Source organism: Telopea speciosissima, chromosome 6, assembly GCF_018873765.1.
Source record: "Telopea speciosissima isolate NSW1024214 ecotype Mountain lineage chromosome 6, Tspe_v1, whole genome shotgun sequence".
Lineage (NCBI taxonomy): Eukaryota > Viridiplantae > Streptophyta > Magnoliopsida > Proteales > Proteaceae > Telopea > Telopea speciosissima.
Genome location: NC_057921.1, coordinates 20,321,486 through 20,393,574, shown reverse-complemented (window position 1 = coordinate 20,393,574; position 72,089 = coordinate 20,321,486). Strand labels below are relative to the sequence as shown.

The 72,089-nt window shown below is 43.3% G+C and overlaps 1 pseudogene; it reads left to right on the top strand.

The window, feature by feature from the left end:
- The first annotated feature begins 46,568 nt into the window (after positions 1-46,568).
- LOC122665505 lies at positions 46,569-66,190 on the top strand (annotated as a pseudogene).
- Positions 66,191-72,089: the final 5,899 nt, after the last annotated feature.

Sequence of the window (72,089 nt, the reverse complement as noted above, 5' to 3'; positions counted from 1 at the left end):
TCATAAGATATTATGAATTCAATCATTTGCACAATAGTATCTAGTTCAACAATAAGAACTTAGTACATTTCATATATGGCTGAAGGTAAATCAAAAAATAATAAGCATCATCATCAAGTTTCTTTACAAGAACTCGATCCTATATAGTCTCTATCATAAGGACCATACCATGTTTCCATTTGGAATACTGTATTCGTCATATCAGCCATAGATTTATGTTGTATCATCAAATTTGGAATGGTACACCATACTATGAAAGACATGTCATCAAATTTGGAATGACATAAAGACTAGCACAATATCATTGAAACATATCAGACATTTTTCATATTCCTTTGTGGAATAACAAAGTAAGGAGACTTCACATGAAAATTTACTACACCATCAAGTTTGGAATGGTTTCACAAACCCCTATACTTAGTAACCTAACTAAGTTATCTGAAACATGTAAACTGTCCCGAATGCTTACCAAGGCTAGATGAGATTCGAATAATTCAAAATAATATTGGGTTAGGTTAAGACCTGACTAAATGGTCTTTAACCCCATCTCCCCTGTAGTTTTGAATGTTCGATCTTTGTTCAATCCCTTTGTAAGGGCATCTACCGTATTATCCTTCGATCTCACATCAATCAAAGTGATAATCCCTTGTTCTGTTCTATAATTCAGCATGGCCTGTTTCAGCCTGATGTGTCTCCTCTTACCATTAAAGAGTGAGTTATTCACAATCGTCTTTGTTGCTTGATTATCACAGAATATAGATATAGAGTTTAACTTAAAACTCCTCAATGAAATATCCATGATCAGATCCTTTATCCACTCTGCTTCATCTCCCGCAGAAGCTAGAGCATAAAGTTCTGATTCCATAGATGACAGAGCAATACTAGTCGGTCTTTTGAATTTCCATGCTACAGCTGCTCCTCCTAGTGTAAATACATAACCACTGGTGGATCTGCTGTCTCCCAAATTTAAGCACCAAGATGCATCAGAATATCCTTCCAAAGTTGGAGGATGTCCAGTATAACATAAAGCATAACCTTGAGTACCCTTAAGGTATCTCATCAGCCTCGATAGGGCATCCCAATGCTCTTTTCCAGGATTACTAGTGAAACGACTCAGCATGCCTACCGTAAAGGCTATGTCTGGCCTAGTGCAACTCATTGCATACATGAGACTACCAATCAGTTTAGAATAATCTAACTGATTCACGGTGTCACCTGTGTTAGGTTTCAACCGTTTATTATAGTCATAGGGTGTCTCAATCGGTTTACAATCACTGTATCCCCAACTAAAAAGTAGCTTCTCAATGTAATGAGTCTGACTAAGGGTGATCCCTTGCTCACTGAAGCTTACTCTCATCCCAAGAATGGTGTCTACCACACCAAGATCTTTCATGTCGAATTCTTTGGACAAGGTTTCTTTAATGTCACTCACTACAGAGAGATCAGAACCTAGAATCAACATGTCGTCTACATACAAGCAAATAATCGCGACCTTGTTTGACTCAGACAAAAAATAAAGGCACTTATCTGAGTTACTGGTTTGAAAACCAAGGCTCTTTACTGTCTTGTCAAACTTCTCATGCCACAATTTAGGTGCTTGTTTAAGACCATAGAGAGATTTGTTTAATTTACAAACTCTTTTTCCAGAACCTTCCATGACAAACCCTTCAGGTTGGTTCATGTAGATTTCTTCTGTTAGGTCTCCATTAAGAAAAGCCGTTTTACATCCATTTGATGCACAACATAGTGCTCAATAGATGCTATGGCAAGAAGAATCCTTATTGTTGCCAAATGGTAGACCGGGGAGTAGATGTCAAAATAATCTATCCCTCTCACCTATTTATAGCCCTTAGCTACTAATCGTGCTTTATACTTGGCTAGACCCATCCGGATTAAGTTTCTTCTTCAGTACCCACTTACACCCTATTGTCTTGGCCCCTCTAAGCAGATCAACAAGGTGTCAGGTCTCATTCTGCATTAAAGAGCTCATTTCCTCATCAATGGCTTCTTTCCATAACAGTGAGTCCCTAGATCTCATCGCTTCCTTATAGGTGGATGGATCAGCCTCTAAATGGTAGGTCACAAAATCCTCACCAAAATTCTTGGGTACTCGATCTCTAGTAGATACTCTTCTAGATTCTGATTCAAGGAGCATTGTGGGAGTAGTGTCAAAAACAATTGGTTCGATTCCAAAGGTGATTCTGAACCACTTGACCAAACCAGGCAAGGTCAGTCCTTTATCTCTAAGGAATTTATCCTCAAAGAATATAGCATCCCTAGATTCTATCACCACATTGGTTGATAGATCCAAAAACCGGTCTGCAGCACTGTCTTCTGCACAACCTAGATATACACAAGTGTTTGTTCTAGTTCCCACCTTAGGTCTCCTAGGATCTTGTATCCTAACATAAGCTATACAGCCCCAAACCTTAAGAGTGTCATATCTACAGGAATGATTATGCCATAGTTCATAAGGTGTAGAAGTCAGTTTTGAATGTGGTAGTCTATTTAGAATGTGATTTGCAGTCAACACAGCTTCTCCCCAATAGCAAGAGGGCATGCCAGCTGTCAATAACATGGAGTTTAACATCTCTGTTAACGTCCTGTTCTTTCTTTCAGCTATGCCATTTGATTGAGGTGAGTAAGGAGCAGTAGTTTCAAGGATTATGCCTGCAGATGCACAGAATTTCTTGAACTCTGTCAATTTGTATTCTCCTCCCCTATCACTTCTAAATCTTTTAATTTTCAAGTTCAATTGATTTTCTACCCTATTCTTGAAAATTTTAAATTTTTCAAAAGTTTCATCTTTAGATTTTAACAGGTATAAATGATAATATCTAGAAAAATCGTCTATAAATGTTATCAAATACTTCCGACCTCCTCTAGTTGTGTAGCTTTTAAAGTCACAAATGTCAGAATGTATAAGTTCAAGAAGTTGAGTGCTCCTAGAAATCGGTCTGAACGATTTTCTAGTTATTTTGGTTTGAGCACACACTTCACATCTGTTAAATCTAATTGAAGTGTCTAATGGTAAATTATGAGTTTTAGCTAGTTTGAGCATTTTACTATAGTTCACATGTCCTAACCTACAATGTAGTATTTTGGGATCAAGTGAATTATGGTTAACCTGGTTTATTGTCTCATTAGCTAAACTCAACCTAAGCATACCATTCAAATTATAAGCACATCCAAAATAAAATGAGTTAACAGACAATGTTACTCTACCACTACTAAAAGTAATAGACATGCCAGCATCAAGCAAAATTCTAATGGAAATTAAATTCTTTTCAAAACCAGGAAAGATTTTAACATTTTTCAAAGTTAATATTTTACCTGATGATAGAACCAGGTTCGCTGTCCCTTGTTGAGCCACTTCCACGACGTCTCCATTTGCAACAGTGATGCGTCTCTGCTACTTGAACAACATCAGTGAGCAGGTCCTTGCTATTGCAAACATGACAAGTCGCTCCAGAGTCTAACCACCAATCTGAAGATGTACTGACCAACCCCTTCCCTTTCTTAGGACCCCTACACTCAGATGCATAGTGACCCCACTTTCCACAGTTGCGGCACTTGCCCCTCTTCTTAAAATTAGTCTTTTTGGCCTCTAACTGTTGGGGTTCTTTCTTAGGTGGCTTGGACTGCCTAGGATATTTCTTGGGTTGTGAAACCAAATTGGCAGATGCCTGTTGTTGTTTCACCATCTCCAAGTTATTCCTGGCTCTGTTCTGATCTTCGATTCTAATGAACCGTTTGAGATCATCCAGCCCCACTTGTGTTTTCTTTCTACGCATCTCAGTTTTAAAGGAATGCCAGGTAGAGGGTAACTTAAAAATAATTGCACCCACTAAGAATGCATCAACACAGGGATGTTTTCTTGGTTCAATTTTGTTCTCAAGTTCTCAAAGTCTGTTACTTGTGAAAGTATCTCCTTATCTTCTTAAAACTTGAAGTCCATAAACTTGTCAACCAAGTGAGTTTTTGATAGGTCCTCCTCCTTTTTGAATTGGGCTTCTAGGTTTTCCCAAATCTCTTTTGCAGACTCATATTTACTATAGGTCTCTGCCAGCCTATCTGACAGGCAGTTCAATAGGTAGTCTTTGCAAAAATCCTCATCACTTATCCATTGGGCTTCAGTTAGGTCCGTACAATCAGAAAAATTATTTACTACAGTGTAGAAAATATTGAGGTACTTCAGTCCAAACTGAGTCTTCCTTTTCCAAGAACTGAACTCAGAGCCACTAAAGCTTTCCAATTTGATCATCTCAATTGGAACAGCGTGTTTCTCCATATTTATGTGATTTGTTTATATGTCCAAGGAAAAAAAAATTCAAATAAAAATAAATGGTCCAAGGAACAATCACACCTGATATGGAGAACCCTGGATTTAGACGGCAGATGAAAAAGATAGAGGCGGTACAGCGGCGTCGACACTCGTAGTGCTTGTTGGCGCAGGTCGCTGTCTGTTGGCGCAGGTCACTAGCACTGGCTGCTGGTACGGTCACTTGCGGCTTCTCCCTTTTTTTTTTTTAATTGGGTAATCAGCCAATTAAAACTTTGAAGAGAAGTCTCTGCCAACGTACTCTGCCAAAAGCTGCTTTTGATTTGTATTTTTTTTTTTTTTTTATTTAAATCAGAGAAAGCATTAATGTCCTTTTAAATCAAAAGGTTTATGAGAAAGGACAAAACCCTTATCAAATAAAAAAAAAAAGGTAATCAATGCTTTTGAGAAGCTGCCAACGTTTACTGTCTTTTTTCAAACAAAGCAATCAATTACTTCCTCTTTGTACAACGGATTTTGCAGGTGGCAGATGCCGATCGCCAAAATCGAGAGTGAAGCCGAATGCTAAAACCAATGAGGTAATCAATGCCTTGATCCACAGCCTTGGATAGGTAATCAATTCCTTAATCCACAGTGTAGAAACACGATTCTGTTTTCTAAAAAACGAAACCGAAGCCGATCATACAAATCGATCAAAAAACCAGAAGTGATATGTACAAACGTTGATCCCTCAAAAGAAAAACGATCAATCACACCGAAATCGATCGGAGAAAATCACCGAAGCCGAACGTTAATCCGAAATCCAAAACAGATCTTGATCGCAGGGAAACGAAAAACCTAATCCTTTAAGATTGTTAGGGTTAGGGTTTAAGCACAAGGTTGCTTAAAGCATTACACCCTGAGTATCTAGTTTGGAATACCCAGACTGCTGCCTCCAGCTAGTATATATAGGGAAACTAGGGTTTAGGTCAGATGGGTTAATTACTAGATTGCCCCTCACAGCCTGGGCATTAACACAAGTAGGATTATATTAGAACATATGAAGGGATATTACATAAATACCCTTACAATGAAGGCCTCTCGTTCCACCAAGCCGTGAGATATGATGAAGCCGCCTACTTCTAGCTACTGCCGGACTTTTGGTCACTTCATAGGTGATTATATATCAGGAACATCACGTCTTTGTGTTAATCGTGGGCCCCAGAGAAGATGGAATGCAAAGAACGTGGTTAGAGATGAAGTTGTTTCTGGCCAGAAACTTCCTAACCTAATCTTAAACCATGGAGGCAACCATATAGGTCTTCAACGTAGTAATGAATCTTCTCTTGGAACTTGTGGAAGAACTCAAGGTGATGGAATCTTGGCTCGGCCGATGCCGCAAGAGATGCGTGGTCCAGGTCCGATTAACGTTCTTGCTGAGGAGCACCACTCCCCTATGCCAGAGGAACCAGACCTCACTGTGACAAGCGCTTTTCGTAAGACTTTCCATTTGGGTGATTCTCCCTCTGCAGTAGGCTCTGTAGGTCTGAACTTCACCCACTCTAAGCTCACGTCTCCTCTGCAATCTTGCTCCACGCAGTCTGTCGCCCTGTGTCGGGCCACGAATATAAATCAATTTGAAGTGTTGGCCTCGGTTTCTGAAAAGGATGAAGAGAGTATCCCCAACGGTCCCTCAATTTCAAACTTGAGGTACCCCTCCTCTTCTAGTGGGGCTAGGCTCTTTGACCATTCTTGAGGTCATATTGAAGGAGGTCAAAACCTGGTTGTAGATTTAATGGTGGGCTCCACAGCTGAGACTGAACCATTGGCTGAAGAAGGTGAGATAATAGACGACCATGTAAGGGACGATTTTCATAATCCTAACAGTGAGGTGAGGGATCATGCTAAAAGGGATTGTTCCTCGTATTCCATCGATCCCTCTAGTGAGAGTGGCGGTAATATTCAAATTATCTTGGAAGTCGAATCGTTAGATGCCGTGTTGGGAGGTCCTTTGCAAGCTTCGCCGGCTCATTTACATTCTCTGTCCAACTTGGCGCTGGCTGTGCCAATTAATAATTTGAATGGGGACGTGGTGACCAGTCCACCTAGAGTGGATGATAGTTCTTTGACTTTTAAGAACCAAAATGGGAGCTGGGTAATTCCTCCTATTCCCCCTTATAATCCTATTGGGAAGAAGGCTAACCTTATATATAGGTGATTGGTTGGTTGGGTCTCATTATATCCCTTGTTCCTCTTTGGATGGTCTTCCTTTAGCTTGATTAGGCTGTAGGTTAGTCCGTTGTTTTGTTGTGGAGTTTTCTCTTTGTATCTTTCTTTGTTTTTTTTCCCTTTTTCTTGTAAGGGGGAATTTCTTTGTGCTTCTTTAATATATTTTTTTTCATCCAAAAAAAGATTAAATTCTTTTCAAAATCAGAAACTATTTTAACATCTTTCAAATTAAAGTCTTACCTGAAGACAAGACTAGATTTGCAGTTCCTTTCTAAGTCACCTCCACTGATGCTCTATTGGTAACTGTAATCGTCTCTGCTACTTTGACTTTCTCAATCAGCAAGTTCCTGTTGTTGCACACATGACAGGTTGTTCCAGTATCCAACCACCGATCTGGAGAAGATCTAGTCTCACCCTTTCCAACCATGGCAACAAAATTGGTAGGCTCAGTCTTATCCACCATCATGTGGACTTCCTTCTTTGGTGTGTCAGAATCCCCCTTTTTAAGGTGTCTACACTCAGATGAATAATGATCCCACTTACCACAGTTGTGGTACTCTGCCCTTCTTTTTACAAATAGTCTTTTTATCCTCCAACTACTTTGGTTCACTTTTAGGTGTCTTGTATTTTTTAGAAAATTTCTTAGGATGTGTAATAATATTAGCAGCTGACTGTTGTTGTTTAACCATCTCTAAGTTATTTTTAGCCCTATTCTCATTTTTTATTCGAATGAATCGCTTGAGACCATCTAGCCCCACTTGCACTTTCTTTCTATACATCTCAGTTTTAAAAGAATGTCAAGTCAAAGGTAATTTAAAAGTAATAACACCAATTAGGAATGCATCACAAATATGTATTTTTTTCTAGGTTTAATTTAGACCATAAATTCTCAAGATAAGTTACTTGAGGCAGGATTGCCTTGTCTTCCTGAAATTTGAAGTCCATAAACTTATCCACTAGGTGAGTTTTGGATAGTTCCTCTTCCTTCTTAAATTGAGCCTCAAAATTATCACTGATCTCTTTTGCAGTTTTGAATTTACTATAGGTCTCTGCAAGTCTATCTGACAAGCAATTCAACAAATAATCTTTGCAAAAGTCTTTATCACTAACCTATTGAGATTCCTCAATATCAATATAGTCGTTGAAAGTACTCTTTACGGTATAAAAAACATTCAAATATTTTAAACCAATTTGATCATCTCAAACATTCCATTTCAATGCACTGAACTTAGATCCACTAAAAGTTCCCAATTTTATCATCTCAAATGGAACAAAAAAATATAAAGCTAAACAATCACACCTGGTGAGAAGAGAGGGGGAGGATACAACAGATCAAACATATCAGATGGGAACTCGAAAGGTGTTTGGCACTGGCGTTGGTCATTAATCACTGGTGGTGACCGAATCCGAAAAGATTCGTGCAAACCTTTTTTTTTTTAATCAATCAACCAAAAAAATTGGTCGCTTGCACACTTTGCCTCTTTCCCTTTTTCTTTTTTAAATTTATCAAATCAGAGCCTTACAAAAGCTATTCAAACCACTTTTGTCTTCTTCTTTAATCAATGCTTGACAAAAGCTAACAAAAACGCTTTTTTTTTTTTCTCAAACAAAAAATTTCATAGACTTGCTTTTGACCCTCTTTTCCCTTTTTTTTTCATTGTAAAACTAACAAATCAACAGCTTTGGAAAAAGCTTTCTAACCAAATAGAAATTCTACAAACTTGCCTATTCACCTTTTGTAATCAATCAAACCAAAAAAGTTTTTAAAGATAGCCACCAACGTCGATCAACATAAAAGGGCAGAAGCGCACGATCAAACGAAAGCCGTGAACGAAGACACACCGAAGCGGATCGTTCAAAAACCAAAACCATGATGCATGATCGAAAGAAAAATTTTGTAGAACCGTGATGCACAATCAACAAGCCAGAAACATGGTTCCAAATCCAAATAGGTTTCACATGATCGAGACGAACACCAAAGCCGATCTTTCTGAATAAAAATATTGCTTCAAAATTGTTAGGGTTTAGGGTTTTAAGCACAAGGTTGCTTAAAGCAATACACCCTGCATATCAAGTTTGGAATAATGCAGGTTGCTGCCTCCAGCTAGTATTTATAAGAAAGACTAGGGTTTTAGGTTAGATTGGTTCTACTTGTGGGACCCACCACAGCCTGATTCCTTATTCAAATAGACTTATATTAAAACATATATTAGGATTGTAGAATATACCCAACAGCTTTCATGAGAACTATCACGCACAACCTCAAGTTTTAGGATCGATTTCCGATCTGATAAGGAATCATCATTAGGTTGTGGAGCTGATGATGAGTCTGAGACCATAAGTCTGAAAAGCATTTCATTTAAAAGGATATATTCCATAGTGGCTCCTGACTGGATCTATGGGGTGTTTGGCATTATTGGTGCAATGGTTGCTGGTGGCCAGATGCCACTGTTTACTCTTGGGGTTATAGATGCTCTTGTTTCCTATTACATGGATTGGGATACCACATGCCAACAAATCAGGAAGGTTGCTTTTTTTTCTACAGGGGTGCTGTTCTGACCGTCATCTTTCACACCATCGAGCACCTTAGCTTTGGAATAATCGGAGAGCGACTCACTCTGCGGGTGCGAGAGAAGATGTTTGCAGGTACATCCACCATATCATATTCCAGTCTTACATAAACAAAAGATCATAAAGATATAAATCCATTCTATTTTCAGAATTTCACAAACAGGTAGAATGGATGAAAGCTTTCATGAGAAAGCAACTTCTATTATGTTGTCTTTATATACGTACACAGGAATGATGCTCAAATGATTGAGCAGGCCATTACATGACAGAGAATAATAGAATATACATGACAAGAAATATTAGAATACAGGTGTATAGGTGGTCCCATGACTCAAGAGGTAACCTCCTTAACATCCCCCTGCAAATGCAATGCGCCCTTATGGACATTGAGTTTGGAACGACAGGTTGTAAATTGAGCCGTAGAGAGGCCTTTTATCGAAATATCAACTAATTGATCTTGTGAAGGAATGAACTGGACAAGGAGTTCCTACTTGGAAACTCGATCTCGTACAAAATGAAAGCCTATTTCAATGTTCTTGGTCCGAGCATGGAACACTGGGTTGGTGGTGAGGTAAGTTGCACCAATATTATCACACCATAAAACCAATTAAGTTCATAAAGTAATGATTGTAGCCATGTAAGCTTGGTGGTAGCCAAGGCAAGGGCCCGATATTTACTCTCTGTACTTGATTGGACCACAGTGTGTTGCTTATGAGACTGCCAAGAAACCAAGTTTCGCCCAAGATAAACCAAGTAACCACTCGTGGACTTTCGATCATCGGGACAGTTGGCCCAGTCGGCATCAGAAGAAGGCAGAGAGGGCGCATAAAGATGCATTATAAATCTACACCATGTAAAATGGTTCCCTTAAGATACCGTAATATACGCTTCACACCTTGCCATTTAATCTATCGATTTGGCCAGAAATTAACATGCCTTGTTGGCGGCATAGGTGATGTCAGGGCGAGTAAGAGTGGCATACTGTAATGCCCCAAAAATACTACAATAAACCGTTGGGTCATCTAATGGAGTATCTGAATTCTTTGATAGGCGTTCAGTGGAAGAGAGTGGAGTGGGCAGGGGCTTAACACCAGCCATATGTGCACGAACAAGGAGGTCATAGATGTATTTCTGTCGAGATAGTAAGACACCCTCCTTTTGGGGAATTAGCTCCACCCCTAAGAAAAACCGAGCATGGCCCAAATCTTTTATTGCAAACTCCTTGGCTAAACAACAAGAGGGTAGAAATAGCACCATTGGAGTTCCCTGTGATCAATATGTCATCAACATATACTAAGATGAAAATGGTGACATGCGAAGTCGGGCGAATGAAAAGGGAACTGTCGGTCTTGGAACCAAGAAAACCCAAAGTGATAAGAAAACTGATCAAGTGTTGGAACCAGGCCCTTGGGCTTGTTTCAGCCCATATAAGGAATATTGTAACTTGCAAACATGGTTGGGAAACCGTGGGTCTTGGAAACCCAGTGGCTGGTGCATATAGATCTCCTCGATTAAATGGCCATGTAAAAATGCATTGCTAACATCTAATTGCCGAACGTTCCAACCGGATGAAATAGCAATAGCCAAAATGGTCCGAACTGTTGTGGCCTTAATAATTGGGCTAAAGGTTTCCGAACAATCCAGTCCATGGGCTTGAGTAAAACCCCTGGCCACTAAACGAGCTTTATGCCTATCGACAGCACCATCAGATTTCCTTTTTAATTTAAATATCCATTTATAGCTGATAATATGCCGATCGCATGGAGGAATAGTAAGAACCTGAGTGCCATTATTGATCAAAGCATTAAATTCAGTGACCATTGCAGCTCTACAAAGAGGATTCTTGGAGGCTTGAGAATAACAAGTGGGCCCAACAGTACTGGGAAGGGGTGTGAGAAGAGCAATTGGTAGAGGATGTTTGATGGAAAAATAACCTAATGGAACTTTAGGTGTCCGTGTTCCATCACGGAAACGTGTCACCTCAAGTGGGGTTGCGGATGGAATAGAGGATGGAGAAAGAGGTGAAGAAACCAACTCGGTGGGGGAAGTGACACATGGAGTTGTTGGGAGAATGGATGGGGCAAGGGAAATTGAATCTATACGCATGGTTGGGACAGAAGGTACGGATGGATTGCCAATATTGAGTGGAGGAGACAAAACAGTTGGTGGTGAGAAAAATGGTGTGCTTACCGAGGGAGTGGAAGGTGGTGGAGAAGACTTGAGTGGAGTGGAGGAATGGTAGGGGAAACAATTTTAGTTGAAAACAACATGTCTTGAGATAATTGTCTTACCAAGGGATTGTAACATTTATATCCCTTATGTTGAGATGGATAACCAATGAAATACATTGAGCGGAGCGTTCTTGAAATTTATGTGAATTGAAAGGGCATAGAAGGGGGTAGAAAGCACAACCAAAGGTCTTAAAGGCTTCATAAGATGGAGATGATTAAAAAGCTTATGAATGGGTGAATCATGAGACAGAACAGGTGTAGGAAGACTATTGATAAGGAAGACAACAACCTCAAAGGCATGGTTCCAAAATGAGAGAGGTAAACCACTGTAGTGGAGGAGAGTAAGGCTAGTCTCCACTACATGGCGATGTTTCTGTTCAATCGAACTATTCTGTTCAGATGTGTGAGGGCAAGTGATGCGATGAGCAATGTCGTAAGAAGCCAAGGACCGAGATAAATTATGATATTCCCCCCCAATCGGATTGAAAATATTTGATTTTTGTGTTTAAAAGATTTTCAACTAGAGCTTTAAACAGTTGAAAAACAGAAATAACATTAGATTTATGAGCAATAGGGTAGATCCATGAGAATTCAGAACAACCATCCATGAACAGCACATAGTAACGATGACCATTAATAGATAAAAGAGGAGCAGGGCCCCATAAATCTAAAAAAACAATTTCTAAAGGGGAGGTAATTTTTGTAACAAAGGAAGGAAAAGGAAGCTTATGTGCCTTACCAATCTGACATCAAGGACAAACAGAAGGAACATAACCAGAAGTGTAGGGAAGACCAAGCTTGGAGACGACGCGACGAATGGTCTAAAGTGAGGGATGTACTAAACGGGAATGCCAGTGAACCAAAGATGAGTGAATTCCAAAGAGAGCCATTGGAGAAGAGCTGGCTGGAGAGAGTGGAAGGTGATAGAGGCCATCTTTAATAGAGCCAATCAGGAGGACCTTCCCTGAGCAACGATCCTTTACGCAAAAAGAAGAATCAGAAAAGTTAAGGATAACATTATTGTCTGAGGCAAACTTACGAACAGATAATAGATTAGCTTGAATGCCAGGCACATGAAGAATGTCAGTAAAATGAAAAGGAGAAGAACGATGAAACAAAGTGGAATCACTAGTATTAAGGATTTGCAAACCTGTTCCATTCCCTACATGAACACTCTCACCGCCATGATATTCAGATGGAGCAGAAATATTGTGAAGGTTAGGGGTGATGTGGTGGGTTGCCCCCATATCAGGATACCAGAGATGAGAACCAAAGGCAACACCGGTCAAGTGAGCCTGAGGTGATGGAGGAGAGAACCGTTGATAGCAGGTCGAGGCTAGGTATCCCAAATGATTGCAAATCTGGCACACAACACCACGAGCAGAGTGGTGACCAGAATGAAAATTACCAGCGATAAATCGCTTGAACGATAACTTTGGCCATAACCAGAATCACCATGACCACCATGACACGTGTAACAAGTATGACCACACCCATGACGAGAATAGGGACATCGACCATAATCACTGGAATGGGGGTTGGTGTCGTTGGTGCGATCAGAAGAACCAACGGTGGTCTGGGTAGCGCCAGTGGATTGCTTAGCGGCAACATTTGCAGAAGCAGAGGACAGATCAAGAAGAAAGATAGAGGAGCAAATCTCCTCATTGAGTAAAAGGCCATGAAGGTCTTTCATCTGAATCAGTCATTCATGAGTAGTCACAGATGTGGTAAAGGCTGAGTACTTAGAGCCTAAACCGCCGAGAGTATTGAGAACCAGATCTTCATCGGGTACCGGATGAGAAACAAAGACGAGTTCATCGAAAAGGTCTTTAACTTTCAGAAGGTACTGGGTCATGTAGTCACCGCCCTTCTTGATGGTAAGAAGACTGAGCTGTAACTTCATAATGCGAGACTGATATTGGGAAGCAAACGCAGCGGCAAGATGCTGCCAGACATCAAACGAGGTGGAGAGGTCAACAACCTGAGCAAGTACTCCCTCCATAAGAGAAGACATAATCCAACTCAAGAGGAGTTGGTCTTGACGGTGCCAAGCAAGGTACGCTGGATTGACAGAGGGTGGAGAGGAAACTGAGGAGTCTTTTGAGGGAAGAGCAGGGGACGGGCATAGGTGGCTGCCATCAACATAACCCATTAGCCCATGACCCTTAAGCAATAGAAGAAACTGTGAGCGCCAGATGAGGTAATTAGTGGGAAAAAGCTTAATAGATAAAAAGTGATGAACATTGGAATAACCATAAGAGCCATCAACGACAGAAACAGAGGACTGGGAAGTAGTAGAAGACGTCAACATGGTGGAAAAAGAGAAGAAAAACGTAGGAAAAGAAGAACCTGTCGCTCTAGATACCGGGTTAGAATGGCTGAAAGCTTTCCTAAGAAAGCAACTTCTATTTTGTTGTCTTTATATAGGTACGCAAGAATGATGCTCAAATGATTGAGCAAGCCGTTACATGATAGAGAATAATAGAATATACATGACAAGGAAAATTAGAATTCATATGTACAGGTGTGATAAATCCAAAATCACACCACCCAATCGTGAGCCGCCACATGTCCCGGCCCAAGCAGGGAGACCATCCCAAGGCCTGCCACCTTACGTCTCGCCTGGTAACCCGGATGAAAAAGGATCAAGTCCAGGTACTACACGCAGGCTACTACCGCCAACAACAAGATATACATCATCTCATGGGTATAGGATACCGTCTACTAGGAACATAGTCCCAGATGGACACAAACACCAGACACCCTATCTACAACACATCAACGTCTATCTATCGGAGACCTCAACTCTATCGAGATACCACTTCCCATAGAGGGGCAACCAATCATGGAAGAACCCTACTACCCAGGGACTCTATCAACTATGGAGACTACTCACCATCAACTAGGACTCTCTACACCGTCATACTCTACTATAAAAGGGAAGGTATTCTACCCCATCAACCCATCTTGAATTCTAACCATTCATCTGTTTACTCAGAGAGATCTAACTTAGGCATCAGATAGTCCTAGGCTAGAACCACACCAGTACTCCTTTGTCACTCAGGTTCTTTTGCAGGTTACGGCACTCGAAGGACCATCAGATGATTTCTTGACGTAACAAATTGGCGCTGTTTGTGGGAATGATGCTAGCCATCGTACCTACTAGCATGTTCTCATAAACACTCAATGGCACTACGAGGCAAGAAGACCATTCCCTCTACCAACAACGCTGCGAGGGAGGGGAACGGATCACCTCCTCCAGAGAGCTCGCGTCGCAAAGCCATTGACCATGTCTCTCAGGGGAGGGAGATCCCAGATAACCAACAAGTTTAGGTAGTCAACCTCAACCCTCAAGTAGCCATTGAAGCCGCTGTGGAGTCAGTACCTGATCCCAATACACCAGCGACTATAGGTCAGATCAATAACTTGCAGCAACAGATCCTCCATGACCAACAACTCTTCCGCGACTACCCGAGGTAGCGTGTAACATCCCACTATCATAGGATAAATCCTCGACAGGAGCAGAGCCCTAGGAGGTCACCTCCTAGGGATGACAGGTCAGAGAGGCACACCAGACAGCGGGGAGATCCATCCCAACCCCCCAGAAGAATAGTGGACCTTCCAGTACGATCAGACCATAAGAGAACGCCATCATACCGATCTATGGTACCCAACCTAGAAGGGTCTATTAGGAGGTCGGTGTTCCAAGGTCGACTAGGGGGGAGTTACGCACCAGGGCGGAGCCAGTCTTATAGAGAAGAAACCCCTCGTGTTCATGCCAGGGCTCATCGCGACGTGGTCACTCATCATCCTGCCAACACTCAAGGCGGGAGGAGACTTCAAGGAGAGGACGAGAACGAGGTCGCAGTGAGGGTCCGGCCAGGCGGGAGGGACCGTCACGGAATGTGGAGCTAGACACGAGACTCCAAGATCTGGATGAGAAGCTAGAAGGATTAAAGATGCAGACTAAGGGGGAGACACACTCGATCCCCGCACAACATCCCTTCTCAGAAGAGAACATGACAGCCTCACTCCCCTCCAGGTTCAGGTTACCCACCTTCGAACTCTACAAACCCCCAACGACCTTATCAACTACTTTAACGGGATGATGACCCTATATGGGGGATCAGATGTGGTCTCCTGCCGAGCGTTCCCTGCATCCCTCAAGGGTGCAGCTACATTATGGCTCTCCAGACTACGACTGAGGTTGATAGGTTCGTTCGTAGAATTTTACGAGCAGTTTATCACCCGCTTCCAGAGTAGTGTCAAGTAAAAGAAGACCACGGTCAATCTACTAAATGTGATACAGAACCCTGGGGAGTCCCTCAGGGAGTATGTCAGTAGGTTCACTAAGGAGTCCCTGGAGTTCCGAGACTTAGATGACCATACCCAGCATGTAGCCTTGGGTGGGGGTATCAGGGACCTTGACTTGATCAAAGACCTGGCACATCATGAGACCAAGACCACGAAAGAGCTTCTGGAGCGGTGTAACGAGTTCGCCATAGTTCGCCAACATGGCCGAGGTACTACAAGCTCGAAAGAAGGTGATCGAAGTCAAGCCACAGGATAATAAGAGGTCGACACCGAATGACCGTAAAGAAAGCAAGAGGTCGAGGACTGAGCCTTGATAGGAGAAGGGCGACCGCCCATCAGGGAGGACCGATCGACACCCAGAAGGGAGACTACTTACTTGGGCGGTACTTCCCCAATGCTAAGCGGCCGACCCGGGAGAATGGAAGGCGAGCTGCAACGACCAACAAGTGAACCCATAAGACGACAGGCCATGGACATGGGCAAGGTTCGAGGTTCGAGGTCGGAGGTCTGAGGTCGAAGTTCGCAAGGGGTCGAGGTCAAGGTTCGAGTAAAGGTGTGTCTATGGCTAAAGATCCATTCGACTCAATACAAAAAAAAAAAACAAAAAGAGAAGCCAAGAGGCCATAACCAAGAGACCATGACCAAAGGGCTATGGGCATCAACTCCTAAGAGAGAGAACAAAGGAGAATAGAGAGAAGAAAGAGAGTGAAAAAAAAGAGAGCCAAGGGTCCACGCCCATGTGCGTCGACTCTTGAATGAGAAAAAAGAACAGAGAAGAAAAAATTCAATAAGCGCCATCCAACAATGGGTGCCACCTATTAAGAGAGAGAAGAAGAAAAAAGAAGAGAGAGAAGAAAGAGTGAAAAAAAATCAATGAATAGGCGCCACCCATCAATGGGCGTCACCTATTAAGAGAGAAGAAGGAAAAGTAGGAAAGAGAAAAAAAAAGTAAGAGAAAACAAAAAAGGGAGGAAAAAGGAAAACAAGAGGATAAAGACATACACAGGCATAGGTCGCTGAATCGATCGCTGGCGCGGATCAGTAGACGGGCATCGAAGGACTGCGGATGACTAAAGGGCGCTGAATCGATCGTAGGGGCAGAACGATAGAAGGGCGTCGAAGGACCGTGGATGATAAAGGGGCGCTGATCGATCACAGGTGCTGTTCGATAGGCGGGCGTTGAAGAACCGCAGGCACAAATGGGCACTGAATTGATCACAGGTGCAGATCGGTAGATGGGCATCAAAGGATCGTGGACGACAAAGGGGCGCTGATCACCTATGGGCACGGATCGATAGACGGGAATCAAAGGACCGCGGATACAAAAGGGCGCTGAATCAATCATAAGAGCGGATCGATAGACGGGCGTCGAAGGACCGCATACGACAAAGGGGCGCTGATCACCTATGGGCACGGACCGATAGACGGGCGTCAAAGGACCACGGATACAAAAGGGCACTGAATCAATCATAGGAGCGGATCGATAGACGGGCGTCGAAGGACCGCAGATGACAAAGGGGCGCTGATTGATTGTAGGCGTGGATCGATAGCCGGGCATCGAAGGACCACGGACACAAATGGGCGTTGAATCGACCACAGGCACAGATCGATAGATGGGCGTCGAAGGACTGGGGACGACAAAGGGGCGCTAATCGATTATAGGCATGGATCAATAGGCGGGCGTCGAAGGACTGTGGACACAAATGGGCGCTGAATCAACCGCAGGAGCGGATCGGTAGATGGGCATCGAAGGACTGCGGACGACAAAGGGGCGCTAATCACCTATGGGCGTGGATCGGTAGATGGGCGTCGAAGGACCGCAGACATACAAGGGCACTGATCACCTATGAGCGCGGATCGATAGATGGGCATCCAAGAACCGCGGACACAAGCCGGTGCTAATCAACCAATGGGCACGGATCGTTCGGTGTGGCCCAACGTAACCCGAATAGAGGTGGATCCAATGCAAAGATGTGGGTTGAAGATGGTGGACGTTGATCGCCTACTGCAGGTAGGCTAGGGGCGGCTAGTAACACAGAAGTAGCATGCACAAGGGAAGGACAACCCCCAAAGTAAGGTTAATGGCCTAGTGGGACCAAGAGACCATATAGAAAGCAAGCAAAGCGCTATTGTTCATTGCAATCCAAGAACAAACACTTGGGGGACCAAAAAAGCAAATGCCAATGCAAAGAAGGGAGAAGATTCCAAGAAAGAAAAGTGAAAAAGCAAGAGAGAGGAGCAAATAAAGGAAGGCCATGGCTAAGGCCCATCGACGATAGGCCATAGTCATGGACGAGGTTCGAGGTTTGAGGTCCAGGTTCGAGGTTCGAAGTTTGAGGTTTGAAGTTCGAGGTCAAAGTTTGCGAGGGTTTGAGATCAAGGTTCGAGCAAAGATGTGTCCGTGGCCAAAGATTAACTGGAGTCACAAAAAAAAAGAAAAGAGAGAAGGGTCATGGGCGACAGGCCATGGGCATGGAAGAGGTTCGAAGTTCGAGGTCAAGGTCCGAGTAAAGATGTGCCTGTGGCCAAGGATCGAGTACTAAGGGTCGAGATTGAGGATGGGCCAAGCTGGATGGACCCTATACTCAACTGCCTACAGACCGACGTCCTATCAGGGACAAGATTGAGGCAAGGAAGATAAGGATGAGAGCTGCAAAGTACACAGTCATGGATGGGGTGCTATACAAGAGAGGAGTCACTGCACCACTACTCAGGTGCCTAGCACCCAAGGGAGCTAAGTACGCCCTGGCAGAGGTCCATGAAAGGATATGCGGAAACCACATGAAAAGGCGAGCGCTAGCCTACAAAGTCCTCTGCCAAGGTTCTCCTGACCACGGATGCAAGAAGAAGCCATACAGTATGCCAAGACTTGCGAGCAATGTCAATTGTTCGCCCCAGTACTCCATCTACCCACCATCAAATTGACATCCAAAGTTCAAGGTTTTTTTGCCAACTCTACAACATTGACTATCTGCCTGTATCAATAACCTACCCAGGCCAATGGTCAGATGGAGATGACAAATAGAACATTGCTTGGAGGAATTAAGGGAGGCTAGGGCATCATAGCCAAGGAAGGAGGGCAAGCTGACGACCAAACTACATAATTTCCAAGCAGATATGCCCAGGGACTTACCGCTTGAAAATTTTGGGGGGCAAGAAGGTAGACCATGCTTGGAAGCACCACAAGTAAGAATGGCAGCAGCAGTACCGCCAGTAGTAGCAGCAAAGTCACCAGCAGTAACAGTAGTAGTAGTAGCAGTAACAGCAGTGGCAGTAGCATAGTCAGGTGTTGACCATGGTACATAGTAGATCACATTACAGTTTTTAAGGATAATTTAAAATTTTATTTGAAGTAAATAGTTTATTTTGGATATACTCATCTACTCGTACTACTCATCAATGCCACTAAGGCCCGTTGGCCACCAAGGTCCGTAGACCACCAAGGCCTGTTGGCCACCAAGGCCCGTAGACTACCAAGGCTTGTTGGCCACCAAGGTCCGTTGGCCATCAAGGTCCATAAACCACCAAGGAGTAATGCCACCAAGGCCCGTTAGCCACCAAGGTCCGTAGACCACCAAGGCGTAATGCCACCAAAGCCCGTTGGCCACTAAGGTCCGTAGACCACCAAGGCTTAATGCCATCAAGGCCCGTTGGCTACCAAGGTCTGTAGATCACCAAGGCGTAATGCCACCAAGGCCCGTTGGCCACCAAGGTCCGTAGACCACCAAGGCGTGTTGGCCACCAAGGTCCGTAGACCACCAAGGCATAATGCCACCAAGGCCCGTTGGCCGCCAACATCCGTAGACCACTAAGGCATAATGCCACCAACGCCCATTGGCCACCAAGGTCCGTAGACCACCAAGGCCCGTCAGCCACCAAGGTCCATAGACCACCATGGCACAATACCACCAAGGCCCGTTGGCCACCAAGGTCCGTAGACCAAAGTGCAAAGCCACCAAGGTTCACAAACCACCAAGGTCCAAGAACGATCAAGGCACAAGGCCCCCAAGGTCCACGGACCATTAAGGCGTAAGGCCACCAAGGTCCATAGACCCCCAAGACTCAAGGCCACCAAGGTTCAACGACCACCAAGGCTCAAGGCCACTAAGGTCTTTCCCCAAGACTACCAAGGCCTATCTGCCACATACGAAGGACGAGGAACAACAACACCCAGAAGGGAGGCAAGAATTCAACTATAAACATCAAAAGTAGGAAGCAACACTAAGTAGGCCAAGCCTAGGCAAGCCATCTGGAAGGCCAAGGGCCAATAGCCAAGAAAGGAAGAGACTAGAGGAGAGCAAGGGAGACAAAGCTTCAAAATCAAAATGCAAAGTCAACTCTCTTGGACATTATGATTCAAGAAAATGGGGGGCAAATGATAAACCCAAAATCACACCGGCCAATCGTGAGCCGCCACATGTCCCTACCCAAGCAGGGAGACCATCCCAAGGCCGGCCACCTTACATCTCGCCTGGTTACCCGGATGGGAAAGGACCAAGTCCAGGTATGACACACAGGCTACTACCGCCAACAATAAGATATACAGCATCTCATGGTTATAGAGTACCATCTACCAGGAACATAGTCCCAGATGGACACAAACACCAAACATCCTATCTACAACACATCAACGTCTATCTATTGTAAACCTCAACTCTATCGGGACACCACCTCCCATAGAGGGGAAACCAATCATGGAAGAACCCTACTACCTAGGGACTCTATCAACTATGGAGACTACTCACCATCAACTGGGACTCTCCACACTGTTGGACGAGTGTGTGTCCATCAAACCCGGTTCGGTCCAGTTCAACCCGGTTCACCAGTGTATTGAACATTTATACATTTTAGTTTAATATTGTCACATGCGATATAAACTTTTTGAGCATTATGTGTCCGTAAGGTATACTTAAAATGGTAGTCACGACTAGGGTTTGGGCTAGGCACCCTTATCATATAGTCGTCGCATTGGGTATGCCTAGACATGTGATGTCAGGGTAAGATGCGAGTGCTCACATGTTTGATGTGTGCATTGGCGAAGAATCTACTTTGTCGATTCCCTCATGTATTCTGCCGGATGTAGGAAGGGATAGACATGTGTCATTGACACCTGCACTGAGGGAACCGTCACGCAAAGTGTGATCGCATTCTTTGGTTCATCAATGACGAGACTCAAGCGAGTCAAAGTCGGTGTTCTGGGAATGCGTGAACACTTTGTGAGTGAAGGAGTTATCCAACACGGTCACCACTGCCCGATTGGGGAACACCAAGATAGAGACTGTCAGTGCATGGTCGGATCGAGAATCGGATCCAGATCGTTTTGGAAATGGTTTTGCAAAATTTATTTTAAATAAAATGATACATTATTTATAGTTATTTCAAATAAAGTGTTTTATCGAGTTTTACGGGACCCGATCGGATGCACAGTCGCTCTTATATGGACATGTACTATGGATTGGGGTTTGGCAGTACATGTGTACATGCCCTAGATTCCATAATGCTGGTGTTGATTAGTGGGGGGGGTTGTATATGATAAATTGTTATCATATAGGGAGTTATTTAGAATTTGCTAATTTAATTGGCTCTTTATTTAATTAATGGATTTGGTGCTAATTATAATTATCCATTAATAATTAAATAAAGAATCTAATTAATACTTTCCCAATTAGATTCTGCTTCTTCACCTGTGTAGCACTTTGAGTTTAAACAGAACTGCCAGACTGAGAGAGAGAGAGTCAGACTCTCACTAGGGCTCTATTAAATCTATCTAGGATTTAATTAAACTCTATTATTATAAATAGGGGACGAAAAAAATGCAGAAGACCAGCTCTCCACATTTTTGGAGTAGACACTCTCTCTCCTGCATTTTTGGTTTCTCTCTCTCCCTCTTGTGATCTCTCTTCTTCTTCTTGCTTCTCTCACATGTGTTTGAGAGTTAGGGTTTGTGAAACCCTAGATCTGTGCTGAGGAGTTTGAGGGCATCTGGGATTGGCGTGTAGAACCTTGGTAGCACCATTGGAGGTTCAGATTTGTTTGCTTGGAGCGCTCATTGGAGGAAGAACCACTGTCTATTAGAGGAGCAACACTTGAGGCTCACCAGGTTAGCAGTTCTTTATTAATTCCTTCTGTTCATTGATTATTAATATTTATGGGATACGAAAGAAACTCGAATCAATTAATTTCTGTTGCGCATTCGAGTATGGGATGGATCTCTCTTGCCATGTGATGGACTAGAGACGAATTTATTCGTCCCTATTGTGATAATTAATTTTATGGAATGCAATAGGGAAGGAGAAACCCTAATAGGGATGCACCAGGGTTCCCATGGGCGACCATGGGAAACCCTAAAATTAAAATGGGGCACCCCTGGGACACCATGGGCTAACCCAGGACGTGCAAAACCCTAAAGATAAATATCTTGGTCTCCCTAGGGAACCATGGTTTGATCCCTGGACCGTTGTTTGGCCAACACACACCACCATACTCAACTATAAAAGGGAAGGTACTCTACTCCATCAACCCATCTTGAATTCTAATCATTCATATGTTCGCTCAGAGAGATCTAACTTAGGCATCGGAGAGTCCTACGCCAGAACCACTGTCACACCCCAAACCATCCCCCTAGGAGGATTGTGTAACGACAATCTGCCAAATCCCATAGATCTAGAAGCAGTGCTTATGATCATAGAACCACAACCTTCTCTTTACCGTAGGTAAATTCAGAGTGTCGTAGATAACTACAATTTGATAAACAAAAGGAAACGTAGCGATACGGGGAAAGAGTGATAATATTTACATATAAAAGTTTTACATTTCCCATCAACCTACACACAAAGTAAACAAAGAAACAAAGGTGATAAGTACAGTACTACATACAAAAATATATACAGGGCGAGCATACTCAGCCCCAAAAGGGAAAAGTAAAAAAATACTTCAACCAGCAAGTCAGAACGGGGATAACTCCAGATAACCCAAAAGGAGTCCCCAAGTCAAAAAGCTAACATGAACACTCTTCAATGGTCTTCATCAACAACCACTGAAAATGTGCGCAAGATCGGTAGGACCTCCGTCAGGGTCCACACCAACATCATCATAACAACCAAAACTCTCCTCCTCGAGATGGCCCACCAAGCCACAGCGGCATGCACCTACAAAATCATCTAAGCAAAACATTATACAATAGAGTGTGAGCCCCACTGAGCTCGTGAGAAAATAACAACAATCATGTATGCACATGCAATCATAATTCACAATTCATATGATCCTACATGATATGCAAGTCCAGATTTTATTATTAGCCACCTACCATTACAACTAAGTTAGGTCTGTGCCACTACTATCCCCAATACATGTATCCCTGGTGCGGGCTTCTAACCCCTTCCCGCGATACACCCATTAAGTTGTCGAAGAGGACCAGTCAGCTCCCGCATTCGTTCCCCAAGGTCAGCCTGACCAGCCCTCTGTGATTAACTCGTGGGACAATCCATTTCTTTCTTTCTTTTCTTTTCTGGCTTATAGCCCATGTGCACCATTCCGGTGTTCTATTCATTCATGCACCATTCCGATGTTCTTTTCATTTCTTTTTCTCTTTCCTCATATACTGATGGTCGCCCCCACAGGCATCCAGCACCTTAACCCCTGTTGCCAAGGGTGCGTGGCACGAGTGATGAAACTCTAGCCCTATGTCTATATGGCATCATATGAGTCAAGTGGTGTCAACCGTACCCCATAATACGGGCTACCACAGGCCCCATTTCCAAGCCGACTACAGCATCTAGTCTAGCAGACATTCATCAAGCAAACATTCTCTGAGTTGATCAACAGTCATTCAATATGCAGTGATTTGAATTGCTTTAAACAGAAGTAAATATCACAACATTTATAATTCTAATTCTTAATTAGCCGGCATCAGATCATGATTACATTTACACATATGACAGTATTATTCACTCACCAGTACTTGGCTCTAGGTAATTAGTCACAAATTCAGTTCCAGTAGTTGTCTGGTTGTTGTCCCCGAGCACTAGATCAAGTCCTAGATGTAAATCAAAAGTTGCCATGTTAAGTTATCAGTCTGTCATTAGAAGTCCTGGGGTTACCCTAATCTTACTGGGTTGACCTGGGGTTCATTTGGTTCACTCTTGGAGTCATTGGGCCTTACACTGGGCCCTAGGTACATGTCCCAGTGCATGGGCCAGTGCTTGTGGCACAGGGGTAAAGTGGTCATCGCTAGTGACTATATCCAACCCTAGTTCGGAATAGATGCACAGTGTTGTCCATGGCTTGCCTGTGCAGCAGGACCAAGCCCAACAGGGTTACAACCACCTGCGGGGCCCACTAGGGTTCCAAAGCATTCTCTAATCATGGACATATGTGGGGAAGGGTATTTTAGTCTTTTCCCACACCCTACAGTGTCCAGGGGGCCATTGGATGAGATTCCCCAGCTCTGTTCATCAATACAACAGGTTTTCCATCACTGGGCGATGTCTCTGGGCCTTGCTGCATCACCCAGTACCTACAGAATCGATGCAGGCTGAGTTTCCAAGGTGGGGCCTACAAGGCTGAGCCCTAAATGGATCCCTTGCATGTCAGGGGGTCTAGTAGCCCCTAAGGTGGCCTACCTCATGGTTCAAATGGATTTTTCATCAGATCCATCATTAGGCTGATAGTGGCTGCCCAAGCAGCCCAGATGAATAGTATTCAGGGTTTTGGCTAAGCTTGGAAGTTGGTTTCCGCCACATGTAGGGCTGGAACAACATGCCAAATGAGGGCTTAGGGCTGCAATCACTTAGGGTTTGATCTCTGCAGCCCTAGCTTGCACCCAGGGTTCTAATCAGTCTTCCAGAAGTGAATCTGGGCAGTGCAATTGAGCACAACCAGAATTGGCTCCAAGGAACAGCAAAACAGAATTATGAAATCAAGCAAGAATCCCAGATCTCTCATGCTCAAGGCTTACATTGCAGATCTGGTGCTGTTCTGGGCAAACCCTAGCAGTTCAGGGCTGCCCAGGGTGCAGAATCTTATCAAATGCAGAGGGGAGATGAGAACAGCAGAGGTGCATAGATATTTTTATACCTGAAATGAGCTGAAGAAGCTCAGTTCCAGCTGGGATGGGTCGCAGCCTAGCTTCCCTTCTTCCTTCCCCTTCCTTTTTCTTCCTTCTTCCTTCTCCTTCTTCTTGTTTTTCTCCTTTCTTCCCTCTCTTCTCTCCCATAGATTTCAGATTTGTCAAGGGCTCTAAAATGAGCCCAAGGCCACCTATTTATAGGCCCAAGACTAACTGAGGTCTGTTTGGTCCTTAGGTCCCTTTTAAAAAATCAATTTTTAACTTGTTTTTGACTGATTCTGGGCTCACTAGTGGGGTCCACAGTGAACTAAGGTCATGAGGTGGTCCCTCAGACTCCCCCCATCTGTGGAGGGTGCCCATATTCATATTAGGTGGTCCCCATAATTAAAATAATCAGAAATATACAGAATCTGTCACTAGGCGATGTCACTGGGCCTTGCTGCATCGCCCAGTGCCATGGCCTAGAGAATTCCAGCAACAAAAATGCAGAGGGCCTTGCACTGGGGTTTGACCCTTGGTCAAGGTGTGGTCCCCTCTTGCCCACTAGGGGTTTTTGACACATTTTGCACAAGTGGGTCCCATCATTTTGGGAGGAGAGAGATTACCTGGGGTTCAAGCCATACATCAGGCTGTGAGCTGTACAAGAGCAGGGGTCCACTGTCCATCCTCTCATAGGCATAAAAGAGGACATGCACAGGGTTTCTTCATTGATCCATGTCACTGGAGTGGTGCTCCACAGTGATTCTGGTTGCCTGATGAGGGGTTCCTATCCTTGAACCAAAATTCCAGCCAGTCAGGGGCAGGGTTTGACATTTCTCCCCACCTTACAAAAATTTTGTCCTCGAAATTTGCTTACCTTGTAATCCAAAAAGTTGAGGAAATTTCTCCTTCATTTCTTCCTCACGTTCCCATTAAGCTTCTTCTGCTGGGTTATTTCCCCATCATACTTTCACAAAAGCGACGGTGCGGTTATGAAGGTTATGTTCCTTTCTGTCTATTATCTTCGAAGGTTGTTCTTCATAGGTCATATCCACGTCCAACTGTTCAGGTTCAGTTGATAATACATGTGTCAGATTGTTTAAGTACTTTCGTAGCATTGACACATGAAAAACATCCTTGCTAGTTGGTATGCTACGGGTCCCACTTTATTAAGAATTTTGTATGGACCAATGAATCTCGGGCTCAACTTGCCTTTCTTGTTGAAATACAGCAGTCCTTGGTTGGAGATACTCGAAGGAATACTTTTTCTCCGACTTCAAACTTGATATATTTCCTTCGGTTATCCGCATAATTTTTTTGTCTTGACTGGGCAGCCCTGATCTTCTCTCCTATGATATCCACCTTGTCACAAGTTGCTTGAATCATTTCGGGTCCAAGATATCTCCGTTCACCAACTTCATCCCAATAAAGTGGAGTTTGGCACTTCCTGTCATGGAGTGCTTCGAACGGTGCCATGCCAATGGTGGAGTGGTAGCTATTATTGTATGCAAATTCCACCAGCGGTATGTGAGCATCCCAACTGTCATTCATTTCCAGAGCACAGGCTCGGAACATATCTTCTAAGGTTTGTATGGTTCTCTCCGACTGTCCGTCTGTCTACGGATGGAAAGCTATGCTTAGATTTAGTTGAGATCCCAATGCTTGTTGCAAACTTCTCCAAAACCTTGAAGTGAATCGAGGATCTCTGTCAGACACAATACTGACAGGCACGCCATGTAAACAGACTATGTCCTCAATGTATATCTGGGCAAGCTTCGCCATTGGATAACTTATTTTAATCGGTATGAAGTGAGCTGCCTTTGTCAGTCCATCTACGATCATCCCAATTGCATTCATGCCCTTTCTAGTGTTGGGCAGATTTGTCACGCAATCCATAGTGATTCTTTCCCACTTCCACTCAGGTATGGGAAGTGGCTGTAAGAGTCCATACGGTCGGTGTCTTTCCGCCTTTATTTGTTGATAGGTAAGGCACTTGGACACGTATATTGCTACAGGTTGCTTCATTCCTATCCACCAGTAATACTTCTTCAAATCCTTGTACATCTTTGTACTTCCGGGGTGGATAGTATAGGGTGAGTTGTGTGCCTCTTTCAGAATTCGGTCTTGAACATCAAAGTCATCAGGCACGCACAATCTATCGTGAAATTTTAATGCACCATCTTGGGCCAATGAAAAATCTGGATCCTTATCGATACCATGTTGAACTACTCGAATTATCTTGGCCAGCTCGGGATCCAATGGTTGCTTGGCAATTATCTCCTCTTGTATCGACTGCTGCGGATCCAATGCTGCTAGCTGTACTTCAGGCTTTTGTGATCGCTGAAGATCTCACTTTTCTCCCTGTATAGGTAATGTCGCCAAATTTTCAACGCGAAGACTACTGCAGCCAACTCCAAATCATGAGTGGGGTAATTCTTCTCGTGCTCTTTTAATTGCCTGGAGGCGTAGGTGACCACTTTACCTTTCTGCATCAGGATGCCACCTATGCCTGTTCTAGATGCATTTGTATATACCACCATTCCTCCAGTTCCGTCTGGAATGGTTAAGAGTGGAGCCGTTACTAATCGGTTCTTCAATTCTTGAAAACTTTTCTCGCACATTTCATTCCACTCAAACTTGGCGCCCCGTCTTCGTAAGCTTTGTCATGGGTGCCGATGTACGTGAGAAATTCTCAATGAATCAATGGTAATATCCTGCCAATCCTAAGAAACTTCGGATGTCCGTGGCATTCTTTGGAGTTTCCCATTCGAGAACCGCCTTTACCTTGCCGGGGTCTACTTTGATGCCGTCATTGGTGATAATATGCCCCAGGAATCCGATCTGGTGAAGCCAAAATTCACATTTACGGAACTTAGCATAAAGCTGGTGTCACACCCCAAACCACCCCCTAGGAGGATTGGGTAGGTGACTCGAATTGCATAACGGCAATCCGACAAATCCCACGGATCTAGAAGCAATGCTTACGATTATGGAACCACAACCATCTCTTCTAAGGCAAGATCAGAGTGTCGCAGAAAACTACAGTTTGATAAACAAAAGGAAACGTAGTGATACGGGGAAACAGTGATAATATATACATATAAAGGTTTTACACCTCCCATCAACCCACATATAGAGAAAACAAAGAAACAAAGCGGATAAGTGCAATACTACATACAAATATATAAATAGGGCAAGCATACTCAGCCCCAAAATGGGAAAAAAATAGAAAAACTACAACTAGCAACTCAGAACGGGGATGACTCCAGATAACCTAAAAGGAGTCCCCAAGTCATAAAGCTAACATGAACACACTTCAATGGTCTTCATCAACAACCACAAAAAATGTACGCAGGATCGGTATGACCTCCGTCGGGGTCCACACCAACATCATCATAAAAACCAAAACTCTCCTCCTCGAGATAGCCTGCCATGCCATAACGGCATCCCCCTGTAAAATCATCTAAACAAAACATTGTACAACAGAGTGTGAGCCCCACTGAGCTCGTGAGCAAATAACATCAATCATGCATGCACATGCAACCACAATCCACAATTCATATGATCCTACATGATATGCAAGTCCAGATTTTATTAAAATCCACCTATCATTACAACTAAGTCGGGTCTATGCCAATACAATCCCCAATACATGTATCCCTGGTGCGGGCTTCTAACCCCTTCCCACTATACACCCATTGAGTTATCGGAGAGGACCAGTCAGCTCCCGCATTTGTTCACCAAGGTCAGCCTGACCAGCCCTCTGTGAATAACCTGTGGGACAATCCATTTCTTTATTTCTTTTCTTTTCTAGCTTATAGCCCATGTGCACCATTCCAGTGTTCTATTCATTTCATGCACCATTCCGGTGTTCTATTCATTTCTTTTTCTCTTTTCTCATATTCTGATGGTTGACCCCACAGGCATCCAACACCTTAACCCCTGCTGGCAAGGGTTCGTGGCACGGGTGATGAAACTCTAGCCCCATGTTTATATGGCATTGTATGAGTCAAGTGGTGTCAATCGTACCCCATAATACGGGCTACCACAGGCCCTATTTCCAAGCCGACTACGGCATCTAGTCTAACAATCACAATCATCATATAAGAAATTCACAGTGTTGATCAATTGACAGTCATTATGCAGTGATTTGAGTTGTTTGAACAGAAGTAAATAACACAGTAATATTATTCAATTCTTATTAGCCGGCAGCAGATCACAATTACATATACACACACAATAATATTATTCACTCACCAGTACTTGGCTCTAGCTACTCAGTCATAGATTCAGTTCCAACAGTTGTCTGGTTGTTGTCCTCGAGCACCGGATCAAATCCTAGATGTAAATCAAAAGTTGCCATGTTAAGCTTTTTAAACTATCTCAGTCAGTACTAGGGTTGACCTAGCTCACTGGGTAGACCCAGGGTTCAATTAGGTTCACTGGGAGTCACTGGGCCTTACACTGGGCCTTAGGTACATGTCCCAGTGCGTGGGCCAGTGTTTGTGGTACAGGGGTAAAATGGTCATTAATAATTTCAGCACCTACCCTTAGGTCAGAACATAATCACAGTGTTGTCCACATCATGTCTGTGCTATAGGACCAAGCACAGCAGTGATACAATCACCTGCAGGGCCCATTAGGGTTCCAAAATATTTCCAAATTGAAGACAGATGTGGGGAAGGGTATTTCAATCTTTTCCCACATCCCACAGTGTCCAGTGGGCCATTGGGTGAGATCCTCTTGCTCTGTCCATCAAAACAGCAGGTTTTCAATCACTGGGCAATGGCTCTGGGCCTTGCTGCATCGCCCAATGCATCATCCAGTGCCTACAGAATCGATATTAGGCTGAGATCCCAAGGTGGGGTCTACAAGGCTGGGCCCATACTTGATCCTCTATATATTTAGGGGGTTTGGTAGCCCCAGGGATGGTCTTCATCATGGTCCAGAGGATTTTTCCATCAGGCTCACTATCAGGCTGACTGGCTGCCCAAGTAGCCCAGATGAATAGTATTCAGGGTTTTGGCTAGGCTTGGATTTCAGTTCCAGCTCTGTGTATGGCTGAAAATAAATGAATCAAGAGGGCTCAAGGCTGCATCCATATAGGGTTAGGGCTATGCAACCTTGGCCAACACCCAGGGTTCCAAAACCACAGATCAATAGGGCCATCTGGCAATGCAGGTGGGCACAGCCAGATTTCGGCCATAGAAACAGCATAAGTAAATGCTAAAAGTATATAAAGATCTCAGATCTTCCATGCACAAGGTCTGCATGGCAGATCTGGACCAATACTGGGCAAACCCTAGCTAGTCTGGGCTGCCCAGGGAGCGAAACACAGTGAAAACAAGAGAGGAATAGGGAGCAGCAGCATATAGGGGTATGGCTATATACCTGAAATGGGTGGGAGCAGCTCAGTTGCAGGTTGGGTGCAAGGCTGTAGCTGGTCCTCCTTCCTTCTCCTTCCCTCTTCTTCTTCTCCTCTCTTCTCTCTCTTTTCTCTCCCTTCTTCCCCATGGTTTTCCAACAGCTTGTAAAGCTCTAAATGAGCTCAGGTCATGCCTATTTATAGGCCCAAGACCAACTGAGGTCTGTTTGGCCATAAGCCCCCTTTTTAAAAATGGGTTTTTAAACTGTTTCAGAGTGATTCTGAACTCACTGGTTGGGTCCACAGTGAACCAAGGGTATGAGGTGGTCCCTTAGACTCCCCTCTATCAGTGGAGGGTGCCCATGTTCATATTGGGTGGTCCCCATAATTATAATAATTAAAAATACCCAAAATCAGCCACTGGACGATGTCAATGGGCCTTACTGCATCGCCCAGTGCCATGTGGCCCAGTGAATTCCAGCAACTGAATTCAAAGGGGAACAGTACAGGGGTTTGACCCTTGGTCAGGGTATTGTCCCCACATGCCCATTAAGGGTTTTTGACACATTTTCAATGCTGGGTCCCACCATTATAGGAAGGAGAGAGATTACCTGGGATCCAAGTCATACATCAGGCTGTGAGCTGTGCAAGTGGAGGGGTCTGCTATCCATCTTCCAACAGGTATATAGGAGGACATGCATTGGGTTTCATCATTGATCCATGTCACTGGAGTGATTCTCCATAGTGATCCTGGTTGCCTGATCAGGGGTTCCTATCCTTGAACCAAAGTTCCAACCAGTCAGGGGCAGGGTTTGACATTTCTCCCCACCTTACAAAAATTTCATCCTCAAAATTTGGTTACCTAGTAATCCAAAAAGTTGAGGATACTTTTCCTTCATTTCTTCCTCACGTTCCCATGAGGCTTCTTCCGCTGGATTATTTCCCCATCGAACCTTTATGAAAGTGACTGTGCAGTTTTGGAGATTATGCTCCTTCCTATCCAATATCTCCGTGGGGTGCTCTTCATAGGTCATAGCCACGTCCAATTGTTCAGGTTCCGTTGGCAGCACATGTGTCGGATTATTAATATGCTTTCGTAGCATTGACACATTGAAAACATTGTGGACACCTGACAAGGATGGTGGTAGAGCCAGCCGGTATGCTATGGGTCCCACTCTATTGAGTATTTCATAAGGACCAATGAATCTTGGGCTCAACTTGCCCTTCTTATTGAAACGTAGCAATCCTTTGGTTACAGACACTCGAAGGAATACTTTTTCTCCGACCTCAAATTCAATATCTTTCCTTTGGTTATCCGCATAACTTTTCTGTCTCAACTGGGCTGCCTTGATCTTCTCTCTTATGACATCCACCTTGTCGCATGTCGCTTGTATCATTTCGGGTCCGAGATATTTCCGCTCACCAACTTCATCCCAATAGAGCAGAGTTCGACACTTTCTGCCATAGAGTGCTTCGAACGATGCCATGCCAATGGTGGAGTGATAGCTGGTATTGTATGCAAATTCTACCAAAGATATGTGAGCATCCCAACTGTCATTCATTTCCAAAACATAGGCTCAGAGCATGTCCTCTAGAGTCTGGATGGTTCTTTCTGATTGTCCATCCGTCTGCAGATGGAAAGCTGTACTAAGATTTAGTTACGATCCCAATGCCTTTTGTAAACTTCTCCAAAACCTTAAAGTAAATTGAGGATCTCTGTCAGACATAATATTGACAGGCACGCCATGTAAGCAAACTATGTTGTCAATGTATATCTGGGCAAGCTTCTCCATTGGATAACTTATTTTAATCGGTATGAAGTAGCTGCCTTTGTCAGTCTGTCTACGATCACCCAAATCGCATTCATGCCCTTTCTTGTGTTGGGCAGAATTATCATGAAATCCATAGTGATTCTTTCCCACTTCCACTTAGGTAAGGGAAGTGACTGTAATAAACCATACGGTCGGTGTCTCTCCGCTTTTATCTACTGGCAGGTGAGGCACTTAGACACGTAGATTGCTATGGTCTTCTTCATTCCAATCCACCAGTAATATTTCTTCAAGTCTTTGTACATCTTTGTACTTCTGGGGTGGATAGTATAGGGTGAGCTGTGCGCCTCTTTGAGAATTCGGTCTTGGACATCATAGTCATCTGGCACGCATAATCTATTCCGAAACTTCAATGCACCATCTTGGGCCAAGGAAAAATCTGGATCCTTATGGACACCATGTTAAACTTCCCAAATTATCTTGGCCAGTTCAGGATCCAATGGTTACTTCACAATTACCTCCTCTCGTATCGATGGATGCAGGTCCAATGCTGCTAATTGCATAGCCGCTTCTTTGATCACGAGCTCCAAATCAAAATCTTGAGCTTCCTCTATTAATTGTTCACTTACGGCCAAAGATGCGAGGGACGCAGTCTGAGATTTTTTGCTTAATGCATCCGCCACAACATTGGCCTTACCGGGGTGGTACTAGATTTCACAGTCATAATCCTTTACTAATTCCAGCCACCGCCTCTGTCTCATGTTTAGCTCCTTTTGGGTGAAGAAATTCTTTAAACTTTTGTGATCGCTAAAGATTTCACTCTTTTCACCATATAGGTAATGTCGCCAAATCTTCAATGCGAAGACTACCGCTGCCAATTCCAAATCATGAATGGGATAATTCTTCTCGTGTTCCTTTGACTACCTGGAGGGATAGGTGACTACCTTACCTCTCTCCATCAAGATGCCACCTAAGCGTATTCTAGAAGCATCCGTATATACCACCATTCCTCCAGTTCCATCCGGAATGGTAAGACTGGAGCTGTTACTAATCGATTCTTTAATTCTTGAAAACTCTTCTCATATTTCTCATTCCATTCAAACTTAGCACCCTTCCTCGTGAGTTTTATCATGGGCGTCGAGATGCGCGAGAAATTCTCAATAAATCAGCGGTAATAACCTGCCAATCCTAAGAAACTTCGGATCTCAGTGGCATTCTTCGGAGTCTCCCACTCGAGTATTGCCTTCACCTTACCGGGGTCTACTTTGATGCCATCCTTGGTGACGATATGCCCCAGGAAACCAATTTGGTGAAACCAAAATTCACACTTGCTGAACTTGGCAAAGAGTTGGTGTTCTCGCAGTTGCTGCAACACAAAAGTAAGGTATCGCGCGTGTTCCTCCTCACTCTTAGAGTACACCAGGATGTCATCAATAAATACTATGATGAACATATCTAGCACATCATGGAATACTCTATTCATCATATCCATGAATGCTATCGGGGCATTGGTCAACCCGAACGATAACACTAAGAATTCATAGTGTCCGTATCGAGTTCGGAACGTCATTTTTTGAATGTCACCGCTTTTGATCTTCAATTGATGGTATCCTGACCTAAGATCAATCTTAGAGAAAACTCTTGCTCCTTGTAGCTCATCAAATAGGTCATCGATACGTGGCAATGGATATCAATTTCTAATTGTCAGTTTATTTAACTCGCGGTAGTCGATACACAGCTGCATGCTACCATCCTTCTTCTTTACGAGCGACACAGGTGCTCCCCAGGGTGATACACTGGGTCGTATAAATCCCTTCTTTAGCAGATCTTGGAGTTGAACTTGCAACTCCTTTAACTCGATTGGCGCCATCTGATATGGTGCCTTGGATACCGGTGTTGCTCTAGGAATTAGATCAATTGTGAACTCTATATCGCGGTCTGGCGGTAGCTGAGTCAGATCTTCTGGAAATACAGTATGAAAGTCTCTGACGACGTGGAGTTCTTCCATAGGTTTTATCTTTACCTCCGTGTCTATCAAAGTGGCCAAAAAGCCTTGGCATCCTTCGTCGAGTAACTTCCGCGTCTGAAGTGCGGATAATGCTATCCTTCTAGACTTCCTTCTTGGTTCACTTTGATAGGTGAAATCTGATCCATCTTCCAGTTTAAACTTTATCTTCTTCTCCGTACATTAGACGTTCGCACCATAGGCAGACAACCAGTCCATGCCTAGTATTATGTCAAAATCATTTATATCCATTTGTATCAGTCGTGCGGTTAGATTCCTCCCATAAATTTCAATCTGACAAGGGTTGTAGATCTTCTTTAAACTTATGACACTCCCCTATTGGCGTGCTAACTACTAACTCATACCCAATATCTCTTGGTTGATCTTTCATCTTACTCGCAAGGGTTGAGGAGATGAAAGAGTGGGTTGCACCCGAGTCAAATAATACTCGCGCGGGTATGGTTGAGACTTTCAGGGTACCTAGGGTTTGTAGGTATTTTAGGTTACATGATGTAAACCATTTATTCCCTATAGTCAAGAAGTGTTCAGCAACATACCTGTCAATACATCGGGGTTTGCCTCAGCTTCTTCATTCGTCAAAGTGTACACCTTTCCTTGTGTCTGATTGTCCCATGGTTGAAATGGCCTAGCGTAGGATTGGTTTGATGAATTGTTGCCATAACCACACGATCTGCAATCCCTGGCCATATGTCCTTCCTTGTTGCACAGATAGCACTTAAAGGGTGGAGCTCCAGGTGTTGAGGCTTTGCTCGCTTGATTGGTCGTTGGATGGGTTGGCGAAGCTGCTGTCGCCGCTTGACTAGTAGTAGGTTGAGAGGGTCGAGTGAATGTGGGGCAGAAAGAATTCTGACCTACACTCGGCCTACGATACAGAGTTGGAGTAGGCCTTGAACTCGTTCCTCGATAAACTTTATTTGGCCAGCCATAGGTTTGGAAATTATTTGGCCTTTTGTTCAACCCAGACGACGTCACAGCCTTTTCTTTCTCTTTTTCCTTGAATCTATCCTCCATTGTCTTTCCCTTATCAACCATTTGAGCATAATCCCGAATGTCCATTATTGACAAAACTGACCCGATCTCAGTTTTGAGTCCCTTCTCAAATTTCTTGGCCTTACTAACTTCCCCTTTCAGGTGATTTGGGGCAAAATGGAACAAGTCCTTAAATCATTGCTGATAGTCTAGTACCGACTTATTTCCTTGCACCAGTGGGATGAATTCTGCTTCCTTTCTATCCTTGAAACTTTCGGGAAAGTAGTTCTTGAAGAAAACCTCTTTAAACTGTTCCCAAGTGAGGTTTGGGTGAGTAACCTCCAAATTAGGCTTCGTGGCTTTCCACCAAGCTTCGGCTTCATTCTACAACTGATAACCTGCACAAATAATCTTTTGTGCGTCCGTGCACTCGAGTACTTTAAATGCCTTTTCTAGGGCACTGATCCACCGCTCCGGTTGCATTGCTTCTGATATTATTTTAGAAAATGCAGGCGGTTGGAGTTTCTTGAACCTCTCCATAACCTTGGCAGTAGAGTTTTCTAGTAAATGTTGAGGTACTTATGGTGGAAATAGTACGGGCCGATCAGGTGGTGGTGGTGGTGCAATGCGCTCATGCATCATAGTGGCAAACTGTGCAGACATCTAGCCAAGCAGCTCTTGCTACTATTGCATGGTCCGCATCATCGTGGTCATGAACGTAATCACATCACCGGCTGCCACGCTTGGCTGAGGTGCTACTGCAGTAGCTTGTGTAGCCGTTGGTGCTCATGATGAAGCAACTGATGCCTCAGAGTGTTGAGCCTCAGTTCCATTAGGTAACTCAACCTCCGGTATAACTCTAGGTTGTTTACCTTTACGACCTCCACGAGAACTTCTACTATTGACCATTGTTGCTTCTCTGAAAAGAGGAGCATGTTCAATATCCAATTTCATTTATATGGATCCTAACTGAGCAGGTACAAATCCAGTTCACAGTTCCAATGAGTATCATGAGTCATACCAGTAAGGTGGATTGTTAGATTCTTTGTCTTGGTTTATTAGGTGATGTGTCTTATTGCATGCTTTACATTTCACTTTCTTATGCATTTTATGGGTCAATATGCTATGCATGGCACTAATGAAAAAAATTTCAAATTTTTAAATAAAGACTTTTAATTAATTACCTGATCTAGCAGGCAAGCATCTCTAGCTTCTTCCCGATCACAAACTCCATAGCTAGTAGGAATTCTATGTCAGCTCTTACCTCCTCAGCTAAAGTCATAAAATAGTCTTGCTCTTTCGGTCCACTAATGGCAGCAATAGCCAAGTAAAAGTCCAGTCGGTTCTCGGCCCGAGGTAATACTAGTCGTATCCGTCTCAGTCTCTCTCGCAGTTGTCTAAGATAGATCATGATGCTAGGGTCTCTAGCCTCAGGTAAGGTAATATCTGTCACATAAAAGGGTTCTAAGCATGAGGGCATACTTAATTAAAAGAATTAAGTACACAACTACTGAAACTTAGGTAACTAAAGTTCAACGAAATAATTCTCGGGTTGGCTCGAGGTACCTTAACATCTAGGTGTTTGACCCTAATAGGTCCTATTTTCCACTATCCTAAGCCTTGATTAGGATGAGATCTGCGCTCCCTGGACTTACTAGTCCCCCGATACAACATACTTACATATCTAAGTTCTGTTGTGCATAACAACACTCCATACAGTTCGTACATCACAATATTCATACATGTAGAAATTAGGTAGTACACACCGTATCCCATAGATATGTATACACATATATTTACATTTTTTTTTGTAAACATATTAACAAAATTTCCCCCAGTTCCTATGTGTTCTATACAACCCCTTACATAAATTTCTCTCCTTTGGGTTTGAAAATTTTGTGTTTACTTAGTACCTATTTATTTATTATTATATTTATATACATTTTTTTTCAACCCCATCAATGAAAGTTCTTATTTTATGTTTATTAAGGTTAATATAGTCAAATCTCAAGTCCCTACATAAAAATAGCTCAAAACAACAATTCTGCACCCACTGGGCGATGTCTCTGGGCATTGCCACATCGCCCAGTGCCATCGCCCAGAGAATCGGGGAGCAGGGTTTTATATCTTAGAGGGCCCCATTTACTTCTTATTTCATTCTAAACCTCTCTAAACACTTGGGAGAAATACTTGGAGGGTGAGGGGACCACTTTTGCACCAAATCCTTGCTATTCTCCGGGGTTTTCATGCATCTACACGTGTTTAGGTATGCTTTCTTAACACTTACCCTATTTTGGCTCTTTGTTTTTGTTTCCTATAGTTTTGGTTAGGGTTTCTAGTGTTTTCCTTGCCCTAACTCAGTTGTTTCTACTATTTCTTGTAGAAAATGTCTTCTAGTCGTCGTACAACTCGGAAATCGGTAGCCCAAAAGAGGCTACGAGCCGAATCCGAGGAGTCTTCCTACTCTTCGATTCCACCCTCATCTTCTAGAGAGGATTCATCTTCCGAGGAACCCGAGTTTGATCACCATCTTTTCTCTAGGTATGAGCATGCCAAAGAATGGAAAAACTTTGCTTCAGTCAAGATAGTGAATGGCCGGGTGGTACGGGTAGAGGACTTCCACCAATATGGCCTCTTTGCCAAATTCAATGCCCTAGGTTGGGCATCGATGCTATCCCCTACCGAGCCTTGTTATCCCAACTTGGTTCGGTACTTCTATTGTAACTTGATACCATCCGGGGCACAAGACTTAACACTTCAGAGTAGGGTAAAGGGAGTGGATATCAGATTGACCACTACCCTCCCAGCAGAGATCCTGGGTTTACCAGACACAGGAGAGCGGGTGTACTATCAACCCCGCATGGATATTTCTGATATGTTCTCTTTGGAGACTAGGAGGACAGTTTTCACAATTTTGACAAGTTCAGGAAACACTCCTAAGTCTGAGACTGCCTACAAACCTAGTGCCAGGGTGATCAGTAGGTGTATCACCTACAACATTTATCCTAAGGGTGGAAACAAGGGCAACATTTCTATGATGAGAGCCTATATTACTTACCACCTCTTGGGAGCTAGTCAGGGGGGTCCAATCATCAACCTCCCTTATTTATTACTTTAGGTGATGCTTTATCACGCCTGAAACCCAGTTGATGGGAATCTTCCTTACGGGAAATTCTTTACCTTGGTTTTCAAATATTTTGGGGTGCCATTAGAGGGCGAGTTCATTGATAGAGTCCGATCCAGGCCTATAGATAAGACCTATATTTTGAAGATGAAAGTGCCTGGGGAAGATCCAATAGAGGGCGAGGAGCAGGGGGAGATGCAGCAGGGTGTAGGGGAGTAGGGAGTGGGGCATGATGAGGATGTCTAGGATATGGATGAGCAGAGAGACATTGAGGGTGACACCCAGGGTCTTCATGCAGAGGAGCAGGGGATAGGTCCAGAGGATCTCGAGGGCTTCAGCACTCAGTTTACTGACCTACCTACCTACAAGGCGACCGGTGCCACTAGCTCACAGGTTCTAGGTCCACCTGATTGGGCACAGATGATGACACACTTCCGGAGTCTTGGCACCCAGCTCTCCAGCTTGGCGACTAGAGTGGACCGGGGCTTTACTTCCTTAGAGATGAGAGTGGGATCTGTGGAGCAGCATCTAGATTTCTGGGATAGGTTCTACAGAGTTGACTCTCGCCAGACTCAGCCTCTGCCGAGTGATGCACCTCCTTCTGAGTAGTTCCAGCAGCTCTAGGCCTTCTCTTAGTTATTATATTTTTTTTCGGGCTTATGTATTTTCTTTCTTTGTTTCAGTTTATGTACTTGTTGAATTGCAATTATGCAATTAAACCTTTCTAATTATTTCTGAGTTAATGAAAATCTTGCATCATTACTTAATTGCATCTACCTCCCCTGTGATTTTTAAATTCTTGCATGTTGTATTGCTTACACGTATTATTCTTAGTCTGCAATCCATAATCGCAAGAAGAGCCTCAAGCTCTGATACCAAGCTCTGTCACACCCCTAACCACCCCTAGGAGGATTGGGTAGGTGACCCGAATTGCATAACGGCAATCCGCCAAATCCCACAGATCTAGAAGCAGGGCTTACAATTATGGAACCACAACCATCTCTTCCAAGGCAAGATCAGAGTGTCGCAGACAACTATAGTTTGATAAACAAAAGGAAACGTAGTGATACAGGGAAACAGTGATAATATATACATATAAACGTTTTACACCTCCCATCAACCCACATACAGAGAAAACAAAGAAACAAAGCTGATAAGTATAGTACTACATACAAATATATAAACAGGGCTAGCATACTCAGCCCCAAAAAGGGACAAAAAACAGAAATACTACAACTAGCAAGTCAGAATGGGGATGACTCCAGATAACCCAAAAGGAGTCCCCAACTCAAAAAGCTAACATGAACGCACTTCAAGTCTTCATCAACAATCACCAAAAATGTGCGCAGGATCGGTATGACCTCCGTCGGGGTCCACACCAACATCATCATAACAACCAAAACTCTCCTCCTCGAGATAGCCCGCCATGCCACAGCGGCATCCACCTTCAAAATCATCTAAAAAAAACATTGTACAACAGAGTGTGAGCCCCACTGAGCTCGTGAGAAAAAAACATCAATCATGCATGCACATGCAACCACAATCCATAATTCATATGATCCTACATGATATGCAAGTCCAGATTTTAATATAATCCATCTATCATTACAACTAAGTTGGGTCTCTGCCACTACAATCCCCAATACATGTATCCCTGGTACGGGCTTCTAACCCCTTCCCGCGATACACCCATTGAGTTGTTGGAGAGGACCAGTCAGCTCCCACATTCGTTCACCAAGGTCAGCCCGACTAGCCCTATGTGATTAACCCGTGGGACAATCCATTTCTTTCTTTCTTTTCTTTTCTGTCTTATAGCCCATGTGCACCATTCTGGTGTTCTATTCATTTCTTTTTCTCTTTTCTCATATTCTGATGGTTGCCCCCACAGGCATCCAACACCTTAACCCCTGTTGGCAAGGGTTCGTGGCACGAGTGATGAAACTCTAGCCCCATGTCTATATGGCATCGTATGAGTCAAGCGGTGTCAAGCGTACCCCACAATACGGGAAACCACATGCCCCATTTCCAAGCCGACTACGACATCTAGTCTAACAATCACAATCATCGTATAAGAATTCACAGTGTTGATCAACTGACAATCATTAAGCAATGATTTGAGTAGTTTGAACAGAAGTAAATAACACAGCAATATTATTCAATTCTTATTAGCTGGCAGCAGATCACAATTACATATACACACACAATAATATTATTCACTCACCAGTACTTAGCTCTAGGTACTCAGTCACAGATTCAGTTCCAACAGTTGACCAATTGTTGTCTTTGAGCACCGGATCAAATCCTAGATGTAAATCAAAAGTTGCCATGTTAAGCTTTTTGAACTATCTCAGTCAGTCCTAGGGTTGACCTAGCTCACTGGGTAGACCCAGGGTTCAATTAGGTTCACTGGGAGTCACTGGGCCTTACACTGGGCCTTAGGTACATGTCCCAGTGAGTGGGCCAGTGTTTGTGGCACAGGGGTAAAATGGTCATTAATAATGTTAGCACCTGCCCTTAGGTCAGAACATAATCACAGTGCTGTCCGCAGCATGTCTGTGCTATAGGACCAAGCACAATAGTGATACAATCACCTACAGGGCCCATTAGGGTTCCAAAATATTTCCAAATTGACGATAGATGTGGGGAAGGGTATTTTAGTCTTTTCCCACATCCCACAGTGTCCAGGGGGCCATTGGGTGAGATCCCCCAGCTCTGTCCATCAAAACGGTAGGTTTTCAATCACTGGGAGATGGCTCTGGGCCTTGCTGTATCGCCCAGTGCATCGGCCAGTACCTATAGAATAGATATTAGGCTGAGATCCCAAGGTGGGGTCTGCACGGCTGGGCCCATACTTGATCCTCTGCATGTTTAGGGGGTTTGGTAGCCCCAATGATGGTTTACATCATGGTCCAGAGGGTTTTTCCATCAGGCTCACTATCAGGCTGACTATGGCTGCCCAAGTAGCCCAGATGAATAGTATTTAGGGTTTTGGCTAGGCTTGGATTTCAGTTCCAGCTCTGTGTATGGCTGAAAATACATGAATCAAGAGGGCTCAAGGCTGCATCCATCTAGGGTTAGGACTGTGCACCTTGGCCAGCACCCAGTGTTCCAAAACCACAGATCAATAGGGCCATCTGGCAGTGTAGGTGGGCCCAGCCAGATTTCTGCCATAGAAACAGTATAAGTAAATGCTAAAAATACATAAAGATCTCAGATCTTCCATGCACAAGGGCTGCATGGTAGATCTGGACCAATACTGGGCAAACCCTAGCTAGTCTGGGCTGCCCAGGGAGCAAAACACAATGAAAACAAGAGAGGAATAGGGAGCAGCAGCATATAGGGGTATGGCTGTATACTTGAAATGGGTGGGAGCAGCTCGGTTGTAGGCTGGGTGCAGGGCTACAGCTGGTCCTCCTTCCTTCTCCTTCCCTCTTCTTCTTCTCCTCTCTTCTCTCTCTTTTCTCTCCCTTCTTCTCCACGGTTTTCCAACAGCTTGTAAAGCTCTAAATGAGCTCAGGTCATGCCTATTTATAGGCCCAAGACCAACTGAGGTCTGTTTGGCCATAAGCCCCTTTTTTTAAAAATGGGTGTTTAAACTGTTTTAGGGTGATTTTGAACTCACTGGTGGGGTCCACAGTGAACCAAGGGTATGAGGTGGTCCCTCATACTCTCCTCTATCCATGGAGGGTGCCCATGTTCATATTGGGTGGTCCCCATAATTATAATAATTAAAAATACCCAAAATCAGCCACTGGACGATGTCAATGGGCCTTACTGCATCGCCCAGTGCCATGTGGCCCAGTGAATTCCAGCAACTGAATTCAAAGGGGAACAGTACAGGGGTTTGACCCTTGGTCAGGGTATTGTCCCCACATGCCCATTAAGGGTTTTTGACACATTTTCAATGCTGGGTCCCACCATTATAGGAAGGAGAGAGATTACCTGGGATCCAAGTCATACATCAGGCTGTGAGCTGTGCAAGTGGAGGGGTCTGCTATCCATCTTCCAACAGGTATATAGGAGGACATGCATTGGGTTTCATCATTGATCCATGTCACTGGAGTGATTCTCCATAGTGATCCTGGTTGCCTGATCAGGGGTTCCTATCCTTGAACCAAAGTTCCAACCAGTCAGGGGCAGGGTTTGACAGCTGGTGTTCCCGCAACAGCTGCAACACAAAAGTAAGGTGTCGCGCGTGCTCTTCCTCATTATTAGAGTACACCAGGATGTTATCAATAAATACTATGACAAACTTATCCAGCACGTCATGGAATACTCTATTCATCATATCCATGAACGCTACCGGGGAGTTGGTTAATCCGAACAACAACACTAAATATTCATAATGTCCGTATCGAGTGCGGAACGCCGTTTTATGGATGTCACCACTTCTGATCTTCAGTTGATGGTATCCCAACCTAAGGTCAATCTTGGAGAAAACTCTTGCTCCTTGCAGCTGACCAAATAGGTCATCGATATACGGCAATGGATATCGATTCTTGATCGTCAGTTTATTCAAATAGTGATAGTCGATACACAGCCGCATACTACCGTCCTTCTTCTTTATGAATAGCATGGGTGCTCCCCAGGGTGATACACTGGGTCGAATGAATCCCTTCTTCAGTAGGTCCTGAAGTTGTACCTGCAATTCTTTCAATTCGATGTGGTGCCTTGGATACCGGTGCCGCTCCAGGAATTAGATCGATCACAAACTCTATATTGCGGTCCGGCAGTAGCTGAGTCAGATCTTCTGGAAATACATCAGGAAATTCTCTGACAACGTGGAGTTCCTCCAAGGGTTTTACCTTCGCCTCCGTGTCTATCACAGTGGCCGAAAAGCCTTGGCATCCTTCTTCTAGTAACTTTCGCGTCTGGAGTGTGGATAATGTTATCCTTCTGGACTTCCTTCTTGGTTCACTTTGATAGGTGAAGTCTGACCCATCTTCCAGCTTAAATTTTATCTTTTTCTCCGCACATAGGACGTTTGCACCGTAGGCAGTCAGCCAATCCATGCCTAATGTTATGTCAAAATCATTTATATCCATCTTTATCAATTGTGCGGTTAGTTTCTTCCCACAAATTTCAATCTGACAGAGGTTATAGACCTCCTTCAAACTCACGACACTTCCTGTCGGCGTGCTGACTACTAAATCATGCCCAATATCTCTTGGTTGATCTTTCATCTTACTCACAAAGGTTGAGGAGACGAAAGAGTGCGTTGCACCCAAGTCAAATAATACTGGCACGGGTAGGGTTGAGATATTCAGGGTACCTAGGGTTTGTAGGTAATTTAGGTTACATACAGTAAGCCAATTATTCCCTATAGTCAAGTAGTGTTCAGCAACATACCTGTCAATACGTCGGGGTTTGCCTCAGCTTCTTCATTCATCAAAGCGTACACCTTTCCTTGTGTACGATTGTCCCATGGCTGAAATGGCCTTGCGTAGGGCTGTTTTGGTGAGTTGTTGTCGTACCCACGCGATCTACAGTCTCTGGCCATATGCCCTTCCTTGTTGCACAGATAGCACTTAAAGGCTGGAGCACCAGGTGTTGAGGCTTTGCTCGCTTGACTTATTGCTGGTTGGGTTGGCGAAGATGCTGTCGTCGCTTAACTCGTAGTAGGTTGAGCAGGTCGACTGATTGTGGGGCGGAAAGGGGTCTGTCCCACGATCGGCCTACGGTATATAGTCGAAGTAGGGCTTGAACTTGTTCCTCGGTAAACTTTATTTGGCCAGCCAGAGGTTTGGAAATTATTTGGCCTTTTGTTCAAACCAGGCGACATCACAGTCTTTTCCTTCTCCTTTTCCTTAAACCTATCCTCCATTGTCTTCGCCTTATCAACCATTTGAGCATAATCCCTAATGTCCATAATTGACAGAATTGACCCAATCTCAGTTTTGAGTCCTTTCTCAAATTTCTTGGCCTTAGTAACTTCCCCTTTCAGGTGCTCTGGAGAAAAATGGAACAGATCCTCAAATCGCTGTTGATAATCCAATACTGACTTAGTTCCTTGCACCAATGCAATAAATTCTGCTTCTTTTCTATCTGTAGAACTCTCAAGGAAGTAGTTCTTAAAGAAAATTTCTTTAAATTGTGCCCACGTGGGATTTGGGTGAGCAGCTTCCAAATTTGGCCTAGTCGCCTTCCACCAAGCTTTGGCTTCATTCTGCAACTGATAACCCGCATAAATAATCTTTTGTGCCTCCGTGCACTCGAGTACTTCAAATGCCTTTTCTAGGGCACTGATCCATCGCTATGGCTGCATTGCTTCTGATGTTATTTTGGAAAATTCAGGCAGTTGGAGTTTCTTGAATCTCTCCATAACTTTAGTGGTGGAATTTTTCGGTAAGTGCTAAGGTACAGGTGGTGGAAATAGTACTAGTCGATTGGGTGGTGGTGGTGGTGCACCGCGCTCATGTATCATGGCTGCAAACTACGTAGACATCTGGCCAAACAACACTTGTTATTGCTGCATGGTCCGCATCATCGTGGTCATGAATGTAGTAACGTCGCCGGCTGCCACATTTGGCTGAGGTGCTACTGCAGTAGCTTGTGCAGCTGCTGGTGCTCCTGATGAAGTAGCCGATGCCTCAGAGTTTTGAGCCTTAGTTTCGTTGGGCAGCTCAACCTCCGGTACAACTCTAGGTTGTTTACCTTATGACCTCCATGAGAACATCTAGTGTTGACCATTGTTGCTTCTCTGAAAAGAGGAGCGAGTTCAATATTCCCAATTTCATCCATGGGGGGGGGGGGTAAATAGTTGTTTCCTAACTAAGTAGGTACAAATCCAGTCCACAGTTCCAATGAGTATTATGAGTCATACCAGTAAGGTGGATTGTTAGATTCATTATCTCGGTTTATTAAGTGACGTGTCTTATTGAATTAGATACTTTATGTTTCTCTTTCTTATGTGTTTTATGAGTCAGTATGCTATGCATGGCACTAATGAAGAATTTCAGATTTTTAAATAAAGGCTTTTAATTAATTACTTGATCTAGCAGGCAAGCATCTCCAGCTTCTTCCCGGTCACAAACTCCATAGCCAGTAGAAATTCTATCTCAGCTCTTACCTCTCTAGCCAAACTCATAAAATAGCCTCGCTCTTCTGGTCCACTAATGGCAGCAATAGCCAAGTAAAAATCCAGTCGATTCTCAGCCCGGGGTAATACTAGTCGTATCCGTCTCAATCTCTCTCGTAGGTGTCTAAGATAGATCATGATGCTGGGGTCTCCAGCCTCAGATAAGGTAATATCTGTCATACAAAATGGTTCTAGGCATGAGGGCAAACTTAATTAAAAGAATTAAGTACACGGCTACTGAAGCTTAAATAACCAAAAATCAATGTAACAAAGCCTTAGGTTGGCTCGAGGTACCTTAGCATCTAGGTGTTTGCTTTACTACGAACACTATTAGGTCCTATTCTCAGCTATCCTAGGCCTTGGTTAGGATGAGATCTATGCTTCCCATACTTCCTAATCCCTTATTACAACATACCTACATATCTAAGTTCTGTTTGCATAACAACACACCAAGCAGTTCGTATACACCAACCATTATACACATTTTTTATATATTAAATATTTATTATAAACACATCAACAAAAGTTTTTTTTTTTCCCAAGTCCTATGTGTTCTACAAAACCCTTTATAGAAATTTCACCCCTTTGGGTTTCAAAAAGTTGTGTTTGCTTATTACTTATGTAATTATTATTATATATATATATATTATTTTATTTTATTTTTTTCAAACCCATCTGTAGAAGTTCATATTTTATGCTTATTGAGGTTAATATGGTCAAATCTCAAATCCCTACATGTAAACAACTCAAAACAGCAAAGTTGCACACACTGGGCGATGTCTCTGGGCATTGCCACATCGCCTAGTGCCATCACCCAGAGAATCGGGGAGCAGGGTTTTAAGTCCGAGAGGACCCCATTTCTTTTCTATTCTCTTCCAAACTCTTCTAGACTCTTAGGAAAAGTTCTTGTAGGGTGAGGGGACCACTTTTACACCAATTCCTTGCGATTCTCTAGGGTTTTCACACATCTACACGTGTTTAGGTATGCTTCCTTAACATTTACCCTATTTTATATATATATATATATATTTTTGCTTCCTATTGTTTTGGTTAGAGTTTCTATTGTTTTTTTCTTGCCCTAACTCAATCATTCTTGCTGTTCCTTGTAGGAAATGTCTTCTAGTTGTTGTACTACTCAAAAATCAGTAGCCCAAAAGAGGCTACGAGTCGAATCCGAGGAATCTTCTTACTCTTCGGTTCCAACCTCATCTCCTATAGAGAATTCATCTTCCGAGGAACCTGATTTCGATCACCATCTTTTCTACAGGTATGAGCACACAAAGAATGGAAGAATTTCGCCTCTGTGAAGATAGTAAATGGCCGGGTGGTACGAGCAGAGGACTTCCACCAATATGGCCTCTTCGCCAAATTCAATGCCCTAGGTTGGGCATCAATGCTATCCCCTACTGAGCCTTGTTATCTCAACTTGGTTTGGTATTTCTATTGTAACCTGGTGCCTTCAAGCATACAGGAGTTTGGGATAGAGAGCAGGGTGAAGGGGGTGGACATCAGATTGACCACTGCCCTACTGGTAGGGATTTTAGGTCTACCAGATACGGGAGAGAGGTGTTACTATCAGCCTCGCATGGACATCTCAGAGATGTTCACCCTTGAGACCAAGAGGATAGTTTTCACAGCTTTGACTAGTTCAGGGAACACTCCTAAGTCTGAGACTGTCTACAAACCTAGTGCCAGGGTGATCAGTAGGTGTGTCACTTATAACATCTACCCTAAGGGCGGCAACAAGGGTAGCATCTCTATGATGAGGGCCTACATTACCTACTGTTTACTAGGAGCTGGTCAGGGAGATCCAGTCATCAACCTTCCATACTTGCTTCTTCAGGTCATGCTTTATCATGCTAGGAACCCAGCTGATGGAAACCTTCCTTATGGGAAATTTCTCACCTTGATTTTTTGACATTTTGGGGTTCCATTGGCAGGGGAATACATTGACAAGACTAAATCCAGGCCTATAGATAAAACCTCTATATTGAAGATGAAGGTGCCTGGAGAGGATTCAGTTGTAGGTGAGGAGCAGGGTGGTGATGCACAGGATGTGGGAGAGCAGGGAGTGGGGCATGATGAGGATGTCCAGGGCATGGATGAGCAGAGGGACATTGAGGGTGACACCCAGGGCTTGTATACGGAGGAGCAGGGGTAAGGTTTCGATGATCTCGAGGGCTTTGACATGCAGTTTATAGACTTACCTGCTTACAAGATGACCGGTGCCATTAGCTCATAGGTTCCAGGTCCTTCTGATTGGGCACAGATGATGACACACTTCTAGAGTCTTGGCACTCAGCTCACCAGTTTAGCAACCAGGGTAGATCAGGGCTTCACTTCTTTGGAGACAAGAGTGGGGTTTGTGGAGCAGCGTCTAGATTTATGGGACAGGTTCTACAGAGTTGATTCATGCCAGACTCATCCTCCTCCTAGTGACCTGCCTCCAACTAAGTAGCTCCAGCAGTTCCAGCCTTTCATGCTACGTGGTTCTGACTACCCCTTTTTTTTTTCCTTTTATGCTTATGTACTCTCCCTTGTTTGCGATGGATCTGATTTAGTGCTTGTTTGTTTGTTTTTATTTTATTTTATCAGCTATATAGTTATTTCATTCCAGTCCATGTAATTAAAGCTTGTGTAAAAACTGAGTTGTAATTATCTTTTAATTAGTGGAATTTATGCACTTTCATTTATTTACATCTTCCTCCCCTTATGGCTTTTACTTATCATGTGTTTTACTAATTAAAGCTTATTAGTCCTAATCTACAATCCATAATCGTAGGCACAGCCTCAGGCTCTGATACAAGGCTCTGTCACACCCCAAACCATCCCTCTAGGAGGATTGGGTAGGTGACCTGAATTACGTAACGACAATCCGCCAAATCCCACAGATCTAGAAGCAATGCTTACAATCATGGAACCACAACCATCTCTTTACCATAGGTAAATTCAGAGTGTCGCAGATAACTACAATTTGATAAACAAAAGGAAACGTAGCGATACGGGGAAACAGTGATAATATTTACATATAAAAGTTTTACATTTCCCATCAACCCACACACAAAGTAAACAAAGAAACAAAGGTGATAAGTACAGTACTACATACAAAAATATATACAGGGCGAGCATACTTAGCCCCAAAAGGGAAAAGTAAAAAAAGCTTCAACCAGCAAGTCAGAATGGGGATAACTCCAGATAACCCAAAAGGAGTCCCCAAGTCAAAAAGCTAACATGAACACTCTTCAATGGTCTTCATCAACAACCACTGAAAATGTGCGCAGGATCGGTATGACCTCCATCGGGGTCCACAACAATATCATCATAACAACCAAAACTCTCCTCCTCGAGATGGCCCGCCATGCCACAACGGCATCCACCTTCAAAATTATCTAAGCAAAACATTATACAACTGAGTGTGAGACCCACTGAGCTCGTGAGCAAATAACATCAATCATGCATGCACATGTAATCACAATTCACAATTCATATGATCCTACATGATATGCAAGTCCAAATTTTATTATTACCCACCTACCATTACAACTAAGTTGGGTATGTGCCACTACAATCCCCAATACATATATCCCTGGTGCGGGCTTCTAACCCCTTCCCGCGATACACCCATTGAGTTGTCGGAGAGGACCAATCAGCTCCCGCATTCGTTCACTAAGGTCAGCCCGACCAGCCCTCTATGATTAACCCGTGGGACAATCCATTTCTTTCTTTCTTTTCTTTTCTGACTTATGGCCCATGTGCACCATTCCGGTGTTCTATTCATTCATGCACAATTCCAGTGTTCTTTTCTTTTCTTTTTCTCTGTTCTCATATACTGATGGTCGCCCCCACAAGCATCCAACACCTTAACCCCTGTTGCCAAGGGTGCGTGGCACGGGTGATGAAACTCTAACCCCATGTCTATATGGCATCGTATGAGTCAAGCGGTGTCAATCGTACCCCATAATATGGGCTACCACAGGCCCCATTTCCAAGCCGACTACGACATCTAGTCTAGCAGACATTCATCAAGCAAACATTCTCTGAGTTGATCAACAGTCATTCAATATGTAGCAATTTTAATAGCTTTAAATAGAAGTAAATATCACAGCATTTATAAATCCAATTCTTAATTAGCCAGCATCAGATCATGATTACATTTACACATATGACAGTATTATTCACTCACCTGTACTTGGCTCTAGGTAATCAATCACAAATTCAGTTCCAGCAGTTGTCTGGTTGTTGTCTCCGAGCACTGGATCAAGTCCTAGATGTAAATCAAAAGTTGCCATGTTAAGTTATCAGTCTGTCATTAGAAGTCCTGGGGTTACCCTAATCTTACTGGGTTGACCTGGGGTTCATTTGGTTCACTCTTGGAGTCACTGGGCCTTACACTGGGCCTTAGGTACATGTCCCAGTGCATGGGCCAGTGCTTGTGGCACAGGGGTAAAGTGGTCATTGTTAGTGACTATACCCAACCCTAGTTCAGAATAGGTGCACAGTGCTGTCCATGATTTGCCTGTGCAGCAGGACCAAGCACAGTAGGGTTACAACCACCTGCGGGGCCCACTAGGGTTCCAAAGCATTCTCTAATCATGGACAGATGTGGGGAATGATATTTTAGTCTTTTCCCACATCCCACAGTGTCCAGGGGGCCATTGGGTGAGATCCCCCAACTCTGTTCATCAATACAGTAGGTTTTCCATCACTGGGCGAGTTTCCAAGGTGGGGCCTGCAAGGATGAGCCCTAAATGGATCCCTTGCATGTCAGGGGGGTCTGGTAGCCCTTGAGGTGGCCTACCTCATGGTCCAAATGGATTCTTTATCAGATCCATCATTTGGCTGACAGTGGCTGCCCAAGTAGCCCAGATGAATAGTGTTCAGGGTTTTGGCTAAGCTTGGAAGTTGATTTCAGCCACATGCAGGGCTGGAACAACATGCCAAATGAGGGTTTAGGGCTGCAATCACCTAGGGTTTGATCTCTGCAGCCCTAGCTTGCACCCAGGGTTCTAATCAGTCAGCCAGAAGTGAATCTGGGCAGTGTAACTGAGCACAGCCAGAATCGGCTCCAAGGAATAGAAAAACAGAATTATGAAATCAAGCAAGAATCCCAGATCTCCCATGCTTAAGGCTGGCAGATCTAGTGCTATTCTGAGCAAACCCTAGCTGTTCAGGGCTGCCCAGGGTGCAGAATCTTATCAAATGTAGAGGGGAGATGAGAACAGCAGAGGTATATAGATATTTTTATACCTGAAATGAGCTGAAGAAGCTCGGTTTCAGCTGGGATGGGTGGCAGCCAAGCTTCCCTTCTTCCTTCCCCTTCCTTCTTCTTCCTTCTTCCTTCTCCTTCTTCTTCTTTTTCTCCTTTCTTCCCTCTCTTCTCTCCCACGGATTTCAGATTTGTCAAGGGCTCTAAAATGAGCCCAAGGCCACCTATTTATAGGCCCAAGACCAACTGAGCTCTGTTTGGTCCTCAGGTCCCTTTTAAAAAATCAGTTTTTAACTTGATTTTGACTGATTCTAGGCTCACTGGTGGGGTCCACAGTGAATTGAGGTCATGAGGTGGTCCCTCAGACTCCCCTCTATTAGTGGAGGGTGCCCATGTTCATATTGGGTGGTCCCCATAATTAAAATAATAAAAAATATACAGAATCTATCACTGGGCGATGTCACTAGGCCTTACTGCATCGCCCAGTGCCATGGCCCAGAGAATTCCGACAATAGAAATGCAGAGGGGCTTGCACAGGGGTTTGACCCTTGGTCAAGGTGTGGTCCCCTCTTGCCCACTAGGGGTTTTTGGCAGATTTTTTATAGGTGGGTCCCACCATTTTGGGAGGAGAGAGATTACCTGGGGTTCAAGCCATACATTAGGCAGTGAGCTGTGCAAGAGCAGGGGTCCACTGTCCATCCTCTCACAGGCATAAAAGAGGACACGCACAGGGTTTCTTCATTGGTCCATGTCACTGGAGTGGTGCTCTATAGTGATCCTGGTTACCTGATCAGGGGTTCCTATCCTTGAACCAAAATTCCAGCCAGTCAGGGGTAGGGTTTGACAACCACACCGGTTCACCTTTGTCACCTAGATTCTTTTGCAGGTTACGGCACTCGAAGGACCATCGAATGATTTCTCAATGCAATAAGGTGGTTGTTACACCCGTACCCCAGATATCCCCTTATACCCTGGGGCAGTTTGGACCTCTACCCAATGGGTAATGCCTTATGACCATAGTCAACCCTGATGACTTTGAACTGGAAATAGTATAATATGAACCCCCTCGAAGACTTGGAAGTGCGGGCCAAAGCCCCGCAACTTTCCTTGAAGTTTAGGCCATGACAGTAGCACCGGAGCCATGAACGGACTCACTCTTGCTGAATCTGCTCAAGGATCCGCCCGTGTTGTCATCAGCCTTTTTGGGTTATTTTCTTGTGGGACCCACACCCCCGTGTCCCAGACATCCTAATTGAACCTTTGGGCCATATGGACCCCTGCCCTCACAATTGATTGGTTGAGTGGGCCATGAAAGTGGACCCACAAGGCTTAACTTGGGTGAATAATGGGTTTTATACACCCTAGCCTAAACCAAACAGACCCTAGTGGACAATTGAGTCCTATGGACTCAGGGTGCACCCCAAACATGACCTAATGGACCTAATGGCTATGGCCAAGACCAAACAAGCCCTAAGACATAAACCAAAACCTATTTAAAGACCTAGGGCCACTAAGTGATTGGGGATACCCAATCCAAACATACCCTAAGGCCATTTAACCCCTTAAAGGATAGGAGAACCCCTCTCATTCACTTATCTCTCCCCCTCCCCCATAAACCGTGGAGGAGAAGAGACAAGAGAAAAGAGAAGGAGGAAGAGGAAGGAAGCAGAAGGAGAAGTAAAAGGGAATAGGAGGGGAAGGGAAGAGGATGGAAGCCATGACAAGGTGGTTGGCATCCCCACACCTCCTCCCAAGCTGGCCGGACCCAAGGGAGAAGAGAAAGAGGAGGAGAAGAGATGGAGAGAGTGGTTGAAAGAAGGAAGATCACCAAGGTAAGCTCCCCAAACCTGGCTCTCCCTCATTTCTCTTTAATTTAAATGGTTTCTTGAGCTAGGGCTAACCTAGGGTTCCATTTGGACTCAAGGTGAAGCTCGGCCCTAGTTAGGAGCCCTAATGGATGTTGACTTAGGCCTCTAAGTGCTGCATTTGCAGCCATGGCCAATGAATCCTTTTTTGAACCTTGAAACCCAACCCTTGGACTGAATTGAGATCCAATCATTGTAGGATCTTGGATCCTTAAGGTAAGCCTAGGACCTAGTGACCCTAGGAAGGCTTAGACACCCCTCCCCTATTCCTGAGGTGCTAAGGATCTCTAAGCTTCAAGCTGGAGCTGAAGCCCTCTGCAATCTCGAAAGAGACTGATGACGGACGAACGATCGGATCCATCTATCGTGGTACCACCCGTCAGTCCACCTAGTGTAAACCCTATGTGTTAGCCTGAGCGGATGAAGGCACAGACTCACTCTGTTTGCCTCCGCCCGAAGGCTGTTGCTCTCGGGTCTATCTCAGGAAATTGAACGGATGCAGCGGCGGACCCAAGAAGCACATCCACCTGTGGATCCGCTCCCTTTTAGGAGTGTCTCAGGTGTTGAACGGATCAACCACTGGACTCAAGTAAGAAGTTCTGATTGTGGGTCCGCTCGCTCTATTTTCACCTTTAGGCCTGAATGGAGTCAGGGGCGGATTCACCTTTGCTGAGATAGCCCGTGAGTCCGCTCGTGCTGTCTTGGTTGGAACTTGGTTTTAATCTCAGGGGCCTAGCATGGGACCCTTCTATACATACTTTAATGATTGTTTTTGTATTCCTAGGCTACCCAACTTGATGGAGAGCGAGAAGCCCAGGTGAGATTCATGTCAACCACATACAGTGACGCCTGTGTTAGGTGAGTGGGTTCTGGGTGATTTGTTGGGTTTGAATATTATATAAAATTGTTAATATTAATCATGCTATGATATATTTATAAGCATGGTGCGCATTGCATTTTATTCAAAAGTGATCTGTTATGAATGTGATAGTATAATGCTCACCAATGTATCAGGCTACAGTGCCGAGTGTACTGGTACTGGAACCCCAATTTATTTAAGTAATGAAAATTGTTATATGTCATCATGAATTATATGTGTCGTGCCGTGCTGGTACCCGAGTACTAGATGGAATAGGACGTTGATGCACCCAGAATACCTCTCAGGACGATAGGACTTGCATATAGTATATTTGCGGCTAGGATGCTTGTTCCCTTATGCTACGCCCCTTGCCAACAGGCATTTATGTGTTGGATAGTCTGAGCACCTACGGTCTGTGGAGGTGGGAGAGGCCAGGGCAGGGGTAGTGATGGCTATCGGGGTTTGCCACTAGGTGGTCATGATGGCTTCTACCGGCGCAGGTCCCTTCGTGATAGCTAAGGTCTCACTGGGGCGATAGGATAAGTGACCCTCAGTATTTTTCGAGTTATCACAGTAGCATATACTTGACCGATAGAATTGTGTGTTAGGTGAAAAATGAATCTCACATTAGCAAGCATCATTCTGATTGATATTGATTGTATGGTGTATGTGCATTCCCCTTTGTTCCCTCACTAGCTAGTGTAGTTAACCCCATTGTGCAACCCTTTTTAGTTGATTATGCAGGAGGTACTACTTGGATGAGCACCGTTGGATGCGAATCAAGTGGGACCAGTAGCTGTGACTTGGATGGAGATGTACACCCAAGATTTGTGCCCTCGTGGTAATTGTTTATTATTTAATTTTCTATCTTCATTCCAAATTTATGTATATACTATATGTTTATGTATAGGGAGAGTAATGATTGGTTACTTATGATTAGAATTGTAATATGTGTTATCATTAGAGAATCGATGCACTATAATTTCACATGATTTAATTTAATTTTGCTTTCGCTAACTCTATATCTGGAACGATCTATTCCTTTTGTACATTCCTTTCTGTTATCAAGACGTGATGACAGGGTGGACTGTGGCTTGGGACACTGTATCTACGATCCTGGTAGGTGTTGGGATGATGTGTGATTGTCCCAGTCATACCCCTATGTAGCAAAATATCTTACATTGGGATAGGGGCATGACAGTGGTCCCATGACTCAAGACATAACCTCCTTAAAACAAACGGATGCCTCAGTAGAAAGATTAAGGGATAGAAGAATGTAGTTATAAGACAGTACTTGCCATTGATGGATCTTTTTAACTTGCAAGGATGCAAATGGGGAAAAATAGGTATCATAACTGGACTAGTTGACAATGGATAAAACATTATTTGATCAGTTAGTTTCTTTAACTAAATTAGAATCACATCCTATGAGAGCCTATTTAGTTTCCTTTCTCCATGTGCCCTACACTTACCCTATTTGAATTTAATGCAACCTTACTTTTTCTTTAATTGCAGCTATATTGAGACATGAGATTGGATGGCTCGATGAAATGAGTAACACAAGTTCAATGCTCTCATTACACTTAGAAGCCGATGCAACTCTACTATGAGGAATGGTGGTTGATTGTTCCACAATCATCTCACAGAACATATTTCTGGTTATTTGATCAGTTAGTTTCTTACACTAAATAAAATCACATCCTATGGGAGCCTATTTAGTTTCTTTTCTCCATGTGCCCTACACTTACCATATTTGAATTTAATCCAACCTTACCTTTTCTTTAATTGTAACTATATTGAGGAATGTGATTAGATGGTTCGATGAAATGAGTAACACAAGTCTAGTGCTCTCATCATGCCTAGAAGCCGGTGCAACTCTACTACGAGGAATGTGTTAGAAAAAGAAAAATGTTAGGTAAATATTGGATATTGGATCCAATATTGGATTCCTCTAGCAGTAGGGGGATCTTTCCTTGGTGTAAAAGATTGGATGGGTTGGTGATTGAGTCCCAATAGGAAACTCAATATCCCTTGCTCATGTGTGCTACCAATTCGGGAGTGAGAGGGCAACATATATTCATGAGATTGCCAAAATTCATAGGCAACTCTCACATCCTTGGAAAACCGTGGAGCACCTCCCCTCTTGGAAACCATCCTCTCTTCCTTCGTCTCTCTAAATGTTTGATCTTAGGGATTGCTTGGGTTTTGAGTACCCTAGTGCATGGAGGAGATGGCTTGATCGAGTGGGAACGTAATACTCTACGTGGTGCGTGGAACGATTGCGAAAAGGCTACTTTCAGGTAGAGGTTTTGTATTTGTGAAACTCTAGGTAACAAATCGAAACCCCTCTTTTGTTCTAGATAATTAAATAGCATTCTCCATTGATAGAATCGATCCTACCTCGCTTCTGTGGATCTATGTTGATCGCCTAACAGTGGCATTAGAGCCTTGCTATCAAATGGAAATGTTTTTAATTTTTATCTAGTATTTCATGTGATGCTCTTATTTTCGATTCAATAAAAACAAAACCCAACAAAGACAAAAATTTGGCCAACACAAAAAAGGGGTGAATAGTGCATACTGTTCATAAACAGTGCTCAGTACTATTCATGAACAATACTCGGTATTATTCATGAACAGTGCTCGGTACTATTCATAAACAGTACACGGTACTGTTCATGAATAATAACAATAGTTTATAGTTTTTGTGTTTAAAATAAAAAACAAAGTTGGTTTTGGGGTTTTTGTATTGTGATCTCTCTTTATTTTTCCTATGTGCTGCATTTTTATTTTGTGGCAGAATGTTTTAAAAAACTCTGGTTAGTTTTTTAAAAGGAGATCACTTGGGGAAGATGGGCGGAGGGATTCTTTCCTTCACCCACCTTCACCAATTTGCATAATGGCTTGTCTTAAATAAATAAGCATGTATGTATTTTGATTTTTATAAATCAAGGTGTTCATTGGATGTACATGGCCATTGTGACATGGGTAGTCATGGTAATGGTGATTTTATGTGTTTTTGACATTTTTCACATACGATATGGAATCCATAATTTTTGAGCATCATGCATATAATGAGGATCATGGTTATGAAATTTAATAATTTACATGCATTATGATGGATGTGTGTGGTTGGCATGGCATGGCATGGATGTGGTTTTGGATATAATTTCCTTTCTTTTTCTCTTTCCTCTAGACTATCCAATTTGGTGAATTGGTTTCCTAAATTTTATTATTTTGTTTTAAAAGGGGTTTAATGATTTTAAAAGTTATTTAAATTATTCGATGTAATCAAGATTGTGATCGTGATCGTGATGGGATCGTGGTTGTGATTGTAGATCTACGATCTTGATGATTCGGGTCATGAGAAGATTGGAGGAGGGCTTGCTCACTTGGAGTGTTCAATTAGTTTACATTATTGGATTTATTTCCCTGTAATAGTTAGTTGCATCTGCATTATCATATAATAATTGCTATGTGTGAGAATGACACTTGAGGCTGTATTTACTCCCATCCATCTTGCAATCAAAGTGAGTTTACATTGTATGTGAACTCCTGTGATGGATGTGTTTATGTCCTTATACATTGGATGCATGGTTGTGATTTTTTTTGCATTCCCGTTATCCCCCTTTAATTAAAACAAGTGTGATATGGGACACCCTGGTTGGTGGGATTTCCATGGCCTCCCTTAGTTGGTGAGTGTAGAAATTTCATCTATTTACTCTTGTAGATGCCGATAGGATAATACTTGGATAGGTTGATGAGATTGTCTACACCCATCTCACATATGATAGGCAGGGAATATGGTCAGTGGTACGTGTACTGCGATAGGTATTAACCCAAAAACACTATAATTCTCTCCAAAATTAAGGGTATACACTTGACTTGAGTGTATCTTAGCGGATAGGAATGGGCATGACACTCAGGTGGATAAATCACATTGAAAGTCTAAGTGACAAATAGAATAGTCCACTCAACAAATATACAAATGATAAACTCCGATAGGCTAAGTTAGGAGCATAAGTGTTGATAAGTTCTAATACATAACTTGTAAGCAAGAGGGAAGCTTAGGGTATGTTTGACTATTGATTGTTTTATCCCGTTTTTTAATGGTTGTCGATCTTGCTAATCATTAAATTTTGAATATCATGTAGATTTAATACTACTTCGACCGAAATCAACTATGCTACCCTCATTAAAAACCATATTTTGACTGGCTAAAACTATGTTGACTGGAGGAGGAACAGTAGGTTACTCCTATCCACAGAAGATCTGATGTCTGTCCAGGACGAATATGAACCTGAACTCCCAATGAGGAAATTCCTTAAACCAAAGCGGTCTATGAGTTATTCCGTCAAAAAAACTCTAAGGCGAAGCTTCTTGTGTTAAGTTCTCTGAAAAAGGCCATCGCTAATTTTGTCAAGGATTTGTACTTGACAAAGGACATGATGGAAGAGTTGAAGGAGATGTATACTAGAGAAGAAAGACATGTCTATCATCAACTAGTGACACTTCTCCATGGTACAAAGATGGCCCACTGCTCATATTTGCAACATGTTGCAGGGGTTTAAACTCACAAAAAGGCTGAGTAAGGATGAAATTCGTCAGAGAATGGATACAGGAGCTGAGGTCGTTGCTGAGGCCATTGGAGATTTTAGTTTACGTTTTAATAAAGTTACTTAATTTTGAGAGATTGTTTTTATGTCCCATCTTTCAAAAGGAACATTGTTTCTGTTAGTAAGCTAGTTTTGGATGGTTATACCTTTCAATTTGATGTTAAGTTCACTATTCAGTTCAATAATTCTTTTCTTACTACTGGATTGCTAGATAATGGATTATATCTCTTAAAACTGTTATTTGACGTGAATGAAATCTCCAATACATCTATAAAAAGAAAACCAGCTTAAGATAATTCAACATATCTTTGGCACCTAAGGTTGGGTCATATTGGTGTAGAAAGGATAAATAGGTTGGTAAGGGAGGGTCCTTTGGATTCCCTAAAGGTGGAATCTTATCCAACCTGTGAGTCATGTCTACAAGGAAAGATGTCCAAGAAACCCTTCTCTAACAAGGAAAGAGGAGCCAAAGTTTTGTTAGAATTGGTACACTCTGATGTATGTGGGCCCATTAATGTTCAAGCGAGGTATGATTACGAATACTTCGTAACCTTCACTGATGACTACTCTCATTGTGGTTACATTTACTTGATGTATCGCAAATCGAAAACTTTTGATAAATTCAAGGAGTTCCGAGTGGAAGTTGAAAAAATAGTTAGGCAATTACATCAAGTGCCTCCAATCTGATCGGGGAGGAGAGTATTTATCATATGAGTTTAGGGACTATCTGAAAGAAGCTGAGATAATATCTTAGTTGATGGCCCCAGGGACACCTCAACAGAATGGAGTCTTAGAAAGGCGCAACCAAACCTTGTTGGACATGGTTCGGTCCATATTGAGTTATTCGGATCTTCCATTAAGTTTTTGGGGTTTCGCACTAGAAACTGCCATTTATATACTGATTAGGCCATTAGGGTACCCAAAAAATTTATACCCAAAACATCTTTTGAATTGTGGTATAGGCGTAAGCCTAGTCTCCAGCATACTTAGGTGTGGGGTTGCATAGCACATGTGCGGAAGCAACAGACTGATAAGTTGGAATCTCATACAAATAGATGCTATTTTCTAGGATACCTTAAGACTACCATAGGCTACTATTTTTATGACCCGATGAATCAAAAGGCCATAGTTAGTAAGCATGAGACATTTCTAGAGGATGACATGATTTCACCAAGATCGGATCCAGTGGTCATAAAAGAAATATCTAATGATCAGGTACCCTCTGTACCAACAGAAGTTTCAGTTGACATACCCATTGAGGAGCAACAACCTCAAGAGCCTAGACGGAGTGGGAGGTCTATCCGACCACCAACTCGTTTAAATCTTCTCATAGAGAAAGATTAAAGGTGGAAGAATTCCACATGGTGTCTAATTGTTCTGACATAGATTCTTATACTTATGCTGAGGCTCTTAAGGATGTTTACTCTTTGAAATGACAGGAAGCTATGTGCTGTGAAATAGATTCCATGGATTCTACCTACGTCTGGACTCTTGAAGATCTGCCACAAGGGGTAAAATCCATTGGCTGAAAATGGATCTATAAGAGGAAGAGAGGTGTGAATGGATAAGTGGAAGGTTTCAAGGCAAGACTGGTGGTGAAGGTATACACTCACAGGTGGAAGGTTTCAAGGCAAGACTAGTGGCAAAGGTATACAGTCAAAAGGAGGGTATCGACTATGATGAAACCTTCTCACTAGTAGTGATGATTAACTCAATTAGGATTCTATTATCGATTGTTGTATACCATGATTATGAGATCTGGCAAATGGATGTACAGACCATTTCCTTAATGGATAGCTTGATGTGGTCATATACATGGGTCAGCCAGAGGGTTCTGCTTCCCCAGGGGAAGAAAACAAGGTATATAGGTTGTTAAGGTCCATTTATGGGCTAAAATAGGCTTCCGGAAGCTAGAACATCCGTTTTGATCAAACTATCAAGGATTTTGAATTTGACCAAAACATTGATGGACCATGCATGTATAGGAAAGTTAGAGGGGGTGTCATTTGTTTTCTTATTCTATATGTGGATGATATATTGCTTATTGGGAAAGATGTGGTTATCCAAAACATTTTCAATGAAAGATTTGGGTCAGGCCCACTACATCCTTGGAATTAAGCTTATGATAGATTCCAAGAATAGGATGTTGGGCTCATCACAATCCACCTACATTGGCAAAGAGCTTAACCGGTTCAACACGCAAGATTCAAAGAGAGGTAATGTGCCTCTCAGACATGGAATCAATTTTTTCAAGTCACAATGCCCTCAAACTTCTAAGGATGTTGAGGCTAGCTATGAAGAGAGTTCGTTATGCTTTGGCAGTAGGAAGTCTGATGTATGTCATATTGTGTACCAGACCAAATATTTATCATATTATAGGAATTGTGAACCGATATCCATCCAATCTAGGACAAGAACATTAGACAGTTGTCAAAGGGATCCTCAAGTATTTAAGGAGGACCAAGGATTACTCATTCTTTATGGTTGTGATCAGTTATCAGTAGTTAGATACACTAAATCGGATTTCCAAACTGACAAGGATGACCAAAAATCTACCTCTAGGATGATCTTCATGGTTGGTGGTGGTGTAATGATTTAGTGGAGTGCCAAATAGAAGTCAATGGCCGATTTCACAATAGAAGCTAAGTACTTCGTAGCTAGTGAAGTAGCCAAGGAAGGTGTCTGGCTCAAGATATTCTTGACCGACTTAGGGGTGGTACCTGAGCTAGTGGAGCAACCCATACCATTGTTATGTGACAACAGGGGAGCTATAGCACAAGCAAAGGAACTAAGGGCTCAACAGAGGAATAAGCATGTGGAACGAAAGTATCAATTGATTCGTGAGATCATTCATCATAGTGACAAGCCATAGCTAAGGTTAACACTGCAGATAATTTATCTGACCTTATGAGCAAAGCATTATCTCCTAGTGTTTTTGAGAAACATGTTGGGAATATGGGCATAAGGTTCATAGGAAACTGGCATTGATGTACAAACTCCTTTTGAATTAATGAATTTAATTTTTGATTAGCATGATCAGTTATTGAGTTTAGTTGTTGTCCATAGTTATTCATACCTAAAACTATTCACCACTAGAACGGGACTGGACATCCTGTCCGGCATGGTGGTCCCATTGTGTATGCTTAAGAAGGTTATTTTTTCAAGACACAAGTGTGAGTGTGTATACGGTGTGTACATTAGACTAAATCACTCGAGAATTCCATATGTGGTGTATTGTCGTAGATTTATAAGGGAAATGAAATTCTCTTAAGTAGTTCAGAATTGTTCCCTTAACCTGAGGGGTCCTTATCATTGCAATCATATGCTGTGCGTTTTGGTGTACCAATGGTTGATGTCACCCTGACTATATATCGGTGCACTTGATTCATAGTATGTGACTATATTCGAAAGAGATGCCCAACATGGAATCCACAACGCAAACTTTGGGAATATGTTGAGGAGAGTATTCTGTACAAGATTGGACTCAAACCTGGACTAGTAGCATTTTCTAAATGGTTTGAAATGCTTTTAGATATATATATTTATAAAACCATTATCTATTTTTGCAAATCCTTTTTGTATGAAAATGTATTTCTTCAGTCCAATCAAGGTAATAGAATCTCTCGTATGGTATTCCGATTCATTGAGGATTGGCAGCTTTTGCCACATGCCTTATATTGAACCATGCAACATTGTATTTGTTTGGGACTAATGTGTGTCTTAACTACTTACATTGGGTGTTTATTGTTACATCTACTTGGCATCTTCGGTGTTGGACTATTTAGAAGCTGAGTAGAATCCCTTTACGATCCTATCCTTTTCCTTTCGGTTCCTTTAACTTGTGCAACACAATTGATCATGATTTCCTTTTCGTGATCCTCTTGTAAGATTGGATCTTATAGTAAGATGGTGGAGATTGTTAGAAAAGGAAAGATGTTAGGTCAATATTGGATATTGGACCCAATATTGGATTCTTCTAATAATAGGGATCTTTCCTTGGTGGAAAGATTAGATGGGTTGGTGATTACGTCCCAATAGGAAACTCAATATCCCTTGCCCATGTGTGCTACTAATTTGCGAGTGAGAGGAAAAATCACATATATTCATGAGATTGCCAAAATTCATAGGCAACTCTCACATCCTTGGAAAATCGTGGAGCACCTTCCCTCCTAGAAATCGTCCTCTCTTTCTTCCCCTCTCTAAGTGTTTGATCTTGGAGATTGCTTGGGTTTTGAGAACCCTAGTGCATGGAAGAGTTGGCTTGATCGAGTGGGAACACAAAGCTTTACATGGTGCGTGGAACGAATGCGAAAGGGCTACTTTTGGGTAGAGGTTTTGCATTTGTGAAAATCTAAGTAACAAATCTAAACCCCTCTATTGTTCTAGATAATTAAATAGCATTTTCAATTGATAGAATTGATCCTACCTCACTTCTGCGGATCTATGTTGATCCCCTAACAGAATGGTGGTCGATCGTTCCACAATTCTGTTACAGAACATATTTTTGGTTATTACATCATTCATTATTGCTTTCTTCTTGAATTGGAGGATCACACTAGTCAACATTGTTATATATCCTCTGATTGTTAATAGTCACATCAGCGAGGTTTCTCTCTTCTCACCATTTTGTTTGGTTGCTGACCATGTGATGCATTGATTAAGACTTCACATTAGATCCTGTCTAACTAAGAGAACCTAAATATATGTTACAGAAACTCTTCATCCAAGGTTATGGTGGTGATCTGAACAAGGCATACCTCAAAGCTAACATGCTTACTGGTGAGGCAGTAAGCAACATCCGTACCATTGCCGCATTCTGTTCTGAAGATATGGTAATTGATCTATATGCCATGAGCTAGAAGAGCCCTTCAAACGTTCCTTTTGCGAGGCCAGCTTGCCGGCATTACATATGGTTTCTCCCGATTTTTCATCTTCTCATCCTATGGTCTAGCCTTGTGGTATGTGTTTTGGGCTTGTAGAACCAATTAAAATGTTTGGTTACCAACTATCATAGCTTCAGTACCTAATGCCATGAGCGAATTTGTGTAGGTATGACACTGTTTTGATGGGAAAAGGTGTCTACAGCTTCAAATGAGTCATTAAATCATTCATGGTTTTAATAGTAACAATATTGGCCATGGGGGAGACACTTGTGTTGAGGATACTTCTCTACATGTCGTGACTAGCTCAGCAGCGGTTACGTAGATGATTATACTTCTTGTATTAGTGTGATGTGTACATGTAACCGTATATGGTGTATATATATTGTTGTACCTTGTTGATAATTAACGAGATAATGGGAACCACATTCATTAGCTTCAACATGGTATCACGAGCCTGTGGCTCTCACGAGTTAACCTTTTCTTATTTTTCATTCCTGGTTTCTTGGCTTCTTGTTTCTTGATTTCATGGTTTCTTCCTTCGTTTTTCATGGTCTCTTCGTCGTCTATGGTGACTGTTGGCTCTTCTGCTTCGGTTCCGGTAATTGTTTCTCCAAATGTCGCTCCTTAGCTTCCCTTGAAGCTTAATTCTACCAATTGCATGCTGTGGCAGACTCAATTTCTTTTTCTACTATGTGGTTATAATTTGTTAGGTTACAACTACAGTTCCTTTCCCTGTCCAACGACCTCTGACGATCCAACCGCTATTGCATTATGGGAACGCCAAGATCAGTTGATTCTCAGGTGGTTGATTTCTTCATTGTCTGAAACAAAAATCTCTCATATTGTTGGTGCCAAAACCTCCTTTGAAGCCTGGAACACACTTGTGAGTCTGTTTGCCCCTTCTTCTCACACACGAATTATGGATCTGAAAGGTCGTTTGATTCGTCTTCAGCACGACAACGACTCTGTATTATCTTTTGGTCGTTCGCTCGATTGCGGACACATTGGCTGCTATTGATGAGCCGATTACTGATGAGGATCTCATTTTATGATACTTCAAGGAGTTGGATCTTATTACAAAGACCTTTCTACTTCGAATCGACATCGTGCAACTCTATTGATCTTTATTGAACTTTCTGGTCTTCTTCTCAGCCATGAGAATTTCTTGCGCTCTGCTTCTGATGTAGCTGCTTCAATCACAACTACGAATATGGCCTCTGGAACATCTGGACGTTCTACTGGGGGTTCTAGCACCGACTAATGCTCAACGCTCTTCTTCTGTTTGAGGTCACTCGAACATTGGTGGTGGTTCTCGATATCATGGTCATTGGTCAGGCCGTTCATCTGACTCTGGTGTTCGCTATGGTCGTCGTTCTAATTATCAGTCTGGTTATCACTTTGGATATCAATCTGGTGTTTGTAAATCTGATTATCAGACTGGTTACAACTCTAGTTCACCACCGGGATATCTCCAAGCTTCTCAATCTCGGCCCTTTCAATCCTCGCCACTGGCTTTGATCCCTTCTTATTCTTGCCTATTCTGCCAGATCTATGCCCATGCTGGACATCAAGCCTCTTCCTGCCAATAGAGGTTTAATGTAGTGGGTTGTAAATGGGTTTATAAAATCAAGAAAAGCGCTGATGGGACAATTGAGCGCTATAAAACGCGTTTAGTAGCTAAGGGTTTTCACCTTCGCCCTAGATTGGACTACAATGAAACCTTTAGTCCCATTATTCGCTCCATGTCGATACGATTAATATTTTCCCTTTTGGTTACATATGATTGGCCACTCAAGCAATTTGATGTACAAAATGCCTTTCTTCACGGCAACTTGACTGAGACTGTCCTAATGCGCCAACCTCCTGGTTTTGAGGATTTGGCCAATTCTTCCCATGTGTGTTGTCTATGCAAGTCGTTGTATGGGCTTAAGTAAGCCCCCACGAGCTTGGTTTACAAGGTTTAGTGGTGCCTTACTTGCTTATGGGTTTGTTGCCTCTAAGGTCAATATGTCCCTTTGGATTCTAGTGTCCTATACTTATTGGTGTACGTAGATGATTTGCTTCTCACCAGCAATGATACTTGAGCCATGGGTTCCCTTATGAGGTATCTTTCCACTGAATTTGCTTTTAAAGAGCTAGGTGACCTCCACTATTTCTTGGGCATGGAAATTACTCGCTCTTCTGCTAGGCTATTTCTAAACTAGCACAAGTATGTTTGCGATCTTCATACAACCACCTATATGGACAATGCCAAACTAGATAGTTCTCTTGTGGCGGGCGGGTTTGGTTTCACTATTACTTCAGGAACTCTGCTTCCTGATGGGATGGAATATAGACGTGTTGCTGGCGTTCTACATTACCTTACCATCACATGATCAGATTTAAGTTTTGTTGTCATTAGGGTTGCTCAGTTTATGCACTCTCCTACTGATGTTCAATGGACTATAGTAAAACGCATTCTCCGCTATATCAAGATTACACCCTTTGATGGCTTGTTCTTTAGGCCTCAATCCGATGTATCTCTAGTAGCCTATTCAGATGCTAACTGGGCTGGTTGCCCACTTGATCGGAAGTCTACTACTGGTTATTGTGTATTTTTGGGCTCCCATTTGGTCTCTTAGTCATCTCAGAAATAGAAAATAGTCTCTTGTTCGTCAACTGAGGCTCAGTATCGAGCCGTTTCCATTGTCGCGATAGAGTTGGTCTGCTTATGCTCTCTTGTATGAGAAGTTGGTGTGTTTATTTCCTCTACCCCGCTTGTTTGGTGTGATAATATTGGAGTAACTTATCTTACGATGAACCCTCTATTTCATGCACGTACGAAGCATACTGAGATCAACTCTCATTTTGTTCAAGACATGGTGGTTTCTAAACACCTTATGGTTCGCTATGTTTCCATGGTCGATTAGTTGGCGCATGTTCTCACTAAGGCTCTCTTTCACCAACAATTTTCTCTTCTATGGTCCAAGCTCACGGTTGGTTCACCACCATTCAGGTTGAGGGGGAGTGTTGAGGATCCTTCTTCATGTCTCGTGGCTAGCTCAACAGCGGTTATATAGATGATTACACTTCTTGTATTAGTGTAATGTGTACATGTAATCGTATATGGTTGTATATATATTGTTGTACCTTGTTGATAATTAATGATATAATGGGAACCACATTCATTAGCTTGACAACTTGCATTGGCACTAGACCTTGTGAAAGGGACCTAAATGTTGGCTTCAGTTTTTGTTGTATTGGACAGGAAAACAAAGGTTACAAGGGATGTTGGAGAGGAAGTGACAAGGCTGGAGGGGACAATTGAATTAAGGGGTGTTGAATTTAATTACCCTTTAATGGCAGACATTGTCATCTTTAAAGATTTCGATCTCAAAGTAACAGCTGGGAAGAGAATGGCATTAGTAGGGTCTAGTGGATCTGGTAAGAGCTCTGTTCTCTCCCTTATACTGCGGTTCTACGATCCAAAAGCAGGGAAGGTGATGGTTGATAGTAAGCATTTCCTACACACATTTATAGAAATAATTTTAAACTTTCATGCCTTCTCTAAACATAGGGGTTCCATGTAATCTTTACGGGATAGGACATTAAGAAACTAAAGCTCAAGTCCCTTCCAAAATACATTGGCCCTATCCAACAAGAATCGACATTGTTTTCCACAACAATTTATGAAAACATTCTTTACGGTAAAGATGGAGCATCCGAAGCAGAGGTAATTGAGGTTGCTAAGCTTGCTAATGCACACAACTTCATCAGTAACCTTCCTGAGGGCTACTAAACCATAGTAGGAGAGCGTGGGGTGCAACTATTAGGTGGATAGAAGCAACAGGTTGCCATGGTCAAAGCTATTCTCAAGAACCCAAAAATCTTGCTAACTGATGAGGCCACTAGTGCTCTCGATGTGAAATCTGAGTGTGTTGTTCAACAAGCCCTTGATAGGCTAACGAAGAATAGAACGACGGTTATGGTGGCACATAGGTTGTTGTTGGGACCCGTTTCATGCTTAATAATGAATCAGGCACGTCATTGGTTGAGGGTAGCATGGGCTGACTAGGTCAAAGGGAAACGGTTGAGAGAAAACTGTTCAAGGGGAGATGCTCCCCAATTTCTAGCTGAATAGTAGAGCACATTCAGGGAAATGCCTTGGTAAAAGGTTACGTGGCAAGCAAAGAAGACAGGGCATAAAGGCCACTAGAGGAAATGGCGGCTGTAACTGCTAGACAGAGTCCTTGTTGGATCCATCTATAAAAGCTAAGGGAGCTATTTCATAAGACACACACAACAACTCAACATGTTACTTTTGGCATTTACTTGTTTGTTCTTCGTTTTCATCCTTTTGGGAGATGTACGCTGCAGTCATTGGACTATCCATTGTAAGGAATTAAGAATTTATCCACCTTCGTAGAATGGTATGATCTGATATCAACTTGTTTATTTCCCATTATTTAATTAGTTCCTCTAAATTCTTTGTTTGTCTTCTGCGTATCACATAAATTCTTGTTGGTAATCTTTTGCTCTGTAGTTTAAAGTCCCATTGAGACTGCTACCTTCAAAGTCTAACCCAAAAGTCCTTAGAATTACTCAGGCACGAGGGAGCCCTAATTCCCTGGTGGAAAGTCAAATAGATAATCCAGCCCATTTGAGTCTGCGTCAAAGGTTCTAGTACGCCTACACCTACTCCACCTCTACGCCACTTTGTGAGATTGTTGGATATTTTTTCCACCAACACATTTTGGCACACCTGGTAGGACCCTCATAGACTTAGGTATCATAATGGGACCAAAGAAGAAAGCAGCAAAGACCCACAACAGGAAGGAAGTGGTCATCAAAGATGACATGGTGAATCCTTTGGCCGGCAAGGACGGCCAGGAGACCAAAGGGTCTGATTCTTAGGACACTGGTAGTAGCGAGGACTTATCGCTTTAGTTTGTGGCGGCTATGCATAACGCTCTTGAACATATGTCCGCAGACATAAGACACCTAGTGACTGCTATTAGACTGGTCACGAAGGATATCCACCACTTAATCAACATGCAGAACCAGGCCACTGAAAACCAGGAGACTCGTTTCGACCGCTTCATTAGTAGTCAGGATACTCGCTTCAACCAACTCATTAAGGTCCTGACAACCTAGAGGCAAGTAGCCCTACCAGGGATAGTCTAGCTCTTGGGATTTCTCCTCCTTGAGGCAGCGGCTTCCCAGGTTGCTGGACCTAATTTAGACACAGGTCAGATAGGCCACGGTCAACAAACTGCGTTTGTCAGGAGCTCGAGCCGGGATGCAGTGCTGGGTGAGCAACAGATGACATATGGGAACCCACTGTATCAGGATAGAACTGGGATTCCAGCAAACACCATGGGTTTCTCAACCAATCTTGCAGCTATGGAAGGGACATAGGCTGTACTGGCCTACATGACCCTGCCAGGGGCAAACACAACCTATCGGCCAGCAACCCTTGATGGCCAAACGGCCAATATGGTCCCTCTAGGAGCCATGAATTCCTTTGGGTCTACAGGGGCATAATTGGGCCCCAGTATCAATACCCGTTTACTAGGGGCAAGCACCTGTCTAAACCCCATAGTAACAGGGGCAAACACTGTCCCCTTGGGAGGGTACCATAATCAAAATTAGGTTAGGATGCCCTTCCCTAACCCAGGCTAAAGAGGGGCGGGATATGTCTCCAGATCAGAGGATATTCCTAATCAGGCACGGGTTACATGGCCTACAACGGGCCCATAGGGGCCGGGATCAATTGGCCGAGAACCCGGGGCCACCCTAAGCAAACAGGTTGACAGTTGACTTTGAGGAATTAATCTGGTTAATTCAGAATAGTGTAGACCCTACCTATAGGCTGGTCACGCGGCCTGTTTACAAAAACGCTACCCAGATCACCTGGACAACATAGATCTCAAGAGAAACTGGAAGATACTAGAGTTTACTAAGTTTTCCTATGAAGACAATATGTCCACCATTGAACACATCGCACTTACTATCTAGTATGGAAACCTAGGGGTAAACGATCCTATTAAACTTAGACTCTTCCCCAATTCACTCACAGGCTCAGCCTTCTTGTGGTATTTCCACTTACCAGCAAACTCAGTCCAAAGTTGGCAAGAGACGAAAGAATTGTTCCACACACAATTCTATAGGACTGAACCGGAGACCACTATTGGGGATCAGGCCCGAATGTGCCAGGAGCCAGGTGAGACTGTGAACAAATACGTCAACCGCTTTAAGTTGGCCAAGTATAATTGCCTAACCATCTTATGTGAGAGTGAGTATGCAAAAATGGCGCTAGGTGGCCTACACTTTGAACTTAGAAAATGGTTCGCTGGCCAGAACTTTGTGGATCTCGGCCAATTGGTAGACCATGTAGCACCTTACAAGGCACTGCTAAGGGAGGACGATCAGAGAAAAGCAACCTCCATCAGAACCTATTACAAGGATGCCGCCGCCGGCAGTTACCCACTACTAGGGGCTGTGAACATAAAGTGGTCGGTTTCGTGGATTGCAAGGTCGACGTAGCTAAAATAGGTGAATGAAAACCTTACATTTGCAAGGCTTTGACTAAAGAGGCCACGATCGATAGACAACCTGAATAGGTAAAGCCAACCCCTCAACGGACTTTTGATGTCGGGATTAAATATTCCTTTGATATATCAAATGTAGAGCTTATGTTTGATCAATTTCTGAAAGATAAGTAGATCAAATTGCCCCCAGGCCATCAGATACCGGCAGGTGGCTATCTCAAAGATCAGAAATATTGTAAATGGTGTAATACTCACACACATATGACCATTAACTGTGTTGTTTTGCGAAATGCTTTGCAGAAGGCCATCATGGAAGGGCGGATCAAGTTTCCCGAAAAGGAGAAAGGGGTGATGCTAGTCGATGAAAGTCCTTTTCCCATTAATATGATAAGTGCCGACCTGTCAAAAATGGCCAAACCCTTGGGCTGTGTTACAGTTGTTTTCGGCAGACCAAAACAGCCCGAATTTATTGGGCAGGTTAATATCGCCTAAAAGAGCAGTCTAAACCCGTAGGTCACACCCTTTAAGACGAAGGTAGGCCCTACTTGTCAAACCTTGCACCTGACAAGCTGGAATTTTGGTTCAAGGATAGGAACCCCTGATCAGGAAACCAGGATCACTATGGAGCATCACTCCAATGACATGGATCAATGAGGAGACCCTGTGCATGTCCTCTTTTATACCTGTGAGAAGATGGACAGTGGACCCCTGCTCTTGCACAGCTCACAGCTTGATGTATGGCTGGAACCCCAGGTAATCTCTCTCCTCCTTATAATGGTGGGACCCACCTATGAAAATCATGTAAAAGTCCCTAGGTGGCATGTGGGGACCACACCCTGACCAAGGGTCAAACCCCTGTGCAAGCCCCTTTGAGTTTCAGTTGCTGGAATTCTCTGGGCCATGGCACTGGGCGATGCAGCAAGGCCTAGTGACATCACCCAGTTACTAATTCTGCATATTTTTTATTATTTTAATTATGGGGACCACCGAACATGGACATGGGAACCCTCCACTGATAGAGGGGAGTCTGAGGGACCACCTCATGACCTCAGTTCACTGTGGACCCCACCAGATAGCCCAGAATCAGTCAAAATCAGTTCAAAAATTGATTTTTAAGAGCCTTAGTGGCCAAACAGACCTTAGTTGGTCTTGGGCCTATAAATAGGCAGGCCTGAGCTCATTTAGATCTCTTGCTCTGCTGAGAATTCATAAGAGATAAAAGAGAGAAAAGAGAGAAAGAAGAGAGAAAGAAGAGGAAGAAGAGAGAAATAAGAGGAAGAAGACGAAGGAGAAGAAAGAGGAAGAAGGGAAAGAAGGGGGGGGACCTGCTGCAGCCACCCCAACCTACAACCGAGCCTCTTCTTAGGCTATTTCAAGTATAAAACATCTATTCATACCTGTTGTTCCCATTCCCTCTCTGTGTATATTGTGTTTTTGCTCCCTGGGCAGCCCAGAACAGCTAGGGTTTGCCCAGTACTGGTCCAGATCTGCCATGCAGACCTTGTGCATGGAAGATCTAGAATTTTTATGTATTTTAAATATTCAGTTATGTTGCTATTGTGGCGGAAACCTGGCTGTGCCCACCTGCACTGCCAGTTGGCCCTATTGCCCTGTGATGTGGAACCCTGGGTATGAGCCAAGGCTGCAGTGACCAAACCCTAGGTGGTTGCAGCCTTGAACCCTTATTATTCATGAATTTCCAGCCTTGTATGTGGCTAAAACCAGCTCCCATGCCTAGCCAAAACCCTGAACACTATTCATCTAGACTGCTTGGGCAGCCACTGTCAGTCTGATGGTAGATCTGATGGAGGATCTAATTGGACCAATAGGTAGGCCACGTCAGGGGCTAGCAGACCCCTCTGACATGCAGAGGATTAGGTCCGATCCCAGCCTTGTAGGCCCCACCTTGGAAACTCAGCCTGCATCGAATGAACAGCCACTAGGCGATGCAGCAAGGCCCAGAGCCATCGCCCAGTGAGGTAAAACTGGCTGTTTTGGTGGGCAGACCTGGGGGATCATACCCACTGACCCCCTGGACACTGTGGGAAGGTTGGAAGTTTACCAAAATGCCCTTCCCCACATCTGTCCTTTGTTAGGAAATGTTTTGGAACCCTAGTGGGCCCCGTAGGTAGAAGAAACCCTACTGTGCTTGGTCCTGCAGCATAGACAAGCTGTGGACAGCACTGTGAGCATATTCGGACCTAGGGTTAGGTGCAAATTTTATTAATGACCATTTTATCCCTTTGAGCCACTGACACTGGTTGATGCACCGGGACATGACCTGAGTCCCAATGCAAGGCCCAATGATTCCAAGTGTAACCAACTGAACCTCGGGTCAACCCAGTAAGTTTAGGGTAACCCTAGAACTCCTAGTGATAGACTGACAACTTAACATGACAACTTTTGATTTACATCTAGGACCTGATTCCATGCTCAAGGTCAACGGCCAGACAACTGTTGGAACTGAGATTGAGACTGAATACCTAGAGCCAAGTGCAGGTGAGTGAATAAATCTATCATATGTGTATATGTAATTATGATTTGATGCTGGCTAATAAGAATTGAATATAATATTTATGTTATTTACTTCTGTTCAAACTACTCAAATCACTGCATAATGACTATCTATTGATTAACATTGTGAATTCTTCTATAATGATTGTAATTGTTAGACTAGATGCCGTAGTCGGCTTGGAAATGAGGCCCGTGGTAGCCCGTAGTATAGGATGTGTTGACACCACCTGACTCAAACGATGCCATCTAGACATGAGGCTAGAGTTTCATCACCTGTGCTACACAACCTTGCCAACAGGGGTTAAGGTGTTGGATGCCTGTGGGGGCGACCATAAGAAAAATGAGAAAAGAGAAAAAGGAATGAACAGAACACCGAAATGGTGAATGAAATGAATAGAAAACCGGAATGGTGCATATGGGCTATAAGCCAGAAAAGAAAAGAAAAGAAAGAAAGAAATGGATTGACCCGCGGGTTAATCATAGAGGGCTGGTTGGGCTGACCTTGGTGAACGAATGCGAGAGCTGACCAGTCCTCTCCGACAACTCAATGGGTGTATCACGAGAAGAGGTAACCAAGGCTACACCAGGGATTCACGTATTGGGGATTGTAGTAGCACTGACCTGACTTAGTTG